Source organism: Trachypithecus francoisi, unplaced genomic scaffold (assembly GCF_009764315.1).
Source record: "Trachypithecus francoisi isolate TF-2019V2 unplaced genomic scaffold, Tfra_2.0 Lachesis_group15, whole genome shotgun sequence".
Taxonomy (NCBI): Eukaryota; Metazoa; Chordata; class Mammalia; order Primates; family Cercopithecidae; genus Trachypithecus; species Trachypithecus francoisi.
The window spans coordinates 27938115-28010203 of record NW_022681460.1 but is presented as its reverse complement, the minus strand read 5'-3'; positions in this window follow the sequence as shown (position 1 = coordinate 28010203).

Genomic DNA, 72089 nt, shown 5'->3' with positions numbered 1-72089 from the left:
TTAGTGTCCTTATAACAAAGGCCCCAGGCAGCTGCCTTGTTGTTTTCCATTATGTGAGGACACAGTGAGAAGGCACCATCTATGAACTAGGAAGCAGGACCTCCCCAGACACTGAACCTGCTGGCAGCTTGATCTTGTATTTCCTAGACTCAGAACTGAGAGAAAGAAATTCCTGTTGTTTGTAACCTACCAAACAGACTAAGACAATGAGCAACTAATTACATCTTGATAAACTGTGGAGTGTTCTTCGCAGGCTGTCTATCTCCTAATTCTGTTTCAATCTTTATGTATTAAGTAGAGTGACTTCAGTAGGACAAGGTAATGCTTATGCAGGCATATCAGTTAGAGTTTGATAAGGGAAATAGGACAACTCTGAGTGATATATAATTAGAAATTCATTATAGAGAATAGAGCTCATGCAATCATGGGAGATGGTGAAGAATTGCATGGGAAATAATTGCCTTGGCATCTGGTGTGGACCTAAGGTCCCTGAAGGCCAGCAGGGCCAGATGTTGGGACAAAAATCTAGACGTAAAGTGGAGGAGAGCAAGGAAAATCTGGAACCAGTGAAGACAAACTAGATATTTTTCAGGCAAATTGGATCTGTACCCATCTCTCACCACTGCTGTCTTAGTCTGCTTGGGCTGCTATAACAAAATACCACAGACTGAGTAGTTTATAAACAGAAATATATTCCTACCAATCAGAAGGCTGAGAAGTACAGTTCAAGGTCCCAACAATTGGGTATCTGGTGAGGGGCTCATTCCTGGTTCATAGGTGGCACCTTCTCTTTGTGTATGCACATGGTGGAAGAAAACAAGGCAGCTCTCTGGGGTCTCTTTCATAAGGGCACTAATACCATTCACAAGGGTTCCATCCTTATGATGTATTTCCTTCCTTAAGGCCCCATTCCTAATATCATCTCCTTAGGGTATTAGGGGTGAGAATTCCTTAGGGGTTAAAATTTCAACAAATGAATTTTGTGGGGACACAAACATTCAGACACTGGCAACCTTCAACCTCCATGCCTGGGAGGCTTGCAGAAGAAGTCAGTGCTTTCACCATGCAGCTGCACATGCAGTGGGTCTGTAACTTGGATAAATTGGAGGAGGATATTCAGCAGAGGGAACTGTGGGCCTGGCTGCTGCCCCAACATGACAAGGTGAGCAAGCACACGGGTGACAACAGAGGCAAGTTACAACAGCACGTGGTGCTCTCCACTAACCTTCAGGGTGTAACACCTGTTGCACTTTCATCTTCCAAATCTCCTGCAAAGGTCTCTTATGGCTCTGCCTTAATGAGGAACCATATAATATAGGAATCTGGGGACATATCGCATAGCTAAAATGACTCTGTACAAAATGTCCACCGTAGATTAGGTATGTCTTGTGAAGACCCAGTGACTCACTTACATTTTTTGGTGAAGAGGTCAAAGCTAAACACATGTACAAACATGTAAACTTGCTGTTCTCACTAAATGTCAGTCACAGTGAAAGAATAACTGGTTTTAGTAGACATGTGTTAATGGTATTTTTGTTTTGAAAAGCGTCATTTCATTTATCTGCAACACAGAGCAAGAGTTATGTTCCTTAGATTCATAATTCTATCCTAAAATAAAATTATAAGAGACTTCAAAAACTCATTTTGATCACTTCTTTGTCTCCTGTGCTGAGTCAGATCACACTCCATTCCTTTATTTAACAAACATGTGTTGATCTACAATTGTGCTGCCTTTGAAAGCTAAGTATAGTACCCATCCTTCCCCAAGAGGTAAGTCATTCATTATAATACTTCCTGAGATGTGCTTACCTGAAGTACAGCACCAGTACTCTGGGGGTGTCTGGGAGAGCTGCTTTGGAGACATGCCTCTAAGCTTAAATCAGGCATTGACTGAGAAATAAAATTTTACTTTGAGAGGACTCTGAAAGGCAAGTCAGCAAGGCTATAACGTGCATGAATCTGAAACTTTCACTAACTCCAACCTACTCTTTCTGACTTCAGAATGACACTCAGAAGGGGAGACATCCATCACTTTCACTGGAAATAACAAAGGAAATCAAGTAAATAACATCTGAGCTCTCCTTACAAGCAGTAATTAGTACTAACCAGAAGGCAGGTTAATGTATTGCCCTTTAGAAAGTCAGAGTTGATGTTCTGAGTCAGACCATTCCTAAGAGTGATAATCAGAAAAACTGCTTAATGTCTGTAACAAAAGCAAGTAAGATCAGTTGACCAGTTGACCATATTATGCCAAGACTTACAGGGTGTCATATAACTCGGCGACCAACCATCTCAGATCTAGGATCTAGTCCACAGCTCTGCAATTTAAAGGTCTTGGTTTTATCATTTCTACAATAGGGATCAAGCTCTCATGAATTGTTTGTCTCAAGACATAGAATAATTGACTCATAAACCCAATATTAAATTATAAATCTAAAGATCTTTTAATGAGCTTCAAATATGAATAAATGGAATTGGATATTCTTTAGAGATTTATATCATGATTGATCATTACACTCCTTTACTGTAGAAACATTTGCTTTTATCTAAAATATATTATGGGTCATTTGGAAATAGAATGCCCTCCTCTCAACCTCCATCCTCAATTGGGAATTATAGAAGAGAATTGTGTTGTGCGCTGACCTGTTGATTCTGTGCATGAATAATTGTAGGGTTCTATCCTGCTTGCAGAATCAAGTATATGTCAATAAATTGCATATGAGGGAATTTTTATCTGATGGTTGAGAGTGAGAAGGGAGTAGTGGAAGTCAATGATGAAGTCCAAATCAAGAATGCATGAAGCACTTTAATAAAATTAGTTGGTATTTTTGTCCCTTAACATTTACTGCTCCTCCAACAGTATGCTAATTCCATTATGTGTCTCCTCGGTGGAGAAGTAAAGCAAGACATCCTGACCTCCCCTAACCAAGAGGGAGGGAGTCATATAGTCCTAACTAGACCAATCAGATTTTCTTTCTCCCTAATTGATCAATCATTAGCCAAATTGTAAAGATGATGGAGGAGGTGATGAGGGGTGCAATGGCTGAAAGGCATTCATTTTTGACTGTTCGTAAAGAAAATTTATCTATTTCAGATAGTTGAGCACTTCGTTTTGACTAAATGCCAGTGCCATCCTGTGCTTGTTCTAGTTCCTATCCTATTTCTGAGCCTTATCCTCTGACCTTTCAAACATTTTTCTCAACTGCCCAATGTCTCTCCAATAAATTTTATTTCATATATTAGCCAAATTTGTTAATTGTTGCTTACCAATAATAACACCAGGAGAATCTGACCCAATTTAAACTCTATATGTCAACAGTGTAACTTTGGTGGGGGAAGAGCTCAGATGATTGATTTTCATTCAGAAGAATGATTTTTGATTTAATTTTCCTATGTAGCAAAAACTCAGTCTTCCTTAACTTGGCCTCTTGATAAGCACCATCTGGTATGTCTCAATGTATATATTCTTCTTGCAAAGGTGTATGCACATTCTTTGGTGTTCTAGTTCCACAGAACATATTTCTCAATTTTATTTTATACAGATAGCTATTATAAACATTTTAGGATTTGAATACAAATTTTGGCAGTAATTCTAATAAGATTCCAACCACAGGAAAATTGGACTGGGAAGATTTTTTTTCCTACAAGTACATGATGAACTTTTCACTTACCACTAGACAAAGATCAATGAAATAATTAATGTCTTTTGATTTGGATTCTTTAGACTGGATTCAAAGTGAATACTATACTTATTAGTTGAGTCTAATGGTAGGTACACAAGACTGGAATGGCAAGATGCAAGATAAGGATAGTAGAGGTATATAAAAGCCTTCTCTAATTTCTTTAGTTGCTTTCTATTAAGCTTTTTGTTTTAATGGATACCAGAAGGCCATTAGAAGTTTGAAATGAGTCATGACTGTTCCATGCATGAGCAATGTGTCTTGGCCAGAATGACAATACTATTAGGAGGACAAAAGCGACTAGAAAAGGAAGCAAACAACTTCCTAAGCTCACTCACTGATAAAATAGTATTGAATTCATTCCATCTTAATTAACTGGTCAGATACAACTCATATAGGTTAGACTGAGAGTTAGTCTACCTTATATTTTTAAATGACTGCACTTTATCCTTCCTAAGTTGCAAAAACAAAGGTTTGCCAGACAACCCATCAAGCTCTGTGCCGATCTTCCTCTAAGCAAACCACAGACCTGATTCTACTGATCTATATCATTGGCAAAGAATAAGTGGACTTCTGATCTTTTAAGTTTCTCAAAAGTTCCATTTGAATATGTGTCTATTATCAAAAAACACCCCAATCTTTTTTTGTAAACATATGGAGCATAAATAACAAAAACTAGTTTAAAAAATTTTTCAGCTCACATATTTCTAGATTTAGTTAAAAGCATCTTATGTTTTCAGTTCTTCCTTGCAATTTCCAAGTCTATACATTACCTTTCAAAGATAATAGTGTTGATTGTTTCCTGATGGCATGGAGGAAAGTAGCAAATCTCTTCAGGAAACTAACTCAGAACCTTACCAAAATTCTGAGAAATCCAGGCATGTGCCTAGTTCATCACATGTTTCTAGCATAGAAAGTGGCACCTTCTGATCTTGTCCCTAATGTGTAAAGAATGTTTCAACACTTTTGTTGAGGATGAAGGAGAAGACAAATTTTGCAAAAATACCTGTTGTAAAATTCCTGGAATAAGAGAACTGGCATTAAGTAGTAAGAAGTATGAGTCAGAAACAATCATTCATTTTCTCATTTGGTAAACAAATGTTGAATGCCTGTCTTATACCAAGAAGTCCCTCCAGTGAGGAATTCAATGATTAAGAAGTAAGTGAAAAATTACAATATAATATACTAAGTTGTGCTGGGGGAAAACAGGTGCTGTAGGAACTCAGAGAAGAAGCAGGACTCAGGTATTCATAACTAACATAGGAAAGATTTAATCAAGTAGCAATCTGTGAGTTCAACTTATCGGAAAATATAGTGAGCAGGCACTACAAAACTACAAAGATGAAACCCAAGGAACCATCATCAAAAAGAACTCCCAAGCAGGGAGGGAGAAATGGATGCATGTTGAGTGGCAAAGATGCAAGTGAAGGCAAAAAGGATAAACAGGAGTTCTCAAGCTTTATTTCATGGGAGATTCTGGGAAGCTTGTTTAAAATTCAGGTTCCTGGGTCCCATGCCTAAGACAGATACAATGGGTCTGGGGAAATGTCAGGGAAGCTGCATTTTTAAGAAGCATCCCATGTGATTCTGATTCAGGCAGTGCCTTCTGACCACACTTTGAGAAACACTTTGTATAGCCATAAGTCCCTGTCATAGTATGGTCCCTTCTGCCTGCTCACTTCATCCAGATCTTTCTGAGGATCATATTACTAGATATTTCTTAGCATTGAAGTGAACTGGTATTCTATAGATTTCAACTAAACAGATGCTTTTATTTATTCTTTTAAATCAAACATTTTGAAAATGTGATGTGTTGGGGATCAAGGCTGCTGCTCAGCACCTCCTCTCTGCCATTCCCACCTTGTCCTGTCCTTGAAGAGCAGGCTCTGGATCCAGGTTCAGTGTAGCCTACGTGTGGGCTACTCCCTCGGTAATGTGGATGCTATTGGCAGGACAGCAAGCATAACCTTTGTCTAGAGAGTCCATTTCTCAGCTCATATACCCTCTTCCCCAGATACCTTTCATGACCCCTATGGAGCATGTGAAAATCCCTCTGCAAGCAAAGTAAACTCACATCTTGGCTTTGATTGAGAATTAGACCAAGAGAAGGCATACTGTGCAGCACTAGCTTCCCACAGCAAGAGTGGATCCTAAGGTATGCTTTATAGTAACACCACTCTCTTCTGTAGTTTACAGACCTCTTTCCCTGAGCGGGGAATTAAACATGTCTTATTAACACTGGCAATTTTAGCACTTCCTTCCTCATGTCGTAATAGCTACTTCTATAAGGGTTCTTGTTAAGAAACAACCCCCAGATATTGACAGATTGCAGAATTTTGCTGCAGGCTTTCCCAGGGCTGTTCACTAATTACTCTGGTCTAGTAAACTTGGTGAAGCCCAAGATTAAAACACATTTTAAAACATATCGCTTTTTAAATATGTGTTTTTGAATGAATCAGTTTTATATTTTAAGACACTGTATTTTTAAAAAATTATGAATCGGGCCAGGTGTGGTGGCTCACGCCTGTAATCCCAGCACTTTGGGAGGCTGAGACGGGTGGATCACAAGGTCAGGAGATCGAGACCATCCTGGCTAACACGGTGAAACCCCGTCTCTACTAAAAATACAAAAAATTAGCGGGTGCGGTGGCAGGCGCCTGTAGTCCTAGCTACACAGGAGGCTGAGGCAGGAGAATGGTGTGAATCGGTGAGGCAGAACTTACAGTGAGCCGAGATTGTGCCACTGCACTCCAGCCTGGGTGACACAGTAAGACTCTCAAAAAAAAAAAAAAATTATGAATCATTATAAACACACATGTATAATGAGAATTATGTAATAAACCTTAGACTCATTACCAAAATTTAAAAATTATCAAGATTTTCCATTTTACTTCTAATTCTATGGTTTGTTTTCCTGAAGTATTTGAAAAGAAATCTTACCTCCAATATCATTTAACCTTTAAATATGCTGACCATTTCTGTAGAAAAATGGGATTTTTCCTACCTACCTAACAGTATCAATATTACCTTTATCAACAATAATTCATCCATGTCATCTTGTGCCTGATCCACAGTACTTTTCCTGAAATGTTGCAAAATATCTTTTTCCAATTGTTGTTTGGTTTATATCAGATAATAGTAAGATCCACACATTCATTTTGTGAATAATTATGGAATTGGGTTTATGAAAGTGACTAATCAAATCATAAGGTTTTATTTTTCTGAAACAAGCACACAGTATGGCACTGGTTCTTTTTGTTATCTTCCTTCTTCTTTCTTGACACAAACCTTGGGAGCAAAAAAGTCAACCTCTTTTTTCTCAGGCCATCTTGCATATTATGTTTTTGAGGCTTAAACACAAGAGTAGTAAGAAGTCAAACCAAACCAGCTTCACAGACATTTCCTGAACCTCCATTGCAGCTTTTATGATGAAAATGGAAAGAGCTTTTTGTCAGCTCTGCATCCGGTAACAAAGCTTAGCAGTGATACCCCATACCTTTCCTCCTGCACTGCATTTCTGCACAATATAGTGATGGGGCAATAGAAGCCCAGTGTTCTGTTAGGCTATATTCTCCTGAAAATCCCATGACCTGCCGTCATATTCCAACATTTCTAGTTAAGGCTACTGTTCCAGAGGGATACACTACAAAGAATTTTGGAGTCAGTTTCCCTAATTCAAACATTAACTCTGTCCCCACCAAGTGTACTAGCAAATTAGTTAACATTTTGAACTTCAGTGTCCATATCTGTAAAGTGGGTATAATAATACCCTTATTAGAGGTAAATTTGTGGGGATAAAATGGGAGAACATAAGACCCACCATGATGCATTCCACGTCACAAGCACTTAAATGATACTTTCCTCCTCTGCCTCTCCTTCTTAAAGTGCTAAATAAATAGAAAGCCTTTGACAACTTGTTACAAACTGTGTTTTGTGGTCCTTCCCACTTTGGAATACTTTCTTGGAGGCGTTCTTCTTCACTAGTTCTTTTCTTCAGTCAAGTTATCCTAACTGGGCAAAATTGACATGTAAATGGGGTGGCTGTTGCTGGTTTGAGGAGATAATAAATGTAAGTGTGTGGATGGTTTAGAGACAATTTACATGCTGGTTTAGCAGGCAAGCCTCTCGAGGCCTCTTTATATCCACACTGGCCAACTGCAGCTTAATCTGACAAGGATAATGTGCAGAATGTAAATATTACCATTTGTTCCATGTCATCTCAGATCAGACACTAATTTGCAAATGTAATTTATCATGTCTAAAGAAAACCAAAATGACAGCTCTTACCAGTATTTGGTATTTTTGTGTTAACAATAGTTCATTTATGATTGTTATTGTTTCAGGCAGAAAATATTTCCCAATGTGTTCAGCTGGCAATGTGGGCTTTTATATTGCAACCCTCTCCCAGGCCTTGCTCTCCTCTCCCTTGTTGCATGTTGTTACCTAGGCTGGTCTTTGGATTGTTTGCCCCACTTCTCCTCATTTCTCACATAGCTAAGAGAAATGTTCAGATAATAGTCCACGTTCTGGCATCTGTTTTGGGAGAAGACTGAAGGGGCAATGTGAAGATTGAGAACTACATTTGATCTAAAGTGGATTTTGTCTGTTTTTACTTAGGGTCTCCCTCACAAAGAAAATGCCCAAATGCAGCAAAAATCATTGAAAATCTAGTTAAAGCCATATTATAGATGAGCTCAGACTGGCCAATTTGTGACACTCAACTTCAAGGACTTTCTAACCCTAGGTTTCCCAAGAAGCCAAGACACCCAAATTGTCTACTCCTTATGGATTTGTCCCCAAAGTAAAACCATCTGTCTGTGCCAAAAAAGAGAGTTCGCTAGGCTTTTTAAAATATTAAAGGGGTTCCCATTAGTTCACAAGTTATTATTCTTTCTTCCCCTCCTCATGACTCTTCTAAGGCTGGCAGAAGATTCTATTTTGGCAAGTTGATCATTCCTTTCATCTTTGTAAGACCACTGCAGTTCATTGCCCAGCAAGCCGTAGAAAGATCAATATGTCTTTGCGTGACTGCCGGTGAGGTAGGCGGATGCCAGGAAAGAGGCAAGGAGCAAATCATCATAGCTCTGGCTGTCCTCGTTTCAGAAGGGAGACCTGCCAATCCCAGTAAAACATTCATGACATTTTAGAAGAGCTACAGGATCTTTCTGCCTCATTTCTCACATGGAAAAATAGGGAGAGTCAAGTATCCCCAGCTGGAGGGAATAGGTTTTTGTTTATCTTTAATTGAAAACAATGTTCCACCAGGGAACTTACACAGGGTCTTGTGCTTCTCCCAGTGGTGAATGGAGCAGAAGATAAGAATAGAAAGTGTCCGGGAGGGGCCCTGGCCTGCAGATAACTCTTTTGTCATCTTGATTGGAAAAGCTTGTACAGCTGCTTTGATTCAGTAAAGCTAAATTTCTAAGATTTCCTTGACCTTTGCTTAAACTGAGTTTGAGACAGACTATTTTTGTTATCGCCTGATGAGCTAAACGGAGCTAATAAATTATTCACAGTGTGAATAAATCATTAAAAGTGCAAGATAACTTATGAAGAGTTCTGAGCTGAGAATTATCACCTGGTTGATGGCAACAATGTAAACATTGTTCAAGGAGCCAGAAGTTGGATTTTGTATATTTTGAGTGAGCTCCTTAACTGCTGTGGTCCAAATGCATGTTCCAGACATATATTTGGAAGACTTACTAGTATTAACACAACTTGTGTGAAACTCTTGTGAGTTTTGCATGAAAAGTCTTAGTTTTGAAGTAGACTGAATTTTATTTCTGAACATCAATGTCTTTGGGGCTTTCCTTCTTTCCTTACAGTCTTGAGCAGTTTTTGAAATGCAGCAGACATTACCACCACAACCAACAATAACTGACAAAAACAAAAAAACCTCCACATAGATTCAGAAGTCAAAGATTCAGGAGCTGTGGTGAAAGGCAGATAATAGTAAAATATAAAGAGACTACCACTTTACATTTATGTCAGTCATAATTGAAAGTAAGTCTCTTTATAAGCCTTAGAAAAGTAGCCTGATGTAATGGATATGATCCCAAATCCATTTGTGCCGTTAATTATGTATTTAACCTTGTTAAAAGAAGTATGTTATACAGTCTTCCTAATTTATGATTATTTGTTAGACATGTATTACCCTGCATTATGTGAAAATACAACGAAACTTGAACCTCCAAACTACAAAATTTCTCTTAAAGAACTATATTACATTCTAATCATTTTACAAATGTTGAATTCCTTCATAGTTTCTTAATTCCCACAATAAACATTGGGTATCTGTCCCTCATTTTCCTTTTCTGTAAAATGAAGATAAAAATAATATCTACCTCATATGATTGTCTAGAAATTTGTAGAGCACTTAAAATAATGTGTCTAACGTATTAAGCACTATATATGTTAATAATTATATCATTATTTATGCTGTACCCAGTAGTATTGCTGTGGGTGGGCAGAGGATGCAGATATTTAAAAAGCACGAATTATGAGTAGTTTTCACTGTGACCTAACTGGGGAAGGATACCAACCAATATGAAATATGAAGATTAAGACCTGGAACCAGGTGAGTATTATACAAGAGCAGGGACAACACCTGGAAGTGGGAAAATTATTCTGAGTTGGTTTATTTAGGAAAGACTTTTTGAAGGAAATCATAAGACTTTTTCTAAGGAATAGGCCAGGTTGAAGAGGAGAAACCAAGGTCACTACAGATGTGGTAGCACAGGATCTGTGATTTAAAATCAAGGCTACGCTTGGCATTTGTAAGGTCAGAAAGAGAAGTCTTAGTTGAGTGAAGAGTGCATTGGGGTTGTGAGTGTGGGTCAGGCTACAAAGTAGTGGCAGAGAAGATTCTCTGGATAAACATATTGTGAGACTTTCCATGCTATCTTGAGGAATTTGGATTTTAGCCCCAAGGCATGGAAAGCTATTAGAGAATTTTGAACAGGAAAGTACCCAGATAATAGTAGTCCTCTAAGAATGCTCTTGTGTAAAATGAGAGACACTTAAGGAAAGTGAAAAGTTGGATACAGAAGTCAAGGCAAAAAGGGATTAAAGTTTGGAATATAGAAATGATATGGGACTAATTACAACTGATTTTCTAAAAATTGCATATGTATGTCTTTAAGGTCATCCTGTAAATTAGATAAATTATCATCCACATCTTACTGAAGATAAAGAGCTTCAGGTAGAGAGGACTTAGATGACAAAATCACACTTGAACTTATTCATTAAATATGCATTGCATGTCTGCCATGTCCAGGTTATGTTATAGCCACTGATGGAATACAGTGAAGAAGATTTACAAACTTCAACAAAATTTATAGTGTGAGCATAGACAACGGGCATTTGGGAAATGCTTGTAGAATTGAATAAAAGAATAAATGAAGAGATCACATTACTTATAATATTTTGAAATGATTCCAAATGAAAAATAACAAAAACATGCCTTTAGGCTTTACTTCAATGAGGTTGCACACTTTATTCTTAGTGCTAGCCAATTCAAACCACCACAGGTCAAGTGTATCTGAATAGTCACTTGGAGAATATGTTAGCTTTCTATTGCTATCATGACAAATTATGACAAACCTTGTGGATTAAAATAGTTCAAAAGTAATATCCTAGGATTCTGTAGATCAGGAGTGCAACATGGATCTCATGAGACTAAAAACTAGGTGTTGTTGGTGAGGCTGCATTCCTTTCTGGAGACTCCTTTTTCATTCAAATTATTGGCTGAATTTAGTTCCTTGTGATTGTAGGACTGAATTAGCTTCTACAACCTGGATGTCAGCTGAGGACTGTTCCTAGCTTCTAGAGCCCATCACATTCCTTGGCTCATGGCTCTCTTTTGTCAACTTCAAAGCCAACAATGGCAGGTTGTCCTTCTCACTCTTCGAGTCTCTCCTGCCTCCACCTCCACCACACCTCTCTCACTGACTGATTTTTCCACATTTAAGGATTCATGTGATTGCATTGAACCTGTCCAGATAATCCAGGATAATCTTTCTATTTTAAGGTCATCTGATTAGTAATCTTACTAGCATCTGCTCAGTCCTTTTAACCTCATGTATTCACAAGTTCTGGGGCTTAGGGTGTGGCCATTTTTGAGAGGTGCCATTATCCTGTCTTCTACAGAGAGGAATGAAGCACAATAGTTAAAGGTTTAGATTAGATGTTAGACACTTCTCTCATTCAGGATTGCTGAATGCATGTTTGTTAACTTCGTTTCCTTTTCCCATTCATACACTATATCATATTTAAAGGAGGAAAAAAACAGAAGTACATATTGCAAGAAATGCTACAAACATTGAGGCATAAGGATCAAGAATGCCTTTGCATGTGAGAAGTTTTACACATTCAGGTGATGCATTTGTTCATTGTAAATGGTATTTTCTGCTAAATTCATGGCTTTGTACTGTTCACTTTGGAAATAAACAAAGAAGAGCCTTCCTCTCAAATTTCCACTGTGCTAGATGAGATTAATTGGGCAAACAAATTACTATAATACAAGAAAACCCTTCCTACGATGTGCTACCATAATGGAAGTACAAAATATTGTGAAGAATAGAGGATGGAGGGGTTATCTTTCATCTGAGAAACCAGAGATTAATTCATGGCATTTGAGTACTGAAGCATGGGTAAGACAACAGGCAGAGAAGGGAAGAGGCACTTATTTAGAGTAAGGGATGGCTAAATAAAGTTCAGAGCTGGGAGATGATTGTATATCTTTAAGTACTTGGAATTCTTTCAGACTGAAGTAAAGCGTAGGTAAAAAGGTTTATTTGGATAAAAAATGAAGTGTTATACAGATTGAAAAAAATACCACAGAGGGTCACATTTTTCAGAAACAGAACTTTGGACTTTTTTTCTAGAGAGAATGGGGAGACATCAAATGCATCTGAGCAGAGGAAGGCAATATCAGTGTCATACATCAAGACGTGATTTGTGCCCATAACAAGTGAAATAGAGAGGAGTAACAGTTTGGAAGTGAGGAGAGCCACCAGAAAGTGCTGGCAATAGAATAGAGATAATGAATCACGTGCTAACTAAAGTAGAGATGGTATGAATGTAAGTAAAGGGGAGATGAGAGGGGCACTGAGGACATAGAACCTAAAGGAATGGGACAGGGATTAGATGTGAAATGGTGAGAAAAATGTGAGTTATAAGGTTTAGAGCCTTGGCAGGAGGCTCTAGAAGAGCATAGGTACCGTAAATAGAAAGAGCAAAACCAGGTGGAGAAGAAGGTTGGGGTGGAGGGACAGAGATAGTGAGGTTAGCTTGTATCTGTTAAGTCTGAAAGCTGGGTAGAAAATTAAAGTGGAAATGTTAACATAAGAGGAAGTCCAAGCAAGGATGACACGAGAGTCAAGAAGAAGGAAATCCACAGTTAAAGATGAGAATAAACTGATGGCCAAAGAAGATGGAAGAGATTCATAGTAGACACAATGGCATGGGAAGATTTAAGAAAAGAATCTTCACTAAGATGTTGGGAAGCCCCTGAAGAGAAGAGCAGACGTTGAGATCTAGTATCTACCTCTATTCGGTATTTATAACTCATCTTGTCATTGGCAGTAGCCACTGGGGAGGAGTAGAGTCAAGATGTAAGACTGAGTTAAGGAATAATTTTTGTTGTTGTTGGGGAAATATTCTAAGAATAGAATTTAGCTTAACAAAAGGGGGGAAAGCCGATGTAGAATACTAAAAATACCATGGTAAATTGTTTGATGCCAATATGGGCAAGGTGGGAGATTTTAACTCCTTAAATTTATTTACCTTAAAAATGACATCTTAAATTATCAAGAAGGTTAGGTACATTTTTTGTTTTAGATTAAAAATTCTAGCAGTAGGAATCATATGTGTGCAAATATCCAATATATTAATTAAATAACTTGAATTGTACATAAGGTTTTTAAATTGCAGCCAGGGTTAATGTGAGAAATGCCTAGCCTTGAATATCAACTGACAAGGCTATAGATTTGCCCAGTGTCACAGCTGAGATGACAGGAAGAATATTTTTCTAATTGCTGCCAGGAGGCCAGAGTCACCCCTTGAGCAGCAGGACTTCAAAGATTCACTGCTGCTCCACAGCAGAGGGTTCTTCTGAAATTAGTGAGAGTGAAAGGAATGTGCTGTGAGCCCCCATCCACTGTTTATCTGGGAGGGCTGGGAGGATAGTGAGCTTGACAGTGAAATTCTAACCCTGAAAACTGATGAGATGCCAGCATTTTCCTGCCTTGTGGGGACTGCCGGGGGTATCGCCTCTTACTTCATAGGGGAGTGACTGGTATTTGAGTGCTGATAACTACAATCTTGGTTGTGAGGCTGAGTCAGAGAGGACATTCCAGAAAAGCAAATGGCTGAGAAAAGAGAGCCAGGCCTGCAAATAAGAACAGAGGTTCTGGACAAACCATGGTGCTGCCAGGGTGCTGGTAGGAGGACAGAGGCTACAGGAACATTTTCTGAAGGGAGACCTAGTATGGACATGCTCATATTTTAAATAGGAGTGGCAAAGAGAAGCAAGAAATATGTTTGATCTCTGACCTAGCATATCACTAATATTTGCTGAAGAATTTTTTGTGTCAGTGATAGACAACTGGAACAGAGAGCCTAATTTATGGAAAGTAGCTGAAAACAGTTGCTTCTTGAAAATCAGACCTCTATGCTAAAATCCCAATAGGATAACCAAAAGGAAAAATCATATATTATGCTAAGCTTTCTCGGAAGACTATTTCTATGCTATGTTGACTTTCCACGTGCAGTTGTTTCTGTCTTTAGTAACTGAAAACCATAGAACAATCCACAGTAACTAATCCTTAATTAGACCCAAAAAACTGATTTATATTTTCCTTTTTGGGTTAGGTTAAACCACCAAATCTACATGGGAGGGAATACCAAGACAGAAGACAGTGTGGGTTGTTGTACTAACAAGACATCAAATATGCTATTTGGAGAATGTTTCTAAATTATAACTTCATTTGTCATCTCCAGAAGAACTTTAAAGGAGAAGTTATAAACCTATTAGGCCAGCAGCAAGAGATACAATATCACTGTCTACACAAACAAGAGTGTCTTAGTCCATTTTCTGTTGCTGTAATTGTAAATAAAAGGAATTTATTTCTTACCATTCTGGAGGCTATGAAGTTCAACAGTATGGCACAGGCATCTGGTGTGGGCCTTTATGCTGCATTCTCCCACAGCAGAAGAGCAGAAGGGTAAGTGAGTATACAGGAGAAAACACGAGGGACTGGGCTTGCTTTTATAACAACCCACTCTCTCAATAACTGACCCATTCCCGAGGTGACTTAATCCATTCATGAGGGCTCCACTCTCAGGACCCAATCATTTCTTATTAGGCCTCACCACCCAACACTGTAGCATTGGCGAATGTGTCTTCCAATATGTGAATTTTGGCAAATACATTCAAACCATAGCAAGTGGCAAGAAGGAGAAGCACAGACTGGTGGCTGAGTAAGACATGGAACATGGACCAAGAGGATTTTATACTGGTCCACTGGGACCACAATACAGGCTTTGAAAAAGGCCTCAGAAACACAGCAGATTTTAATCTTGTGGTGTCACAAATACCTTAATGATGAAAACTCAGGTTTAACAATGTTACACCCTTCAGGGTTGCATATTTATTATCTTCCTTAGTAATACTAAGTCTTATCCTCTAATGATACCATAGTGACAAAACATAAAACTGAGTTGGGACTCCCCAAATACCACACATTCCCTTCCGTCTTCTTTCAAATGTTCCCCAGTGAACCTGCTACTTTCTTTTCGTTGTTTTTGTTGTTGATTTTTGGTTTTTGGTTTTTGAAATAGAGTTTCACTTTTTTTGCCCAGGCTGTAGTGCAATGGTGCCATCTCAGCTCACTGGAACCTCCGCCTCCCTCGTTCAAGTGATTCTCCTGCCTCAGCCTCCTGAGTAGCTGGGATTACAGGTGTCTACCACTATGCCCAGCTAATTTTTTGTATTTTTAGTAGAGTCGGGGTTTCACCATGTTGGCCAGGCTGGTCTTGAACTCCTGACCTCAAGTGATCCACTCGCCTCAGCCTCCCAAAGTGTTGGGATTACAGGCATCAGCCACTGCACCCAGCCTAAATTATTCTCAAGAGGCGATAGCATGCTTTGACTGTGGATTGTGTGGACTGCTGAATTAATGTTAAAATAGCTAATTATAAAAATAGTTTCCTATTTTAGAGTAAACATTTACTCTTTGTCAAGTATGCTTAAGGACTTTGTGTCCTTATTGTCTAAGGACTTTATGTATTTTATGCCATTTCATTTTTATGAGGGTCATGAGCTGGGTAGCATCACTATTTTCATTTTGCATGTGTGGATACTAGGACTTGAGAGAAATCCTAGTGGAGTAAACGGCAGAGCTGGCCTTTGAACCAGGACATGTTCAACTCCAGAGCCTGCCTCTTACACACTAGGTTGGCTGCTTCAGGACAAAGTATCCAGGAGATATTAAGCAATATGTATGAATAATTAAATGTATGTGCTTTTTGGCCAAGATGAGTTTGGAAACTTACCAATGGGGAGAGTATCTTATTTAGAGAAATTGTCAGATTTTTTCTTCTTTTTACAATTGGAAAGTGAGCAATAAGTAAACATTTCTTTTTGGCCCACATTTAGATTCTTTGTTTATAGTTCCAAGAAGTATAATTTCTTGTTTCTCTGAGCCACAAAGAGGAATAGTGGTTGGCAGATTGACAGGTGACCAGTGGATTAATCAATGGGATGTAGTGGCTGCTACACTTTAAGGTGACCCCTGCATAACTGTGCTAACGGCAGAGAATCCTTTGGCAAGCTTCCTGCTCTATGTGGGATAGAGACAATGGCTCTGTCTCCTTCCGCAGCTGGGTCCCTGACTTTGCTTGGGAAGCACAGATAAAACTGGAGCCTGAAGAACCAGAGTTCCATATTCTCTTTTATTCTAGTTTCCATGGGAGGGTCCTACTTCGTGTGAAGTAAATGTATTCCTGAAGATTTGAACATAATCACATTTAAGCGAGTCATATTTGAAATGTAGTATGATGATGCACTGTGTCCATTTTTTTCTTAACATTTTAAATAATAAAATTGAAAGATTATTTAAATTAATTCAGGACATAGAGTCAAGGAATGCTATGATAATTGCTTTCATGTGACCCTTTCATAAGGTGAGTAACTTCTAATTTTTTAAAAGCTCATTTTTCACTTAGATTTCTTAAAACAGGATGTATATGTATTATACTTCCAGACAACATATTGACTAATACACACATCACATAATAATTGTAAAGTTTATTCTCCTTCATTTTCAGTTTTCTCATCTGTAAAGAAGTATGTCTCAAGATTGTTTAGATAATTCTATATGCTACACGGAAGTCAGTATCTGGCCTATAGTAGGGGTCTGATAAGTGATAGTTCTTGTTAACAGCAGTCAGTTTGAAATCCAGAAAGCCCTGCCTGAGAGGACAGAGCTCTCGGGTTTTGTCTCAATTTTAGCACCTGCTCTCTCTGTGACGGCTGTTAGTTCATCTCTAAAGTAGAAGTGATTATTTATTTGGCTAAAATTTAAAGCACTGGACCAAAAGGCCTTTGGAGGTTTGTTCTAGGTCTAGAATCTATTTTAAAAAGATTTAATTCAATTATATAGTTTAATTTAGAAACTGGTAGAAACTAGTTGCTTGGTTAAATCTAGTGTGTGTTTTATAATTGGTTTATGTTCTCTAGCAGTTATCACCACCATTACAGAGAAATGGGATGGGCTAATATCATGCATTCTCACTCACATGCATAACCCTGTTCTGTTTTTTCTCAGTGACATTTTTCCTAAGACCTTCATTCCTTTCAAATTCATCATATTTCTTTTTCTTTCTTACCTTTCTGTGATTTTTTTTTCACCAAGAGGACTGACTTAAAAAATGAGTTCAGCACCTCAGCAAATTTCAGAATTGTGATTAATTCTATGTCCTTTCTCATTTATTAGAAGCTCTTATTTCTCTCTCGTCATCGTCTCCCTTCTGATAGATTTGCCCTTCTAATACTCTTTAACCCTTTGGGCTTACCCTATCTCCCTTGGCTCTTTTGCTTTTCTTATCTCTATCCTGTTGGCCTTAACTGATGTAATTTGTTTTCCTTGCGGTTCCTCCTCCTCTGTAAAGACATGAACACTCACTGTGAATATTTCTCACTTTTTGCATTAGTCTTTGTCAGCTGAATCCCAATCTAACACACTTTTCATGAAAGTTTATAGCAAGTCCAGGCTTTTCTCATACTTCTAAATTTTCAGTCCTCTTGCAAAGTCGTATGATACTTGCCAAATTGATCTCCTGCAAATTAGTTTTAGACACTGTTTCTCGTTTTCTGATATGGACTCACTGTGGATGAGGCTGAACAGTTGATCTCAGCTTTGAGCAAATATTCTCCCTAGTGGATCGACTTGTACCTCATTTAGTTTGCTAGACTTGGGGTCTATGGTACGTATAGTTTCTGGTCCACTTTGAAGTCTAATTTGGGACAGGTCACTATGTCTTATGGCCCTCAGTAAAACAGAAAACTAGATATATCATTATTGTCCAGATCTATACACTTAAATTTTTTTGAAAACAATAATGATGTTCTAAAAGCAATTCTGAATTATCTCTTAAGATTGCATCCATAATCTCAAGTTTCCTTGCTTTGGGTTAAAAATGATTTCAATTCATTGTGGTATGGGGACCTTGGATCAGAAGCTCAGACTACATATACTTATGAACAACATTGAGAAATATAGCTTGTTTTATTTAATATATTTAGTTCTGTTGAATTTTTTTCCAAACCCATAGTCCATGGCTGAGATAAGGGGGAGGAGGTAAATGGAATCTTGGCTGGAGGAGCATTTGGGAACTGCTGGACTAGATGGTCCCAGAGGTCTCTGCTGGTTCTTTGGTTTCATAAGTACATGGCTCATTTGGGGCAGGCTGGAATTTATCTGCAGCGGAAGCTGTCAGCTCTCACGATCTTGACTCTGTAGTTGACTGGTGGGATGGAAGGCAGGAGGTTTTGCCCTAAGAAAGGGTCAATTGTCATCCCTTCCTTTCACAACAGGCTTGACCTCACGTGGGCTAGTACAATCCTTGGGAATGTATTTAGTACTCTGGAGTTAAATATGAAGCAAATGTTGCTTTAAGTGCATTTTGACCTTGCCTTTTTTTTTTTTTTTTTTCCAGTTTTCAAGTTACCAGAAAAACAACTCAGGGAGAACATTTTCTCTCCATAGGTTCTGTTGATTGGGGTAACAAGAATTTGATAAGTTACAAGGTAACCACAGAGTCTGACATGAGTTACAAGCCTGGAATTCAGTGTCATGTGGTTTCTTAGGAAATCTCAAAATTGTTGGGAAAAAAACCTTTGACTCATTTTTGAGAACGAGGTGTCACAGGTCTTACAGAATGGCCTATATGAATCTTCTAGTATTGAAGTCAGAAAAGACACAACAAAGATGATCTTATTTTCTGTTTTTTAAGTGTGAGGAACTGGAATAAATTATCAGATAACAATGAACTGGGCACCTACTCATAACATAGATTTGCAACATAAAGCAATATTATAAAGGATAATTATGTAGTATAAAAGGTCATATAACATGAAGAATGAAGTTCATGCAACATGAAATTAATACAATCAAGTTAGTACAGCATGAAGTCATATACCATGAAGTTAATACAACATAAAAATGAGAGAATGTTTTATTACATAATTTCCAACCATATCCCTGAAAATTAAAAGCATTGTTATAGTAAATAAGAACAAAAATTGAAGGCAAAAAGGAAGATATTCATTTAAATAGTTATTGTCATAGCTAAGAGGTTAACAGTAAAGAAGGCCCTGGGGAGACAGTGCCTGGATACAACTCTCAGCTTCGTAACTTACTAGTTGTGTGACTTTGGACAAGTTGCCTATCATCCTGTGCCTGTTTTTTCATATGGCAAAATGAGAAATATTTTAGCAATAATAGCTACTTCATAGAATTGTTTGATTAAATGACAAATACATTTAAATGACTTATAACAGTACCTGGCACAGTTAGATGTGAAATATGTGAAATATATATGAAAATATATGAAAAAATGTGACTATATCCATCTCTGAATAACCAGACAAATTAGAGATCTACTCATCTACTGATAAAATAAAAGGTTCTTACGAAATAATTGAAGAACAATGACCTGTGCTTCTGTGGACAATGCTAGCCTCCCTTACACAATCGTAGAGTGATTAAAAATGTTGAACAGCCAATATTTTGTTACTGTGACCCCTACATTTGACTTAGTATATAAACAGCTTTTAATAGTGAACCAAGTTTATTTGGAATCATTCAGTTCTTTCCTGCAACAAATGACACATGGAATACCAACATATGGCAGACATATATGAAATGCTAATAATCAAAGTAAAACTGAAATCTGACATCACTGAGCCAAAAATAAATAGGTTAAGGAAATATAGAGACATCAGTGTTTTCATGTCCAGACACGACTTCCCTGTCATGATTTTGTAGGCTGCAAATATGCTTATTTTAATTCAAGGGCTACCTTACGTTATTATAATTATCTTACTAGTTATTCATGCAAATAAAGTTACTGGTCATTATGGTTTGGTGCCTGGAATTATGATTTGCCTTGCATGTTCCTGTTGCTGTTTTGGACCTACAAAAACAGTATGCTTTAAATCATGGTAATCTTCTCCATTTAAGATTTATAGCTAATAAACAGGTAACATTCATTCCTTCATTCATTTAGTCAGTATTTGAGTACCCACTGTATGCCAGGCATATGGGAATATGGTAATATGTCTGTGATTAAGATAGACATAGACATTCCTTGCCCGTTTGGATCTTACAGTTAAAGGGGAGGTCAGACTTATCAGTATTTTATAAGCAACTGGATAATTGTAATGTAGATATGTGCTCTGATGGAAAAGTCCAGATATTATGAAGTTTATACTCACACAGGTTGGGAAAGTTTTACTGAAGAAGTGACATTCATTTGAGCCCTGAAGGAGAATGAGTAGTTTGTGGGAAGAAGGGCACAGAGCAAGTATGAGGAGGAGGAGAGAAAAGTATTTCAAGATAGAGAACAGCACTGTGAAGGTACTGAAGTGAGAAATTACAACAAGAAGGCCATGTGGCGGCATATGGTGAGTTGTGGAGAGAATGACTCAAGGTGAGGCCTTGAGGACCATATTAAGAATTTTAGATAATTCCTAGAAGCAATGGAAGCTATAATGTGTTCTAATTGGAGTTGGCCTAATGGTTCATAGAAGTTGTGTTGGTTGTTGAAGGGAGTAGAGACCATGGCAAGATACGAAGTAGGAAGAGAAGGGAAGAGGTTATTTCTACAGACAAAGAACAAGATTCAGAGATTGACAGGATGTGGACAGAGAGGAAAAAGGGGGCTCCAACGTGACCTAGCCTTCTTCACAAGAGTCTAAGGGGTGGTGTTATTATTTATTGGAATGGAGAATGTTGGTACAAAAAATTTGTAGGGATGATCAAAGGTTCTATATAAACATGCCAGTGAAACACTCAAGTGGAACTATAGAGTGGGCAGCTGAATATGGATCTAGATGTGCATATAGGTTGATGAATGGTCAGATAGGATAAGATCTAAAATGTGCACTGAGATTGTTACCTATAAAGTACTAAAGGCCCTGACCAGAGAAATTTTACTGGAATGATGGTTTGAGAAAACTGACAAAGTTCGATAATTGAAATTAATTATTACTTTATTATTTGCAAAAAGATTCAGGATGGGACATAACTTTTAAATGATAAGAAAGGAAAACTATCCTTTCAATAGCTGCCCATTTTCAAAGTCTGGTGCACATGCTCACATTTCTCATCTCTTTTTAAATTAGATTGTCATTCCAACCAATTGTTTTGCAGGTAATTCTAAATCTTAAGGGTGCAGGCCTAGAATGAGTTAAAGTGTACTTTAACATTGTATTCTCTGTTTCATAACTCTTTAATTGCTGCCTTGCTGCTTTTTATGTGAAGGTTATATCTCCCAGATTTGAGGGCCAAGTTATTGACTTCCATTTATTTGCTGGGGTTTCAAACTCAAATGCAGGGCCAGGTATGTACCTAAATGTAAGGAAGCATACCTAAGGAAGACATGGAAACTGTAATGCTAGCACTTGCTTGCTCATTTAAAGGATAAGGCACACACACACAAAAATACCTATTTTTGCTTTTGTTGCCTGTACTTTTGAGGTCTTATCCAAAAATCATTTCCCAGAGCAAAGTCAAGAAGCACTTTCCCTGTTTCTTTTTATAGTCGTTTCATACTTTAGGGTCTTGCATTTAATTCTTTAATCCACTTAGAATTAAATTTTGCATATGATGAGGGAGAAGGGTCTATTTTCATTCTTTGTGGCATGTGGATATCCAATTTTCACAATACCATTTATTGAAGATACTTTCCTTTCCTCAATTTGTGTTTTTTGGTACCTTTGTCAAAAATCAGTTGGCTGCAGATGTGTGGATTTAGTTCTAGACTCCCTATTCTATTCCATTGGTCTATGTGTCTGTTTTTATCCCAGTACCATACTGCTTTAGTTACTACAATTTTGTAGTGTATTTTGAGGTCAGATAGTTTGATGCATCCAGATTTGTTCTTTTTGCTCAAGATGGCTTTGGTTTTGAGGGGTATTTTGTGGTTTCATATGAATTTTAGGATTGTTTTTTCTATTTCTGTGAAGAATGTCATTGGCATTTTGGTGGGGATTACATTAAATGTATGATCATGTTAGGTAGTATGGTTATTTTAACAATATTCATTATTTCTATCAATGAGCACAGGATATATTTTCATTTGTGTCTTCTTCAATTTCTTTTATCAATGTTTTATAGTTGTCAGTAGATAGATCTCTCACTTCCTTGCACAGCAAAGGAAATAATCAATTTAGTGAACAGACAATCTACAGGATGCAAGAAATTATTTGCAAACCATACATCTGACATAGGGTTAATATTCAGAATGTATAAAGAACTCAAACAACTCAACAGCTTTAAAAAATCTGATTTTAAAATGGATGACAGACTTGAATAGACATTTCTGAAAAGAAGACATATAAATGATCAACAGGTTTTTAAAACCTGTTCAATATCACTAATCATCAGGGAAATCAAAATCAAAACCATAATAAGAAATAACCTCATTCCAGTTAGAATGGCTCTTATGAAAAATACAAAAGATAACAAGTGTTGGCAAGGATGTGAAGAAAGGGAAACACTCACTGCTGGTGGGAATGTAAATTAGTCATTATGAAAAACAGTATAGAGGTTCTTCAAGTATTAAAAACAGAACTACTGTATAATCCAGGAATCTGACTCCTGGTCATATATACAAAAGAAATGAAATCAGTATTTCAAAGAGATACCTACACTCGCGTGTTTATTGCAGCACTCTTCACAACAGCCAAGATATGGAATCAACCTAAGTGTTCGTCAATGGATGAATGGATAAAGAAAATGTGGCATATACACATAATGGAATACTATTCATCCTTAAAAGAGCATGAAATCCTGTCATTTGCAACAACATGGATGAACATGGAAGACATTAAGTGAAATAAGCTAAACATAGAAAAATGCTGCATGGTCTTACTTATATGTGAACTCTAAAAAAGTTTATCTTAATGGAAGTAGAGAGTAGACATGGACATAAAAATGGCAACAATAGACACTTGGGATCACTAGAGGTGGGAGGAGGAAGGGGGGTCAAGGGTTGAAAAATTACCTATTGGGTAGTATGCTCAGTACCTGGGTGATACCAGATACCAAACCTGCCTATGTATCCCCTGAATTAAAAAAAACAAAAGTTGAACAAAAAAAGAAAAGAAAATAATTGGAGAGTAGAACAGTGATTATCAGAAGCTGGAGAAGGTAGTAATGGGGGAGGGGATGGGGACAGGTTGGTCAACAGGTAAAAGTTACAGTTAGGATAGAGGATTAAGTTCTGATGTTCTATTGCACAGTAAGATAACCATAGTTAACAAAAATGCATATTTCAAAATAGCTAGAAGAGAGGATTTTGAATGTTTCAACCACAAAGAAATAATAAATATTTGAGGTGATGGACCTGCTAATTACTTTGATTTGATGGTAATGCAGTGTACACATTTATTAAAACATCACATTGTACCCCATAATGTATATAATTATTATGTGTCAACTAAAAATAAAATTAAACTTAAAAAAAAGACAAGGACAACATGCTTCCACTTATTTGTGGAATATAAAATACTTGAACACATAAACAGTGGAATGGCAGTTACCATGAGTTGGGAAAAGCATATGGATGGGGAAGAGATGTTGATGAAAGGCTTCAAAATTTCTGTTAGACAGGAAGAGTAAGCGTTAGTGACCTGTTGCACCAAATGGCGACAATAATACATAATAATGCATTGTATATTTCAAAATTATTAAAACAGTAGATTTTAAATATATTCACTGCAAAAAAAATGACAAGTATGTGAGGTGATACATTTGATAAAACTTGATTTAGTTATTCCACAATGTACACATGTATCAAATTATCACATTATACTCCATAAATATGTAATATATACAATTACTATTTGTTAATTAAATAATGAGAGTAAAAGGATCAGGGATTCTCAGTGTTGGCTGCTTGCTGATATCATGCTGAAATGTGGAGCTCCTCAACGTTGCCAGGTCTCTTAACTATTAAAGAGAAATCAAATATCTGTATTTTCAGGTGAATTATCTGATTTTTAAAATTTTGCAACTAAATATTTTTTTAAACCCTCACAAACCCCGTAGAAAAGTCTGCTGGAGTGATTTGACTCACTCTGTTTCAGAATTTTCTTACGGCATTTCATTCATTGTTCTAAATAGGTGACTCAAAAGTGTTTGCTAATTAATGATCCTAGAATCACCCCACACTCTGCCAGTGTATAACATATTCAGTGCTTGGTCTCTTGAAATGTTTGGGGTTTTGATAACCGTGTAAAACACACCTGCCACATTCCCTCATAATCAGGAACTTGCCTCTGTTGAAAACACCTTGGTGATGCTGAAACCTAAATGTCCTAAGCTCCATTTCTCTTGGGACTATCAAACTGAGTGCAGCCTGACTGCTGCAGCTCAGCGGCACTCAGCTGCAATCTTAGCAATGCCCTTCTCTGCCGGGAGTCACTGGGCGGCCTGGAAGTAGGAGAGACTTTAACAGCTCCTGGGATGCAGAGCATTGAGGTAGTTTCTTCTGAAAGTCCATAAAGCAAATCGTGTGGGCCTTTTTTCTTCTTTTTCATCATGTTTTCACATGAGAAAAAAAAAAAAAATACTGTGGCCCAGTTCTCCCTTAGGCTGATTTGGAAAAATTGCTCTTCACCCTTACCCTCTTCTATCTTCTCTTCCCCTCACGTGTTCTGGTTCTGGTTCTCTTCATGTTAGGAAGTGGCGATAAAACTGTGTATCTTACAACCCACCAGCACTTGACTGGCACTCTAGAGGGTCACAGAGTAAATAGGTGTCTGATTAAATGTGTGTCTGAAGACCTTGGCAACCTTTGAAAGTTTATGTCAGAGGAATGGGCTTGTGCTTCTAGGGAAGCTTGTTGTAACAGGCGGTGTACTTTCTCCTTTCATCAGCTTCTGTAATGGCTTGATAGCATGTTTAGAAGTTCATTTAGGGGATGATACGAATGAAGTTTTGAACAAAATCAAGGCTACTTTTCCTCCCTTTCTAAGTGCAATGTCTTTAGAACTTGCTAATTAGAGATCAGGCAACAAAGAGATGCCTGAGACATTGTCTCCAAAGATAGTAAAACTAAACTCTGAAGAAAAGTATGTTTTTGGAAATGCTCACAACTTAGTCACTCTTTTAAAATACAATTGACATAGCCACTTTTCCTTTTGGGCCTCTCCTGAAACAACAGTTAAATACATGAGTCAAGCTGAATGCTCATTTTCCTGTTTGTTGGGCATGATGGTGTAATTGCCCAGACTCTCATTAATGCTTCCCATTTTGGTGCTGATTCCAAAGGTCTCAAGGTGGATCCAGAAGTTCTTTAGACAAGCAAAATTTTGCCAGCAATGATGATTTATTTTTAGAAAGAGAAGCAATGAGTTTCCTACTGAACAGAAAACACAGCATGAATTCAAAAGACCTGGGTTGGAAATCTGGCTTTGCTCTTTATTACAATAGCTGTGTGCCTTTGGGCTCTTTAACCTTTATCAGTCTGTTTTCTTAATAATATAATTAGGATAATAATTCCTAACTGATAGGGTTGTTGTGAGAATTAAATGAGATAACTGAGAAAGTACCTAGGGCTTGGGAAAAAGCAGATGCTCAATAAATGCACATTCATTCATTCATTCTTTCATTAATATGCCAAACAATATTTCTCAACAAAAATTTGCATTATTTGATCTTAATGAGTAACATAAATTACAAAAAGGACAAAGCTGATTATTCATAGTATTTTAATTCCTTTGTGTTTTATTAGATTTTCCATTAGCATTTTAAGAGCTGTCCTTCCTTTAGGACTCATTAAGAGTTGTCTTCCCTTTCTTACTGCTTCATGCTGCTGCCTACCATTTGCTCTAGGTTATTTTGTTTACTAATCTTAAAACTACCTATAAATATTACATTCTTTTTTATATTCTTTGTAGATATATTCTCTTGAAAGATATATGTTTATTTTTAGGGAAGTCATTGAGTCAGTATGACTTTTGGAAGGTTGTCCCACTTTTCCAACCCAACCTATCTTAAGAATAAGTTGTACCATCAGTCATGGACCTGGCCATACTCGCAGAGGTTGGTGTATTCTCTTTGAAAGATTTTCAGGAATACTGGTGCCACACTTTTCTTCACGGGCAGATTCCAATGTTTCATTTTCCTGATAGGCAAATGTTTCTTTTGTATTTTAGATGGTTGTCCTAAGTCTATCCAGGTTGCTGAGTGTTCAATTTAACCCCTTTAGTGGTTTCAATCACATTTAGTTGAAGTTTAAAGAGGATTCTTAGACTCACCTTTCTACTAATACTTTCTGTCTCAGTCTAATTATTTACTACTTTGTGTTTTGTGCTCTGATGAATTCAAAGTCACCTATTTGTGCCCTTGTTTTCTTTTCGAATCCTATGCCCTCATCTAAGTAAAGCCATAGAGTACTGTGTCCTTTACTACGATCTCAGTTGGTGACAGTACAGAGAATACTTTACTGCTTCTTGTCATCACTCTTCAGGAGTCATTTTGCTGGTGCTGAGCTCAGAAATCAGATTTCAAGGTGACAATATTGTATAGGACTGTGAGCTTTAAAGTTGTTTGTAGAGTTTGGTGGATTTTTAAATTTTGTTGTGTTTTTTAGTCTTCAAAAATCTCCTCTATATCAACATCTTTTTCTTTGGTTTTGTTACTTTTTAGAGTCCTTGGAGCCATTAACCCATGGGATCCCCATTCTATGTAACCATTTGGCTATGAAAAAAGATCTGAAAAATTTTCAGATTTTTCAGGGACTATTTTTTAATTTAGGATTTTTTTTTTTTTCAAAAGTAAGGGAAAAGAAGAAATACCCCTTTTGCCTTTATTTCATGATGTATCTCCATTCAGGGATTCTTTGATATATGGACATGTTAAGATCATGTCACATGAGTCAAAACGCTATTTATGATGAACGAGAAGGAAGAGCTGGACTACAAATTTTCACCTCTGTCCTTTTGCTCCTCCAGCAAAACCCATCTTGATTTCTGCATTGGTCAGATTTTTTTTTTCATTTGTCTTTACTTTCAGAACATGGAAAAATTAATATGGTTTTTAAAAAGCCACTGTGCTCCCAGAAATTAAGCTTTTGGTAACCACAGAAATACATGAGTATTTATTGAGAGCAAATTATACACAAGGTATTATACTGTGGAGAGTACAGAGATGATGAGGTCATCTCTTTAAGCAGTTATAGTCTTTTTGGGGAGATGGAAAACATGCAATATGTAAAACTCCCCTCAAAGGTGGTGGGTAACACATACCATTTGAAATATATGTAGGTTTCTAGGTGAGGGGGAAAACTGTCTCTGGCTGAAGAGGTTATTATAGACTTCCGGAGGGAAAGAGATCTGATAATGCATAAGAGCTTGGTAGACAGAGATAACTAAACAGCCCAGGCAAAAAAACAGAATTTTCTGACCAGGCGCGGTGGCTCAAACCTGTAATCCCAGCACTTTGGGAGGCCAAGACGGGCAGATCACGAGGTCAGGAGATCGAGACCATTCTGGCTAACCCGGTGAAACCCCGTCTCTACTAAAAAATACCAAAAAACAAAAAACAAAGCAACAACAAAAGCTAGCGGGGCGAAGTGGCGGGCGCTTATAGTCCCAGCTACTAGGGAGGCTGAGGCAGGAGAATGGCGTAAACTCGGGAGGCGGAGCTTGCAGTGAGCTGAGATCCGGCCACTGCACTCCAACCTGGGCGACAGAGCGAGACTCCGCCTCAAAACAAAACAAACAAACAAACAAAAAAACAGAATTTTCTCCATAGAGATGAATGACTGAATGAATAATTTTTGTGTTTTTTATATTAAGATGAATTTAATGGAAATTCAAGGGGAGGATTTAATGTTCCTACTCTAATTAAATTTAAATTTTAAAATTTCAGTGGCATCTATGGCAACCATGATGAAAAGAGTGCACACTACAAAATGCACAAATACAAACAAATGTAACATGATGGAATCCAGATGATCAATTGAAGGCTCAACTGTTTGTGGTCTTTGGATAAGAAGAGAGTTTCAAAATGAATGCAAAAAAAAAAACTTCCTGAAATTCAGCCAAGTCTCCCTGAAAATGCTTGCTATCTCTAGGTTGTTGTAGGGTTGAAGAAGTATTTGATTGTGGATATTTTATCACAAAATAATTTAGCTCATATTCATGACCCATAGTGGTTAAAAGTTCATGAACCCTGAGGGAGATATATCTGGTGAGAGAAGAGAGAAGATCTGTGTCATTCCTGACAATTTTCTTTTGCAATGAGAGTGCTCCTCTTCCAAAGTGTTGAACACTAATCCCACGGGAACAATACTGCTGCTCTATGCACAAAGATCAATTATCCTTGCAAAGGGTATGTTCCATTAGGATTATCACTGCCATTTTTTGGAGGTTGCTCATGTGCCAGGCACTGTGCTGAGTAAATACTTTACATGAACAATCATGTTTGCTCTTTGTAGTGATGCTATGAACCTACTTCTATTCCCATTTTACAAATTAAGAAACGAAGGATGAGAAAGATTAGGGCAGCTTCCCAGAGTCTTGACAGATTTAAACTTCGATTTAAACCCATAAAGCCTGTGTTCTTTTCACTTGGGATTGTGACAGTTCTAAATAATATATTATTTGAGAGAGTTATTCACACTTGATCATGGGAAGTCTTAACTGTTAAGCAAACAAACATGTACAAAGCACAACAACTTAATTTTTCTTATTTTTTTCCTGAAATTCTTTAATCAAGGAATCTCTTTTCTTGGGTAAGGTATGGAAAGGTATTGACTCTATTAACAAAAACACACTTGAGAAATACTGTCATAAGGCAAGACCTGAAATAATGGATTAGATGAGGAGCTAGTGTACCTTCTCTGCTGGTATTTAAGGAATACCGGGAGAAAACATCCACATCTACCCCAAGAGCTTTGCCAAATTCTTCAGGAAGTTTGTCAGGTAAGCTAGGTTTTTATGTACAAATATCTTAATTTAAGGAAGTTTATTTTCTAATCTCTTTCTATTAACTGTGGAAGAATTCTAAAATGGAGAAGAAAGAGGAAGAAGAGAAGGAGGAGTAAGAATAAATGAAATCATATTTGTAGTATAATCTGATTAATTTTTAAATTATTTGGTTTTATAAGTAAATATTTCCCTTTCAATTCTTTTCCCTCTTATAATGTCTCAGTCATTAAGAAGGAAATGTGAAATAAAATATTAACTTTCCCCTGACTTTTCTCAACATCATTCTTATCTCCATAACAGTGAAGCACAGTATCTTACTTACATTATCATCAGTTATCTCATAAATTATTAAGTGATCTTGGAAAAATTTATTAAATTTAAGCATTAGATATTAAATGTAATTCATTAGAATCATGAATCTTAGTTTCTGGCTCAATACATTGACAATAGGATATAGGAGACAAAGACAATGCTGAATTCCACGGCTTTTATTTGATATTAAGACTTACAGTATCTACAATTACAGTTTTTCTCTTTTATTTTCTCTTCAGAATATGAATAGCCATCTATAGCTGTTGATATAAATGCTTGTGTTTCCTGTCATTTTAAAGTCTTTGTGCCATGAATGTAGGCAAATATCATTTCTAAAGTATTGGCTTTAGATGTAACACATTTGGGAGTAAAAGTAAACACTGCATGTGCCACTCCCCATTTCTCAAGAAGACATAGTTCAGTGTGGAAGAGTAACTGATGCCCAGTAAATGTCCTGGATTCGTTTTAGCATTTGACTTTGCCATTATGGAAGTCACCTTTCCACATGAAGGCATTGGTAACATGGCATTCAAATACTTCCAATTTTATCAAAAGTACCACCTCTTCTAAGTCTATTAAGCGAGCACTTGAACATCCAAAGGTTGGTGGCATTCCATTTTAAATATATTTTTCTTAAAAATTAAAAATTCAGAGTGACAAGATATGATTTCTTATCAATAATAAATTGTTTCACACTTACATATATGCTTAACAGTTATCTTAACTCTTTGGCCAAGACCAGGGAACTGTGGGTCATGAGCAAAGTGTGTGTTGGGTGAGCAAACTAAAACCACCAAAAGGTATTTCTATGAACTTGAAAACATTTTTGAGGGAACATTCAGAAATACACCTCATTTAAACCAGATCTTTTTGATTTTTGGTTTCCTTTTTTCCAAGTCATGGGATAAATTCTTTGATGGAACATACCAGGTTTGCACAGGCTAATGAAAAAGCCACATATACTTAAAAAAATTTGAGGCAAAACTCCTGGTTATGTTGTTCAAAGAAGACAAGAGCCTTGCAATTAGGTTCATTAATGTAGGTTAGGGTCTGGTTTCCTTTACTTCATGGCAACTAGAGGAAGATCGATCTCTGTCCTTGCCTAGTAAAAATATCAGTTCATAATGAAAACATAACCCTTTGATGTATTTCTTTGTAACATTTGCTTTCAGAAACTTTTGATGCTTTGCCCTATCTTCTTCTATTAGTGCTTTTATCTAACCCCAAAAAGTCACCCACCAAAGCAGATGCTCTGAAGTCCCACTAGGTTCCCATCAGTCCAGTAGAGAGGGCTGACATGACATATTAGTCTTAAATCTAAAACATATGCTTGGAAAATGTCTGGTTTCCTGGCAATAATTAAGAATGCTACTTGGCAGATTGGCAGCCACATAAAACAATCGTTAGTAAGCCTTATATTTATTATGTTCCCATTTTATGTAAATGAAACCCACATTACAAATATGGGTAGGAAACTAGACCCAAAATGATGCACAGGTAGAATCAATTATGATGAAGATGAAAAGAACATGGATAGTTTGTTTTAATTCATTTTTCTTATCCCGAAAGATCTCATCCCTCACCAAAAAGAGCTACATCAAAACATTTTAAAATTTCTTTTGATTAACTTTTCAAATCATCTTGAATAAAACTTTCTTATAAGTCCTCATTTGGCAGTATGGCTCACTGAAGAATTCTGGTTTACAGTTAATTAAGATAAAATCCTGTAGTAACAGGAGATTTTTCCTTTATAAATGTTACTGTTGCAAAAAAAAAAAAAAAAAACTAGATACTTAAGTATCCACTTCAAATATTTTGTGCATATATTACATATGTATATACACACATATATATTATATATATGTACAAACACACACATTTAGGAGTGATATGCACTAAAATTATGAAAGTATAGCTACATTCCTTTTCTTTCTTTCTTTCTTTTTTTTCTTTGAGACAGAGTTTCACTCTTGTCGCCAGGCTGTAGTGCAGTGGCGCGATAACGGCTCATTGCAACCTCCGCCTCCAGGGTTCAAGCGATTCTCCTGCATCAGCCTCCCAAGTAGCTGGGATTACAGGTGCCCAGCACCATGTCCAGAGAATTTTTTGTATTTTTAGTAGAGACAGGGTTTCACCACCTTGGGCAGGCTGGTCTCGAACTCTTGACCTCAGTTGATCCACCCACCTCGGCCTCCCGAAGTGCTGGGATTACAGCCATAAGCCACGGCGCCCGACCAACATTTCATATTAAAATACTGATATAATTCTGAACTAAATGGAAAATACCCACTACACCAAGTCTCTCATGTGTAATTCTATCTCTTTCCTTGGGACCCCCTTGGACCTCCCTATAGTACAGCAACTAAATGGTTAAAGGCCTGGGATCCTTCTCCATTGTCCTTTCTGTACAGTGGGTGCCTGTGTTGTAATACTTCTTATATATTTTGAAAATCACTTCTGTTCATATGTTTTGGGTTACTGTACATGACACGTTGAAGTCAGGAAGCCCTATAATCCAAACAGCAATACTTCATGGTGTTGAAGCTACATGGTCAAGAAGGCTATAAAACTAACCAACCAGCAGCAAGTAGGCAAAAACCAAACCTATGTAATTTTGGTTATTAATAAATGTGCCTGGACATTTTCCTAAAGAAATAAAGTAAAGGTACTGTAAACTGCATCAAAGAAAATCAGGTAGATTCTACTTCCAAAACTGTTGGAAAAAGTGACTTTCAGCATGAAGTGCATGTGGGACAAAAAATATAGCAGGTACACTTTGCCATGGTGCATCTTCCATCTATAAAAATGAAAAAAACAAGTTTTCATTCTACATTTGCCAAGTTCTATGTGAAATAAACCAGGCCATCTAAGCAATAACATTTACTTTGTTTTCTAGACTGCTGACTCTAGGCAAAATTTTCTCTTTGTTACAAAGTTCAAATTCCAAATAAAGTCCAGAGATGGGGAATTCAGGAGTCTCCAGAGGAAATGTTTTAAAATTAGAATCATCTTAGAAATATGTTAGACACAAAATGTGACAGTAATTGTTTTCTTTTTATCTTTAACTTTTGTGTTTTTATTTTCTGATTTGTCAATAATTTCATTGTAAATTTTAGAGCACTTTTTGCAATTTAAATCATAGTTTACACATTCTTAAACAAGAATGCTGATGATATTCGTTCACTCTTTCATTCTACGTGTATTTATTGATTCTGCTTTGGAGTTTTACTTGGCTTGTTAAAATAGTCTTCCAACTTTAGACATAAGTGTACTTAATAAGGAATCAATAATTACATTGAACTACCATATATTGTGCCCAGTCTTTTGTCACATAGTCAGTAGTCAGTAATTCAATTGAATTAAGTGGTTTGTCATTTATCAGTGATTTTTAAACAAGAGTTAGTGAGTTCTAATCATGATTTAGAGGCCCTAAAGAACTTTACGGACAATTATAATGAGTAAAGCAAATGAGGATAGTGGTATAATTTTGTGGTTAAGCACAGAAGCTCTGAAGGTAAAACAAACAAACAAACAACAATAAACAAACAAAAAAATCCTTAGATTTAATCATGACTGACAGAATGACTAACTTACTAACCTATGACCATGTACCAACTATTTTAACCTTTCTATGTCTCAGTTTCCTTAGCTATGAACTGGGGTATAGATCAAATAGACTTATGTAAGTATCAAATAGACTTATGTAATAATGTATATAAATAAACATTATTAGTAGTAATAGTACTAGTAATTATATTATAAACTATAAAGACAGATCTTCTGAGAGTTATCAAAGCACATTTTTTATTAGATCAGATAAAAACTTAGTTTAACAACCAGAATATAATCTCAACTCTAGGATATTTTTCACCAATTTGGAAGAACAATTACCTTTGACTCTTTTGTTCTAATCACTTCCTCTTATCACCATCAGTGAGGGAGGGATTCCCACTTTAGATAAATGGGAATGCCCAAACACAACACCCAACATTGGAGAGATGAGATCAACAGCAGTTTGTTAGACACATACACTCAACGCTCAGGAGAGGAAGACACCACACTTCCTGCAGAGCCACATGGGGGTTGCACTTGGAACAGGATGAACAGCTAAGGGCTGCAGCAGGCAGGCTTTGTAGTATCAAGAGGGTGAGATGCCCTCTGGTTTGTGCAGGAGGATGTGATCGACTTGTTTGAGTAATTCCTTAGACTGGCAAGGAATTGAAACCCACTACTCAGGAATAAGCAGGAACTGTGCCTAGTCCCCTTGATAAGGAGGATTGTTTGGCTAGGAGTCCTCATCTGTGGGAAGAGAGTACAACTAGGCCAGAAAAGGCCTTTCTGATTGCACCAAATGTCAAGGCAGCACATAACATTGGGCTTTAATTTTGGCTCTATTATACATCACATCCCTTCTCAATATAGTCTTTATTCTAAACAAAGATTTTTGATTTTGTTTTTGTTTAAAGAAAACCTTAAAGATACTCAGCAAGTTGACTGCGTGTTGTTAGGTTCAGGAGTTTTGAAGATCTGCTGAGATCACTCTTCTAGGCATTGCTAAGCCTGACTTATGGGATGGAAGACTTCATCCACGGTTGTGTCAACATGCTTTGGAGTGAGATGGAGACTTGGCCGTTTTCTAGGCATATTGGGGTGTGGTAAGGTAGCTGGGTCAGAAAACCCAGGTTCACAGATAGACGAATACTCTGCTGGTACTCTGACTAACTCAGATCACGTATCTTCTGGGTAATTACATGATTACCTGATCAATATTTATATCAGGACACAGAGAAGGAAACAATAGACACCAAGACCTACTAGAGAGTGAGCATGGGAGGAGGGTGAGGGTTGCAGAACTACCTATCGAGTACTATGCTGACTACCTGGGTGAAAAAACTATCTGTACACCAAACCCCTACAGCACACAATTTACCCATATAATAAACCTGAACATATATCCCCCAGACCTAAAATGAAGATCAGAAAGAATATATAAATATATAAATATTTATATATGTATATTTTTGTATATATAGTCTATATATATAGATATTCCTCTATATATTATATATAGTATAAATATTCTTATATATTATGTTATTTATATATTCTTGTATATTTTCTTTATATAAAAAAGAATATATATTAACTCCAAAAAAATATATTATATATAAAGAATATATGTATTTTTCCAATCTTTAAATATTTATCTATATATTAAATTTTGTAGTTTAGAGACTGGCTCTACTTCATTGGCTTCTCAGCCAGCTATTTCTAGATGGCAGAAGAACAAAGAACTAATTGCTTTCTCCATTTTGTTATCTCATGGCTTTAAAAATGTGCTTTCCCATAGGGAATATTCTCCTCTTCAGTGAGTCAAAGGTTGGGTGTCCTCATTATACTGTTATTTAGCGAGACATCCAAAACTAACCATACTTTTTCTTATGACCAGTACATTGTAGTTGTTTCTTTTATCAAGTATTTCCATTTTTAAAGGATGAAATGTTTTGAATGGCCAAGATATCATTGGGTGTTCATTTTTCTTGTGTAAGTATTGTTTCTCCTGGGTATATAAATATGGTGAGATTTTTAGCTTGTCCTAGAGTTCTTGAAAACACAGTGTTTATATCTTAAGTATGAACACTAATTCTCTAACCCTCAGCAACTCTCCTTAAAAATTCTTTCAGGAGATCAACACAGAACAGTTCAGTGTGCATGTGTGCAGAGGCCATGCCTCGTAATTTAAAAGTCAATGTGTTATTTTATTTCTGTTCTTTCTACTGGTTTAAGATTAGGCTTTGGGATTTTACATTTTTATTAGTATATCCATAAGAGATTTTGTAGGAGACATGAAGAAAAGAAAAAATTAAAAACCATTAATTTTACTATCTTAGCAACCCTGGTTTACAAAAAAAATATAAAAAGAGAAAATTTAAAATGAAAAATGATGGATTATTGTGGAATTCAGTTATATGTTCTAATTCTGCATCATAAATACATGATAGAGCTAGCTCTGTGGTACTCTGTCATTTATAAAGTGGCACATGGCAGATAAGAAGGGGTAAGAATATATATAGTGCTTTATTTTCAGATTGACTTAAGTTAATTGATACTAAAATTAATTAAATAATATTTCACACTAATATTAATCACTAGCACTAAAAATGTGCTGTGCTACATATACAACATTAGTTGTAGACTCTGTAGTTAAATATATATTATTTTACTTAACTTCAAAATTTTGGTGTTATTTGACTAGGTATGCAAGCTAATTTCTTTGAATCTCAATTATAATCCAAATGAGGGACTGTAGGATTCTATGAATTAACAAATAACCGAAATGGCATATTTTAAGAGCTAAAATAGTAGGAGCTAAACTAAATATTGTTTTCTGGCTTATAAATGCAATAGGATTTCAGATAAATATTCAAGAGAGGCCTCAATGAAAGATAGTAAAACATTCTGGAATGTGAATACTGTAACTTAATCTTTGTATCAATCACAGAGTAATCAGGAAAATAATGAATTTTGAGTATTTACAACACGGGGCTTTAACGTAGTGATTGATTCCATGGGTGATGAGGTATATGAGAAATTAAACGGGTGATGGCAAAGTAATCAAAGTTGGACAATAGCAAGAAAGCATTACCATGTATAGGCTAAAGACATAAAGGAAGGAAGGGGAGTTAATGTTGCTCATGACCAAGGACACCTGGTGAAAGATGTAATCATAACAAGGAGTCGGAGCTGGAGTTATAGCCACTATGGAGTCACCACCAGAGGCACAAAAGGAGAAATAGTCTGGATTCTCCCTTCCTGGCCTTCCCTCTGATTCTGCTTCCTATTGGTCAAACCCCTTTGGAAATCAGCTTATATGGGAGCTAGAAATATGCCCTGAAAGAGCCAGCACTCCACTTCCTCTACTCCATCTTCTCTCCCCTTCCCAATCCCACAATACAGAGGAGAGCAGGAGAAGAACAAAAAACGAATCTAAAGACAAAGGTCTTAGGACTGGAACTAGCACAATTACTAAATTTTCATTCTCAAAAATCTAGTGTTCTCATCAGCACAAAATACCTAATTATGAACTTTTCATCAGAAAATTATATAGCAATATTATATACATTTTTCTAGAAATAGCTGGAAAAAAATTTTTCAAGCTGTATTGTCTTGAAGAAAATATTGTGAGTTATGTCATATGCTGGGTGCTTGATGCAGGACTATACATTGTAATAGTGTCATATCATCCTAGTAGTGGGGAGAGGAGTGCATTATAATATTCTTTATTAAGTTTATTAAGTCTTTTGCTTTATAAAGCTCAATTATCTTAATACAAAGTAAGTATAATAATTTTTAAATTAAACATGCATGTTGACCATGACCCATTGCCTCTGAAATGCATGAAATTCATCAGTTCACTTCTGTAACACTAACCTCTTCACTTTACAGATATCTGTCTATCTATCTATCTATCTATCTATCTATCTATCTATCTATCTATTGAGATAAAGCTCTCCATCTTTCTATATATTGCAAGACTCGGTTATTGAGATTCTTAAAAATTCTTTTTCACTGGGCCTAAAATGCTAAAAAGGATTTCTTTAGATCCAGCATGGAGCATTTGATGTCCTTTCACTCAATTTCTTTTCTTACCTGCAGAATATTATTTCACTGAATCTTTTACTTAATAAGATGTTTCATTATAGTTCTATATATTAGATTACATCTATAGGTCCCTTTATTGGACTGCTCTGATTTGTGCTTTGTAGTCTGCTTATATCAGAAATGGCATGTTGGGGAGCTTAAGTAGAAAAAGAGCTTGAAAGAAGAAGGCCACCAGTGAAAATGCTGAGAAGCTGTGTAATATAATGGAGAAAGAAAGTACAAACTCTGGGCTGGGAGTGAGGAAGCCCACATCAGGTGACACAGTCTGGAAGCTTAAGCAAGTCACATATTTTCTCTTAGTTTCAGTTTCCTCATTTATAAAATAAAAAGAATGGAATATAGAAGACTGAGTTGACATATTTTATCAATGACCTACACATACTGAATAAAATATAACTAAAGACAATCTTATAGAACAAAACTGGAAATACTCAGGAACCAGAACTCAAAGCCTGAGTGATAAGTAGTGCTGAGTCAGTGGTCACCCATGAGGTTGTATGGCTTAGACATAGGGTGCAGGCCGGGGGCACTTTCTTAACGCTGTAAAGGAGCCTCATCTATAAAGATAGGGCCTCAAAAGATTTCTTCTCTGAAAAATAGGGACTAGAAAAACTCCACTCACTAGTTCAGGATCTACAGGAAACTTCTGATCTACTAGAGCCCTAAGTAGAAACAATTTATACATAAAACATCAGAAACTCAATTGTGAAGCTTGAGTATATTCAAGATTGGTATTAATACTACTCCTGTGATGCAGGAAGCCCATGAAGATAATTTAAATCAGAAACTTGTTTGGAACTAGTAACATTCCTAGGGCCCCATGGATGTACCTAGACTGCCACAAATAACAACAGTAAAACTAACAAACAAATGACAATACTCTAACATGAGGGAGAGTCATAAGATGTTACAACTAGAAGAATCATAACTCCAAAAATGGTAAATAATACAAAAAATATAAAAAGTAAGAATTACTTAGTGCTGTTTTTACTGTATCCCATAAGTTTTTACATTGTATTTTCATTTTCGTTTGTCTCAGTATTTTAAAAATTCCTCTTTAAGTTTTGTTTTTTGCCCGATACTTCTTCAATAATTATTTAGTTTATTTAGTTTCCACCTACTTGTGAATTTTCCCATTTTCTCACTCTTATTCATTACAAGGTTTGTTGCATTGTGATCTGAAAATATACTTGAAATTGTTTTTGTCTTAGATTTGTTAAGACTTGTTTTGTGGCCTGTCATGTGATCAATCCCAGAGAATGTCCTGTATGCACCTGAGAAGAATGTGTGTTCTGCTGTTGGATGGAATGTTATGTGTATATCTGCAGTTCCATTTGGTTTATATTTGTTTCCAAGGCAGTTGTTTATTAATTTTCTGTCTTAATGTTCTATCCATTATTGAAAGTGGGTTATTGACCGGGCATGGTGGCTTATGCCTGTAATCCCAGCACTTTGGGAGACCAAGGTGCTTCGATCATTTGAGCTCAGGACTTCGAGATCAGTCTGTGCAACATTGAGAAACCCTTGGGAGGCAGAGGTGGGCGGATCATGAGGTCAGGAGTTTGAAATCAGCCTGGCCAAGATGGTGAAACCCCATCTCTACTAAAAATACAAAAATTAGCCGGGCGTGGTGGCGGGCGTCTGTAATCCCGCTACTCGGGAGGCTGAGGCAGGAGAATCACTTGAAACCGGGAGACAGAGGTTGCAGTGAGCTGAGATCGCACCACTGCACTCTAGCCTGGGTGATAGTACAAGACTCCATCTAAAAACAAACAAACAAACAAACGAAAAAATTAGCTAGGCATGGTATCACACAACTGTAGTCTCAGCTACTTGAGAGGCTGAAATGGGAAAATCACTTCAGCCTCAGACGTTGAGGCTGCAGTGAGCCATGTTTACACCACTGCACTCCAGCCTGGGTGACAAAGCGAGATCCTATTTTTGAAAAAGGTGGGGTATTAAACTCTTCTACTATTTGGTATTACTTTTATTTTCTCCATTCAGATATGTCAATATTTGTTTTATATATTTAGATGATCTGGGGTTGGATGCATATATGTCTTTACTTGGTAACATCTTCCTGTTGAATCAATACTTTTATCACTATATAATGATCTTCTTCATCTCTAGACACAGATTAAAGTCTATTTTGTCTAGTATGACTATAGCCACTTTGTTTTCTTTTGGCTACCATTTGTGTCAAATATTTTTTTTCCATCCCTTCATTTTCAGTCTATGAGTGTGAAATCTAAAGTGAGACTTGTGGACAGCAAATTGTCAGGTCTAATTTTTAAAAGTCCATTAAACCACTCTAAGTCTTTTGCTTAAGGAGTTTAATCAATTTACATTTAAAGAATTATTGAAACGTGAGGACTTACTACTAGAATTTAAAAATAATTTTCTGTTTTGCTATTGCTTTGTTTTCCACTTACTTTTGTGCTGCCTTCCTTTGTTATTTGATATTTTTTTGTAAAGAGTTTATTTCATTTTTTGCTTTTCATATTTTTAGTATCTATTACAGGCTTTTTCTTTGTTGTTTCCATAGGCTTGCATAAAATATCTAGTAGTTATAATCATCTACTTTAAGTTGATAGCAAGTTGACTTCAATTGCATATAAAACTACACTTTTAATGCCCCTTCACATGTTGTTTCCTTGTAGTTAGAGTATAATCCATTTTACATTGTGTATTCATTAAGAAATTTTTATAAATATAGTTATTCTTAATGGGTGATGATTCAGTATAATTCAAGTGGGGGAAAAGCAATTTCTCCTTCATAATGGACTCAAAGAATGAATGGCTGGGTTTAGATAAATTCGTACCAAAATGTGGATTACATCTGGAAATGATAACACTCAAGAGTATTTGCCTGGTTGGAAGGCAGGTTATAAGATTGGCTAGGGGAGAATCTTAAATGACCAGTATTCTTTGCCTAATTACAGAACCACTCTAGGGTGATGGAGTAGGATGGAGCTATTGTTCACATAATGGCATGAGTTCCCAATTCTCCAGTCAAAAAAACTGTCTCAACTCTCACTCACTTTGTAGTCTCTATCGGATGAATCTTCCTGAAAATATTCAGTGAATAATTGGTTATTTTATTAATAATATTACCCAAATTGGCAAGGAAGGTGAACATACAGAAAGATGATTATGAGGTCATGTCTACGAGTTACTAACCTACAAAGCAAATAGTCCTTTGAATGCTATGCAGATGGGTTTATAGTCTTGGTAACATTAAATAGGAGAAGTTTTCGCTAAGCTCCAAACTCAGATGTTGGACACGTTAGTCCTAAAGTGTAGTGAATCTGTGAACTATAGCTGAACTAAGTGCAAATAGCTATGATCAGCATTGTGCGGAAGTTAAATAAAAAGTTATTTTCAACAAGTGATTTCAAGACTCTGAAAAACCTCCATTCACCCATCAAACTCTCCCATCACTGGAATATCTGATTGCTGAGATTGTACTATTAAAGATTCATTTCTGTGGTTTGAGTTTCTTGACTGCCAAAATGTAAAAAGTCTTCAGGAAGTGAATTCATTAAACGTCATCAGTTATTTAAATCTTAATAGGAATGAGAGTGCAGGACCAGCTCTATACAGGCATATCTTATTTTATTGTGCTTTACTTTATTGCACTTTGCAGATACTGCATTTTTAACAAATTGAAGGTTTGTGGCAGCGCTGGGTGGAGCAAGACTTATCGGCATAATTTTTTTAAAAGCACATGCTTACTCTGTCTCTATGGCACATTTTTGTAGTTCTTGCAATATATCAGACATTATTATTATTATATGTGTTATGGTTAACTTTGATCAATGATCTTTGATGTCACTATTGTAGTTGTTTTGGGGTGCCACAAAGCACACTCATAAGAAAACAGTGAAATTAATCAATAAATGTTGTGTGTTCTAACTACTCCACTAACTGGCCATTTTCCCATCTCTTTCCCTCTCTTCATGCCTCTCTATTCCCTGACACACAAGAGTATTGAAATTAAGCCAATTAATAATTCTACAATGACCTCTAAATTTCAAGTGCAAGGAAGAGTTGCATATATTTCATTAAATGAAAACCTAGAAATGGTTAAACTTAGGGAAGGGAGCAAGTCAAAAGTTGAGACAGGCAAAAACTAACCCTCTTGACCAAACAAGCAGACTATGAATACAAATGAAAAGTTCTTGAAGGAAATTAAAAGTGCTATTTCAGTGAACACATGAATGATAAGAAAGCAAAACAGCCTTATTGCTGATATGGAGAAAGTTTTAGTGGTCTTGAGGTAGGAAGCAGATCTTAACTCTGGAGGTGGGGCTTGGACACTGGACTAAACTGAGGACTAGCTAAAGCAGGACAAGATAGAAGAAGGTTTCCATAAGACACACACACCAGTAGGCCTTGACAGTTTACCATTGCTTTGGATACATGGCAACAACACAATGACCCCAAAGTCATCACCATTTCTCTAGAAATTTCTGCATAACCTTCCCCTTAATTTGCAGATAATTAAAAGTGGGTATAAATATGACTACAGAACAACCTTTGAGCTTCTACTCTAGGCACACTGCCAATGGGGTAGCCCTTCTCTGCAAGGAGCAGTACCTCTGCTGCTGTTGTACACTGCTGCGCCAATAAAAGTTGCTGTCTAACACCACCAGGGCTCACCCTTGCATTCTTTCCTGGGTGAAGCTAAGAACCCTCCCAGGCTAAGCGACAGTTTGGGGCTTACCCGCCCTGCATCACTATGGATAGAAGATCACATCAGCTACAATACTCTCTTAAGCCAAAGCCTAATGTACAGCAAGACCCTAACTCTTCAATCCTGTGAAAGCTGGGAGAGTTGAAGAAGCTGCAGAAGAAACACTGGACGCTAGCAAAGGTTGGTTCGTGAGGTTTAAGGGAAGATACCATTCCCCATAATATGAAAGTACAAAGTGAAGCAGCAAGTACTGATGGAGAAACTGAAGTAAGTTACATAGAAGATCTAGCTATGGTAGTTAATGAAAGTGGCTACACTAAACAAGAGATTTTTAATATAAACAAAACAACATTCTACTGGAAGAAGATATCATGTAAGACTTTTATAGCTACAGAGGAGAACCCAGTGCTTGGCCTGAAAGCTTTAAAGGACAGGCTGACTTTCTTGTTAGGGGTTAATGTAGCTGGTGACTTTATTTGAAGCCAAAGCGCATTCCATTCCAAAAACCATTCCAAAAATCCTAGGGCCCTTAAGAATTATACTAAATCTACTCTGTTTGTGCTCTATAAATAGAAAAACAAAGCCTGGATGACAGCACATCTGTTTACAGCATATTTTAATGAGTATTTTAAGTCCACTTTTGAGACCTGCTGCTCAGAAAGAAAAAGGTTTCTTTCAAAATATTACTGCTGATTGACAATGTTCTGGGTCATCCAATAGCTCTGACATAGATGTACAAGGAGATTAATGTTGTTTTCATCACTGGTAACACAATGTTCAGTTTGCAGCCCATGGATCAAAGACTAATTTTAATTTCCAAGTCTTATTATTTAAGAAATAATTTTGTAAGTCTGTAGCTTCCATACATAGTGATTACTGTGATGGATCTGGGTAAAATGCAACAAAAACCTTCTGGAAAGAATTCATCATTCTAGATGCTATTAAGAACATTCATGGTTCTTGGTAGGAGTTCAAAATATCAACTTTAACAGGGGTTTGGAAGAAGTTAATTCCAAACCTCATGGATGACTTTGAAAGGTTCAAGACTTGAGTGGAGAAAGTAACTGCAGATGGGGTGGAAATAGCAAGAGAACTAGCATTAGAAATAGAGCCTGAAGATGTAACTGAATTGCTGTAATTTCATGATAAAATTCAAATGGATGAGGAGTTGTTTATTGATGTGGAATCTACTCCTGGTGAAAATGCCATGAACATTGTTGAAATGATGACAAAGAATGTAGAATATTGCAGAAGCTTGATGGATAAAGCAGCAGCAGAATTTGAGAGGATTGCCTCCAATTTTGAAAAGCTTTATTGTGGGTGAAATGCTCTCAAACAATATTATACACTACAGATAAATCTTTCATGAAAGGAAGAGTCAATCAATGCAGAAAACTTCATTGTCTTATTTTAAGAAATTACCACAGCCACCCCAACCTTCAGCAACTACCATTCTGATTAGTCAGCAGCAATTCAACATTGAGGCAAGATTCTCCATCAGCAAAAGATTACAATTCACTGAAGGCTTAGATGATCATTAGCATTTTTTAGCAATAAAATATTTTTAAATTAAGGTATGTACATTGGTTTTGTTAGACCTAATGCTATTGCCCACTTACTAGACTACGGTATGGTGTAAACCTAAGTTTTATATTGATCGAGAAACCAAAAAATTCTTGTGACTTGCTTCATTGTGATACTAACTTTATTGCAGTGTTTTGGAACTGAACCTGTGATATCTCTGAGGTATGGCAATATTATACTTTTAGAAATGATCGATTTTAAGGTCTTTAAAACTTAAGTATCCTATGTACTCAATAATTTCATTATTTAAAAGAAATCTTGCTGGAAATTCTTTTTAGGTTTTTATTTTATATATCAATAACTCTGATAATATTTACATGCTTTAACCTGGCTTCAATATTCCTTTAGATTATTTGTGCATGAGACAAATACTGGAAATACTAAAAAAGTATACATGAATGTGGTTAGTCCTAAAGTTGCACACATGCAAGATGCCTTCTTGTGTTTACAGCAATTAAAGTTCACAGCAATTACGTGTAGTAGAGATTTTTTTTTCCTTTCATTACAAATTTGACTAGGTTGAACAAGTGAAAGTCATAGATAATCTAGTTTTCTTAAATAGTTTAAGATTGAATGCTCAAATTCTGCAAATATGACATATTTGGAAGCAAAAAAATCTTAAAATACAATATTTACTTGAACTTACTTTAGAATTAAATTTAGCTTTAAATTAAAATTTTAGTTTGGTTTAAACTTTATTCCCCATTCAAAATTAAAATATCTTATAGGAGATAGAACACCTTAAAACATATAATTGAGTTGAAAACAGAAAAAAAAAAGAAGAAAATTATGTATAATAGCCTTATTAAAAAAAAAAATCACAGTTAGCATTTTGCAGTACCAGTTTGTGTTCTTCTAATTTTTTCTCATATGCAAATATATAAACATAACTACAATCAAAGAGCAAATTGTAATTTAAATTAATTCTTCACTGAATCTCTTAAGAAGAGCAATTTTTCATGTTTACCTGGGCTTTGTATCTGTAATTTTAATTAATAACAAAATATTGCTGTGAATTTCTTAAAAATTCCTCTCTGGTTTTAATATATAGTATTTAAATGCCAACTTTCAATTTATAAATGGTGGTGTGATTAATATGTTCATGAATGTACCTTTTGTACAAATCTATGATAGATTTTTAAGAAATAAAATTGAGTCAGAAAAATGTGAGCATTTTTTAAAACTCTTGATACATATTGTCAATTTTCTTTACAAAAGTTCAGTTTTACCAGCTTAGGCACAGAAATGTATAAGAATTATCACCATATTAACAGTGTTCATTAAGTACAGTTTACTCTTTTTCTGATCACCATGATTATCAGTAATCTCTGGGAACAAAGGGTTAAAAGGTCATGAATCTCTGAAGAAATTCTGGAATTTAATGAAAGAGAAATGTTTTTTACCATTCCTTCCTTTTTCCTTCTTCCTTTTTTTTCCTTTTCTCTTCTTTTTTTGTGGCAATAAAGGATTGTAATTTCCCTTTTCCTTATTGAGGTGAATGAAATGTGATTAATCTGTTAAAGAAATGTCTTGCTACAATATTTGTCAGTCAAAGCTGAAGTAACCTCCATTTAAAAGTCCACCCTCTAGAAAATCAGTTTTTTCTTATTGTTGTTATCAATGTGCTTTTAATTGCAGTACCATTAAAAATATAATCTATGTTTACTAAGCAAGTCTAGTGGTCTGCAGGCAGTTCTCTGTAAGCATATACCCAGGATTCTGTCTGTTGACCTTAGTTTGCTGATGGAGCCAGATTCCAACTGAATTTCTCAGTATGATACTGTCACTGTGTCATAACAGAGCTACTGCTACTTGGTTGTTGCCTTTAGAAGGGCTATGATACTGTCTCTGTGTCATAACAGGGCTACTGCTACTTGGTTGTTGCCTTTAGAAGGGCTAATGCCATTAGCAGCTTCTGATCACTAATTGGGACTTTTCTCCTAATCTTTAGAGTTTATTCTTTTTCCCCCTTAGGACACTAGATTTCTTTATCTCCACTTTGTGCCCTTTCTTGAAGAAATGTTTGCTTTTCCTTTTCTTTTTTTAATTAGGAGACAGCTGGCCTCTGCTGCTCCTTTCCCTGTATTCCAACCCCAGCTCCATCATTTACTAATGGCATAACCTATGCAAGGTTAGGTTTCTCACTTAGGTTTCCCAATCTATAAAATAGAAATTATAGTATCTATTACATAGGGTTGTTTTGAGTGGAGAAGTTCTGCATCTTATTCTCTAAATTCATGTATGCAGGAATTTAACTTTATTTTCTATAAATCATATTAATTTCTCACTCTAAGCCTCACTGCCTGGCTGGTAGTGAATCTCAACCCAGTTATCATTGGATCCACTCATGCCAGAACTGCAAAGGCTTGCATATTGTCTGGAAAATGGGAAAGGCAGGATATACCACTAAAGTCTCCAAGATCTCGTGGGTATGTCTGGCATCCTCTATGTACAAGCCAACGCTGGTGCCTGGAACACAGCAGCCTTCTAGTTTCGTGCCAAGCTTATGATCCAGTAATCTTTGGCAAGCTAGGGACCCAGTACCTGCAGTCATTGTAGACGCAACCCAGAGCTATTTCTCCTTGGGGCTTCTACCCTGGACAAGGTCCCTTGGTCCTCTTGCTTGGGAACCGCTGATCCCTCTCTACTGCCTAATCTAATCCAGGGAACACATGTGTATGCTTAGAATGTTGAATTCCTATTTTGTCTGGAAGAAAATTTTTACTCCTGAATCTTTTTGAAATCATAGCTTAAAGACTATTTTTTAAAATGGGTTTAGCTTTTTAGAAACAAATCTAGAATCTTGTTGGCTTTCTTTGCTTACTACTACTCTTCCCTGAAGAAATGACACACAGAATTTGCTAAATTTATGAGTGAGGGCTATAGTTTGGCTGTTTGTTCCCTCCAATCCTCATGTTAAAAATTAATTCCCAGTGTGATGATGTTGGAGGAGGGACCTAATAGCAGTGTTTGGGTCACAGGGATGGATCCCTCATGAATAAATTAATGTCTTCCCTAGGAGATGGAGGGAGTAAGTGAGTTCTCACTCTGTTCATTATAAGAACTGGTTGTTAAAAAGAGCTGGGGACTTCCCGTCTCTCTCTTGCTTCCTCTCTTGCCATTTAGCACAGCCAGCTCCCCTTCACCTTCTCTATGAGTGGCTGCATCCTGAGGCTCTTAACAGATGCCCAATTTTGTACTTGTCCAGATATCAGAATTGTGAACCGAATAAACCTTTTTTCTTTATAAATTGCCCAGCTTGGGTATTCTTTTATAGCAACACAAAGTGGACTAAGACAGTGAGTGAGTAAAAACACGAACAAATACAAGGAGAACGCATCCAATTATTAATAGTCTCAAAATATTATCTAGCCAAATGAGGATTTAATAAGATTCCTCCTCCTTTCTACTCTTTGCATTTTCTATTTTTTGCTTTTTCTGTTGCCTGCTTGTTACTAACAAAAAAACTGATAGAAATGCAAAAAGGTTTTTTTTTATCACCCTTGCAAGCCAATCATAATGCTCATTTAATTATAAGCAAATAACTGACCCAACACAGTGTATCTGAACTTTGGCTTTTTCTTTCCTGTCACTTATCAATTACTGAAAATTCAGGATGCTATCAAAATAGGTGTTTGTTCATGTTTTCTCTCTTTTTTTTTTTTTTTTTTTTTTTTTTAGAAGCCAGAGGTCCTGGGTATCTAGTCGCTGGGAAGTTGAGGTTTTCTGTGTTAAACCGCTACATATTTTCTCAGGATGAATTGACCAAAAGGTTCAGTATAGTACACACTTTCACTCTGTGGGCACTTAGCAAATACTTATTAACTAATTGGCTACAATTCCTGGTCTACTGGTGGGAAAATGGGGAGGTAAAATAAATTAGCTAGGCCTCCATGCTTCCTTAGTCACCCAAGGGAAGAGTTATTAGTGGCTACATACAGTGACTGAAAATAGACATCTGGTCAGGAAAATCTGAAGAGAAAGAGACTATTGGGCTGCTTTTGGTAAATAGTTACACAAGATATTTTAGTAATATGTGAAGAGAGTGTTTGAGGTAAGTTTTTTTTTTTTTTGAATTATCAGAAAAAGCCCTTATTACCAACAGAGAGGTCATTGAAATCTAAATCATTAGTTTAAAATGTGATGCCAGAGAACTTTCTCTTTTCTGCCTTAACAAATGAACAGGAGGCTGCCCCATGAGGTAGCCAATCTTATTTTATAGGACTTTAAAGCAATATTCAAGGAACAATGGTCAATTCTTATTTTTTGTTTGTTTGACAATGCTAATAAAGCTACCTCTAGTAAACCTAAAAGTATAGCTAAACATAAGGTTACTTTGATTTATCTTAGAGCCTAGGCTTTTCGTTATTTTAGAATATACATTATAATACACTATAGAAATATGTATTTGTATAGTGTATTTATACTATACAATATATACATTATAAATACACACTAGAAATACACTATAAATACATGTGTATTTATAATTTCTGGATAGAAAGTCTTTTTCTAAGATGAGGCTCTTGCCCTGATGCCTTTAGCCAACAATTGGGGTTCTAGCCAAAACTCTCAGAAAAGCTGACAGCCTGATTTATCCCTGTAGGGTATTAGTCACCCTATAAAACTTCAGAACTCTGTGTATCTGCTATGCAAAACACCTCTTCTATCTTAGAGAGAAAAGTGACCCCTTTCACTTAAAAAAAATCAAAAGTCAAACTGGGACAGTAAACCTTTATGTATGAAAGATCACCTTAAAAATGATTTGAAAATGGCGGGCCTTCTGAGTTCCACATGCATGTGTAACCCATGAATCATATGCACTTTATTTCAGTTCATTTTAGCTTTTACAACAACCAGAAGAGCTGTTCTGGGGCCACTAACTGCTTTCTGCAAACTACAGCTGATCAATATTATTAAACAAATGAAGAGGGACGAGAAGCATAGAAAGGATGTCACTTGGAGGAGGGGTGAGCAGGGTGACTAAAATCTCCATATTTCTATAGTTTGAGGAAATGTTTCATGCCAAGGCATGGTTTATGTCAATCAAACATGTAAAAGTTACTGTGGCTGCATAAGGCCATAAAGATGTACTTTTAAACTCTTAAAAATAAGGTACCATAATTACATCTTATAGAACTGTGGGTCCCTTGAGTCTCTTTGCTGTTTTTAAGATACCCATGGTGAATGAGGTAAAGGAAAAGGGAGGGCGTAGTTAGAGAAATCCTTTGAATTCTGTGTGCAAAAAAATGCAAAATCTGGACAATTTGCATGTAGGATCTCTCTCTCTCTCACTGATTTATTAACTTTAATAACTGTGGGATTTCTCTCAACTTTGGGTTTGAGAACTGAAGTCATTACCATTTAAGATTTTTTTTTCCTGAAGTAATCTCTGGTGGTGTCAGTCATCTGGGAAAGTGAAAGAACTTTGTTTCTTTTTATTTCTTTCTTTTAACTCCTAACTTCCATCCTAGAAGTTTCTGCTTGAAATTGAATTTTGTGTACTCCCTGCAACAGTATCCGTTGGCAGTAAATAAACTTGGACATCAGACGTTTTTGTCATTGAAGTTTCTACTGTGATTGAATAGCTGGGAGGGTCTCATTTCAAATAAATAAGTTCATTAGAGCTAGAGCTCAGCAGAGATTAAGGTGTGGGGAGAAGGACATTCCATCAGCCTTCGTGGTTGAGAGTCAGGTGATTTGGCAGTGGTGGGACAGTGTCCTTTTTCTGATGCAGAAGGATTATATGCTTGCTTCGTTCTGTTTTGTGGCTTCCGACTCTCTACTCACCTCAAGTTTGCCCAAAGTTTCATTAGGCAAGAACAATGACCTAGTCTCAAGAGTTTATGGAGAAATTATTGGCATTGTCCATACTAGTGATGTGTACAAGATATTTTCTTCTATTAGTTTCATTTGTATTTTATGTAAAAAGCTGAATTAGACTAGATGATTACAAAACTACTTTGAACAAACCTTCAAGTTCTAGTTAAAGACAAATGTGTGGGGAGGCCCAGTGGTGTGGGCTCTGTTGACAGATCACTATACTGCTGCAGATGCAATGCTTCGTGTGATTCCAAACATGTGTCTCTCAGGGGGACAGAGTTCTCAGTCTGAGTGTGTAGTGAATATGCATAATCAGCATCTACCAATTCAAGAGAGGGCCTGTCTATGGGGCACCATTGGTTTGATGCTACTGCCCAGAAAGGCCTTGGAAGTTGTACAGTGATCTCTAAGCCAAGAGAGATATCCACAATTCAACTACATGTCACTTGTATGGTCCTATTAGCAGTAAAAGAAAATTAAATAAAAATTTTAAAAACCTGAACAATGCATTTAAATGTAAAAATCAAATAAACAACCCTCTCTGAGTTCACTAGAGATGAAGACTACATCCCTAGTGAGGCCTATAATAGCAATTTAAAGAGTTCAGTTATGAAGCAGTTCCTGCTACGAACTCATCAGTGTCACCATCAAGAATCTAGTAGCATTTCTGGTTATCATACAACTCCAACTGGATAAGAAGGAACTCCCTAAAATTTGCTTGGTAAAACATAATTGTTTTATTAGCAGGCTGGCATCTTTGTAAAGTATAAAAATTCTTAAAATAATCAAATCCACAGTATTAACATTTTCGGCTAAAGAATATGCACATATTTAGTAACTTACATATTACAATACATAAGATAATTTTACCTGTCAAACAGGTCAGATTTTAAAAATTTACATTTAGAATGAATAGTTGGGTAATTATTTTAGACTTGTGATTTTGAGTTGAAATCTTATTAAATTTATGTACAGTGTTAGAACATTTAGGAGAAATTCTCATATTTATAAGTTAAATTATTAGATGTATGAGTCCTGTCAGCATTTGGGAAAGTTTTGTGTAACTCAACTAATTGTGCTATTCTCTGAATTCAAATATATTAAGCATATATAGGCCATTTAACATATTTTTTAAAATTTTATTAACAAAACTTCTTTAAAAAGTAAACAAAGTCTCTTAAAAGTGACTGCTGAATATTTACTGGATTTCTAAATAATAAGATTGTAACCTAAATTTAGAAACTTAGGAAAGAACTAGGTTTTGGATTTGTAACTTTAATGACTCAAACAATACTTTTAAAACTAAAGAAAATATCACAAAGGTGATTTTTATTTTTTTATTTTTATTTTTTAGTGCACAAAACCTCCTAAAGAAAACTAAGAACACTTCACATTTGACATTTCATATAGCTTCAACTAACTTAAAACTGAATGCTGACAGTTTCACTCTCCCTTAAAGAAAAATAAGTATTTTGAAAATCTCCATGCAAATTTCAGTTCTACTTTAAAGCACAAACCCCTTTGTCCTTCCCAAAAGGTAGAACAGGTTGTATGGCTATACAATGTATATTAGCTAGGTAGCTGCTATTGATAAACATTATTCTTCCAAAACCTCTGTGGCTTAAACAACAACAACAACAACAAATAATTCCTATTCACTGACATAGTGAGCAATTCTCTGGAGCTGGGAGGTGGAGTGCAGGTAGAGCTTTCCTTCAAGTCATATTTAGAACCCAGGTGGTTTCGCCTGTAGCTAAGTTGTCAGGGTCATACATGTCCAAGATCATGGTGGATGAAAAAGAGATTGTGGTAGAGGTTTTGAAAGTCAAAAGTCTAGAAGGACATACACCACTCCCTGCTTTCCCTTCATTGGCCAGAGTTGACCACGTGGTCAGGAAATGAGTTACCCATGTATCCAGGAGGAACAAAGAAATGGTTGCTGTACTTGTAGCATTATGTCTGCCATTCTTTACAAGTTAATTTGTTTCCCCCAAACAAAGCCATGATATACGTGTATTATTTTCATAGAAAATACTGATCATGATTTGGGAGAAAGTAGATATTTCCACAATAATGTATGTAACTGAACAAGAATGCCAGCAGTAAATTTCATCTTCTTATCTTGGGGTTTCAAAGTTTTTAAAAGTGTTGGCCATTGTATTAGTGCATTTTCACACTGATGGTAAAGACATGCCTGAGACTAGGAAGAAAAAGAGGTTTAAACGGACTTCAGGTCCACATAGCTGGGGAGGCCTCACAATAATGACGGAAGGCAAGGAGAAGCAAGTCATATCTTACATGGATGGCAGCAGGCAAAAAGAGAATGTACCAGCAGCAGAAATGCCAGATGCTTATACAACCATAAGATCTCATAAAAACTCACTCTCTAGCACAAGTACAGTATGGGGGAACTGCCCCCATGCTTCAATTATCTCCACCTGGCCCTGCCCTTAACACATGGGGATTATTACAATTCAAGGTGAGATTTGGGTAGGGACACAGAACCAAAACACATCACTCACGTTAACACAGCAACAAATGAAGGGGAGGTTTGGCAGTTATTAGTTAATGCAGGTATTTAGAAAGGACTTATGGCCAAACTGGATAATTTGGGTTGTGGACTCCCCTGAAATATCCTCTTGAGTTGTCTCTATCACCTAAGTTAAACAGACAATTGCTGTATTATCTTTGCACTTTGTGTTCAGTAATCAGAGGATAGGGAAAGTAAAAAGAATGTCTTAAATTCCAGTACACATTTTGGAGCTATTTTTCTAATAAATCATTTAAGATTGATTCAACTATTTCACTCCAGTAGAAACTATTTCTTTGAAATGGTAGCTGTTGGGTATTTTTTGTTTTTAAAAAGGGGGAAAGAATTTAGTTACATGTACAGAATTATTCATTTATTACTTTTTCAATAATGCTATTTATATCATGAATGATGTACTTATTTGTTGGTTATTTTAAGCCATGAAAAATTTTTCTTGACCTTTCAATAGTTATAATAATAAACATGTAGTAAGCACTTACTGTAATAAGTATAATAATAAACATGTAGTAAGCACTTACTGTATGCAATTAAGCATGTTTTATTTTGTCATATATTTTCATAAATTATTTCTAAACCAAATTAATAGTCTGAATAAGTCAAGCCCAATTCTATTTTCTGTCTGACTTATATTCAAAAAACTTTTAAATATAGTTAAATGTTTATTTATTCACTCACTGAATAAGCATTTCATGTGTGATTACTGGATATTAAATCCAGTAATAGTTAATGTGAGAAAACAAGAAAAGTAGTCCTTATTCTTGAAAGACTTAGTTTCAGAAAACCTCAGAAGTAGAGGATCAAAATAAAAAATGCCCCATTTTCAGTCCCAAATTACCCATTATTCTATAGTGTTGAAAATACTTAATTTCCAGTTCAAATTTGGGATAACTTAGCACTAACTTTGGAAACATAATCTTAAGCAAGTTAATTGACCAAATTATGTCTAGAAACATTCAAAATAAGCAGTAGAACAAAACTTTAAATTTCTCACTAGGAAAAATATTGTTTCTAGTTTTCTCATAAGAATTTCCACATTGCCAAAACACATTGCAATAAACAACTCCTACAACTCTCAAGAATCCATTCACTTGGGCTATTTTTCTCATATAAAAGTTATTTGTCTTTATGTTTCAAAATATATTCTTTCCAGTATAATTTTAAAGACAAAAATTATTCTGCATTTATTGCTATATGCTGAAAACACAAAAGTGTTATAAAATAAGATGGCAACGTCCTCTGAAAGAACTGCAGTTATAAATAACTTCATGATAGGGATACATTCTGAGAAATGCATTGTTAGGCAATTTTATTACGTGAAAATCATAGTGTACTCACACAAACCTGGATGGTATAGCCTACTACACACCTAGGCTACATGACATAGCCTATTGCTCCTAGTCTACAGAGTATAGCCTATTGCTTCTAAACCACAAACCTGTACAGCATTTACTCTACTGAATACTGTAGGCAATTGTAACACAATGGTAAGTATTTGCGTACTGAAACAGAAAATGTACAGTAAAAATACAGGATTAAAAATCTTATGGGACTACTATCGTGTACATTGTCCATCACTGATCAAAACATTGTCATGTGGAACATGACTGTGTTATAAAAATTATGCCTGGCTACTACTCACCGCTATTTGCAAATTAGTAGATTATTTTCCAGGAATAATGATTTTGTTATAAACCTAATCGTTGGTAATGTCATGTTAAGAGGGCACAATAAATTCAAGTGTTGATTTTCCAAATTCATGACAATGATAAGTAAACTTTGAAAAAGAAAATTAAAAAATACATACATTAACTCAAATATAAAACCAATATCGCTGTGGATCAGAAATGGAACAACACACCAAGTATAGAGCAGATAAGTCATATGTCTATGGAAACAATAAATTTTAACCAGTGTTGACTAAGGGCGTTTAACCAATGTTGGCTAAAAGGAACCAAAATTTCTCCACGTAAGAGGAGGACAGAACTACGTCCACTGATTGAAGCCAGGGCCTGGAAGTGCAGAACAGAAGCCATGGCCCCTTCTCCAACTCTGTTTCATTAAGGGATTCAGAAAAAAAAAAAAAAAGCCAATCACTGGGGCTATCTATGGCTTAGAACAGTCCCAGGCAGTGAAAGGTCAACACATATTAGACATCATCCTATAAACAGGAATTGAACCAAATGGCCTGCTAGTTTGGTAACTCAATCTACTATATCTCTAATATTATGTATGGACCAAAAGCCTGGACATGCCGCCACAAGATCTGATTCTGGACAGGTCCCTGGAAAGGCCAATGGAGGGGGAGGAATATTAGTAGGAAAAAAGGGAAACACATAATAATGAGGAGTGCTTTACCAGGAATATGTTAAAATGATGTACCCGACATATACCATTGAGCTCTATAAAACAAAACGGAGAGAATCATAAGGAGATGTTGACAAGTTCGTAGACACAGAAATTTTAATATTTTTTGCTTTGTAGCATACATATGTCACATCAAGATATCTAGAATATTTGCTATTTCCCTATCACCAGGTTCGATCAGCATGACATCATCAGTAAAGATGACCAGCATAATGTCCTGCATGATAGATGATGTCACAGAGATGGAGAGATTATGAAAAACAGTAAAAAGCTGGTATGGCTCTTAGGTGAAACTGCAGAGGGTGCTGCTGTGCCTGGTAATTGAAAGTAAAGGGTGTCTGGTAGAATTTTTTAATAAATAAAGAAAAAAAAATTCTCTAAATCAATTTCTGCAAACCAAGTACCACAGCAATGGTTGATTCTATTCAGTAGAAGACTGCATCTGAAACAGCAGCTGTAATTGGAATCACATCTTGGTTAACCTTATGATAACCCACGTCATGCTCCAAGGTCCTCCTGTTTCCTGCATGGCCAAATGGGCTAGCTTTATGAAGATGTAATAAGAATTGCAAACTCTGTATTTTAAAAATTTTTGATAGTGCACTAGCTTCCTCAGAAATGTGATGTGACTTTATTTATTTTTTGTTATTTTGATAAAGAATGGCAGCTTTAGAGGCTTCTACTTGGGCCTTCTACCAGAATAGCCATTCCTCTGCAGATCTAGCAATTAATATGGGCATTCTACAGGTATCTGGGTATGTGTACTCCAGTTATGCATTCAGGCACGGAGGAAACAACCTTGGTGTAGATTTGGGACTTCTGAACAGACCCAGGTCAAAAATTCCTTTGTTACTTCACCTTTTGACTATTAGACCACCATGTGATTTGTGACCCCTAAGAAAAAGCAACAGTTCAGAGTCAGTTTCCAGTATTCACTGAAAGTCTGAAAATGTATATTTTTTCAAAGACAAGTTACCTTGGTAAATAGCTACAGATCACTTAGAGAAAGGCTAGGAGGAAGAGTCATGGTATAAATTTTTGGAAATTCAACTGAATTCTTCCTCAAGAAGACCCTGCCCTTTCTTCATCCAAAAGGGTCTGGTTCAGACCTGAGAATTGAGTGAGATCATGGTTTTCCACTATAGTGATACAGAACAGGATTCTATTTATCACACTTAGAGTCTTTACCACTTATTAACATCCTGTAAGACTTGTACAGGCTGCCTATCTATTTCAATCAAAGGGACACCATGACCAGTTAACCACTACTAAAGCTCTGTGTGAGTCAAACTATTTTAATTATTTCTCCAGCCCTAGTACCCATTAGAGTAACCACACACACCTTGTTTCTGGTGGTTAATTGCTGCTGACATCATTGAAGAAAATATCCAATTATTCCCAAACAATTCAAGGAGACTTTTTCAATGTCAACACCTGCTACTGTCATCCATAACCTGCAGAGAAGTGTCACTACAGGCCTTTCAAGGATGCTGGTGCTCCATTTTCTAATGTACTTTTCAAAGTTTAGGTGAAAGGAATGGCTACTGGACCCAGTAGAAAACAGAATTAAGTGGGGGAGGCCTTGTTACATCTAATATACACATATTATTTCTAGTGCTCTGCAACAGAAATGTTACAGAGTGCTGTTTTGCCTCTTTATGTTATCCATGGTTTTCTTTCTTTATAGTTTGTTAAGGAAGTTGTAGTATCTCACTCTTTATTTAATATAGGTAATCATTTCATATAGCCAATCAACCCATCTGTTAGAGACTATGTCTGAAAACAGGGTAAGGTGATATGAGTTCTTGAGGATAATCCACTTTCCTTTGCAGGAAAATTAGTCTAGTGGGTGTTGTTGATACTCTTTAGATAAGAGTAGGTTAATAGCCTCAGGGAAGCAAAGGCAGCTCCTAGTAACAAGGGACGCCAGTGGGATACGTGATTCAGCAATTCAAGTTACACAGCTTCACCAGTATCTACTCAAATGTCCCAAAACCAATCCTCAGAGTTTCACTCTATCTGAATCAATGCCATAACTTTAACATAAGAGGCATAGGAAGGTTGCAAATTCATTCAGTGTTGTGATTCAGTCACCTCTGGTAGAAGGCCTTCCTTTTCAGAAATTTCAGACATACAGCTCCAGAAAATAAGGATTCTCTCATATCATTTATAGAAGTTGTCTAGTTTTTCTGTTTGTGGTTTAAACTGTAAATTCAATCACTAAGCTTGTCTTTTTATCTTTCATGTTCTACAGTGCAGTCATAAGTAGCCAGTTCAATGCACAGTCCTAACTTTTTTATCTGTAATATTTTATTTAAATGCTACATGGTTTCTCAAATCCTAAACTTCTTTAGTGATTCAACTCTGACAACCAGTGAAGAAAGTTTTTAATGTAACAGTTTTATAATACATACACAAAAAGTACACAAATTATAAGCAATCATTTTGATGAACTTTCACAAAATGGACACATTCTTGTAATCAACACTCAGGTCAAGAAACAGGACATTATCAGTACACCAGAAGCCACTCGTGACCTGCTTTAGTCAATAAAATATTCCAAAATAAAAACTATTCTTGAATTTTAAACCTATAGGCTAGTTTTACCTATTTTTATACTCTTTTTAAATTAAGTATACAGATTTTTTTAAATTTTCATTTTTATTTTAGATTCAGGGGTACATGTGCAGGTTTGTTACAATGGCATATTACGTATGGCTGAGGATTGGCTTCTATTGGTCCCATCACCCACATAATGAACATAGTACCTACTAGGAAATTTTTCAGCCCTTGTACCCCCTGCCTCCATCCTCCCTTTTGGAGTCCCCAGTGTCTGTTGTTCCCATCATTATGTCCATGTGTACCCAAAATTAAGCTTCCACTTATAAGTGAGAACATGTGATATTTGGTTTTCTGTTTCTGTGCTAATTCACTTAGGATAATGGTCTCCAGCTGTATTCATTTTGCTGCAAAGGACATGATTTCATTTTTTATGACTGTGTAGTATTCCATCATGTATACGTACCACATTTTCTTTATGCAGTCAACTGTTGAGGAGCACCTAGGTTAATTCCATGTCTTTGCTATTGCGAATGGAAGCATGCACATTTTAAAATTACCTTTATAGTCCTAGAATAAACACTTGTTTGATTTGCTAATTTTTTATTACTTTTAAATTTATGTTCATGAGAAAGACTGGTTTCTAGTTTCCCTATATTTTATTGTCCTTCTGAAGTTTTGGCATCACATAAGAGGCACAGGAAGGACTGGCATCATGGTTATGCTGTAATTATAAAATTAATTGAGAAATACTTCTGCTTTCTTTCTATTATCTAAAATAATTTGGGTCAGACTCACATTATTTCCTCCTGAAATATCTGGAAGAGCTTATTAGTGAAGCAATCTAATCCTGGAGTTTTCTTTGTAAGATTTTTGTTAACAGTTTTAATAAATTGGAAACATATGAAGTATAATAAGTTTCTGTAGCTGCCACAACAAATTACCACAAATTTGGTGACTTTAAACAATAGAAAATTTATTCTTTCATAGTTTTAGAGACTGGAAGGTTTAAAAATCAATGTGTCTTCATGGTTACACTTCCTCCAAAGACTTCAGGGGCCAGTCTTTGTCACTGGATTTTGGGGCTTACTCAGATAATCCAGGATGATCTCATCTTGAAAGCCTTAATTTAACTATATCTATAAAGAACCTATTTCCAAATAAGGTCACACTCACAGATTCTAAGTACACATATCTTTTTGGAGAGGCCAGCATTTAATCCACTACATAAGGCTAATCAGATTCTTCTACTTATAAATAAATATATAAATACACATAATTTTTTTAAAAAATTCTATCTCGTAAAACATCAAGCAAATCATTTTACAATTTTGACTCTATTCTTCCAGTTTTTGTAAGTTTTGTTTTCTAATGGAAACTTCTGTTTTGGCTTAGAGTTCAAAACATATTGATAGAAAAACATTTGTTACTATCTTTTTAAGGTCTATACAGTCCATACTCATGTTCCCTTCCTATTCCTGTTGTTGGTAATTTGTTTTTCCTCTCTTTTTCTTTATTAGTCTTTCTAGAGGTTTATCAATTTTATTTACAGCTTCAATGAACCAACTATTGTCTTCAATGATTTTTCTCCTCTAAATTCTTGCTGTTTTATTCTCTTGTTATTTAACTTTTCTGTTCTTTTTCTAACTTCTTGAGATAAAGCATAAATTATTAATTTTGATATTTTAGAATCTTCTACTATATGCACTTAAGGCTATATATTTTCCTTAAACAACTCATTTGATACCATTCTCCCACTTTCAATATTACATATATTAATTATCTTTGATTTCGAAACATTTTAAATTTTTATTGCCATTTCTTTTTGGATCCATGTGTTATTTAGAAATATATTATTTAATACCCAAGATAGTAGGGATTTCGCAGTTTTTAAAAATTATCTATGTATAGCTTGATTCTATTATGTTCAGAGAACATACTCTGAATGATTTTAGTCCTTTGAATTTGTTGAGGTTTGCTTTATAGCCAGATATTGAATTTATTTTGACAAACGTTCCATGTGTACTGAAAATAATATGTATATTTTATTGTCGAGTGTAATGTTGTCTGTATGTCAACTAGATCAAGTTTCTTATTTATTCAAATCTTGTATATCTCTACTGACTTTTTATCTGCTTGTTTTATTAGCTATTGAGGGAAGTATGTCAAAGTCCTGGCAAGGAATGTGTGCTTTAAAATTTTTCTTTTCAGTTTTCTTTATTTTTTCATGTCTTTCTTTTACATCTATATTATTTATTCACAGAGATTTAAAATTCTCAAGTGGAATGATTTCATTATCATTATATAATATAAACATCCCTTTTGCGTTAAGTAAATGTTCTTGCCTTAAAGCATACTGTATCCAATATCAGCATAATTATACATAATTTTTATTAGTATTTTTATGATATACATGTTTTCATTCATTCATTTACTTTCAACTGTACTAGCTCATAAGCATCATATAACTTTTGATAATTCAATATAATAATCTCTATTATTATTTCAACTCAATTTATATTTCATATAATTATATATTTTTATTTATTGTAGGCTTTTCCTTTATCATTTATTCATCTACCTTATACATGCATATACATAGGTACATAAGAATTATAGATATTTATGGGATGCAGTGTGATATTTTGATACATGTATACATCGTCTAAAATTTTTAGCATATCCATTGCCTCATACATAAATTTTCATGTTCTTTTTCTTCTCAGTTCTTGCATTTTTTGAATGAATAATATATTTTATTTTTTATATATTTATAAAATATATAAATATATTTTATGTTTTTTATAAAAATTAAATTATATTAAAAATATATATTATATTTTATTATACCATTTTTATTTTCTCGACCTTATAGTTATACATTTTTTTAGTCTTGTTTTAGTGATCTCCATAGAAGTTACAACATGCATTTTGACTTATTGTGGTCTATTATAAATTATTATTTCTACCACTTCCCTGATAATGTGAGAATTTCAGAATAATTGAATTCCATTTATTCTCCTCTCTGCCTCTTGCATTGTTATTGCTATGCATTTTAGTTCGACATACACCTCAGACCACACAGTCTATTATTATTATTGGTGGAGACAATATTTACTCAATATTTATTTAAAAATTTTATTGCTCTTTACTCTTTTTGAAATTTTACGTTTTACACTCAGATAAACTTTCTGTTCTTCAAAAATTCCCTTTATTGTCTATTTTACTGCATGTTTACTAGTTTTGTTCATTTGAACATATTTATTTCACTTTCATTATTGAACGATATTTGTTGTGAATATAGAATTCTAAATTAAAGGTTATTTTCTTTCAGTATTTTAAGGATGTCATTTCAGTATCTTTTATCTCTATTCTTTTCTATGAGGTCAGTTCTCAGTTTATTATTGCTCCTTTGGAGGTAAATCAGTAGACCAGGAAAAGATCGTCATTCAATGTGACTAGGCATCATCCAATTCACTGAGGGCCCAAATAGAACAAAAGGTGAGGGGAGGGCAAATTTGCTCCCTCCGCTTGAGCTGGGACATCCTCTACTTTTGCCTCAAACATTGGCACTCCTGTTTCTCTAGCCTTTGGGCTTGGACTGAAACTATACCACTGGCTCCCCTTGACTTCCAGCTTGTAGACAGCAGATTGTGGAATTTTCCAGTCTCCATAAATATGAGCCAATCCCTCATAATAAACCTACTTATCTATCTATCTATCTATCTATCTATCTATCTATCTATCTATCTATCATCCATCTATCCATCTATCATCTATCTATCTATCTTATCAGTTCCAGTGGGGAAAAAAAAATCTCTAGCTAGTCCAGAAGATTATGCGTCTTTTTTTTTCTGGTTGCTTTAAAAATATTTTCTGTGTAACTTTTGTTTTCAGCAGTATTATTACAATTGATCTAATATAATTTTATGTACTCATGCTTGGTTTATCTTGTTTGGGGTTCACTGAGTTTCTAGAACCTGTGAGTTGAGAGACTTCATTGGTTTTAGAAAATTACTGGCCATTATCTCTTCAAATCTTACTCTCTCCCTGTCCTCCCTATCCTTTCCTTTTGGAACTCCAATTTTATATATGTTAGACCATGTTGTTTTATTGCACTATTCTTTTCTGTGGTTTATTATTTTCCCTGTGTACTTCAATTTGGATATTTTTTATTAAGCTCTTCTCCAGTTTACCAATCATCCTTCTGCTGCATATAATCTGTTGCTAATACCATCTAATTTTTTTCTTAATTTAGATATTGTATTTTCCAATTCTAGAATGTCCATTTAATTTTTGTAAAGCTGTATTTTTGTTTTTTAGTTACTTTTATCTTTCCGTTCATTTTTTGTCCATGTTTCCTTCTATTTTCTTGAACATGATAATAATAGTTAATTTGAAGTCCTTGTCAGATTAACTCCAACACTTGGATCATCTTTAGTTTGGTTATTACTGTTTGTTTTCTTTCTCTCTCTCTCTTTTTCTTTTGGTTATGAGGTTCTGTTTTTGTAACAAGTTTCTTTATTCTTTTTGAATGCCAGCAGTATATCTGCAAAATTGTAGACATCTTAGCTAATAGATTCACACATTTGATCCTGGCCCATCTACTGGTGTCTGATTCCCTCTATAAATCAGGGATTGTGTAAGTCAAGGCTGAATTGAAGATGTGGTACTAATCAGTCTACCTTAACTAATCAGAAAACTGAATGTACCTGGCTATTCAGTTTTCAACTCAGAGCTGGATGGATCCTAAACTGTAATTATTAGCTTGAAGGCTTTTGAAATCTCTGCTCTGCTTTGCAGATGCTTTTCACTTTGACAAATGTACTGAGGAGAGCAATCGTATTTGGGTTTGAAACCTCCCAAATTCCTCCTGGGTTCCTTGTCAATATGCCATATATTAAGGTAGTATTGCTACTTAGTAAGCATAGCATTCTTATGAATTCTGCTTGTAATTTTGAGGTCTCTCCACATTTCTGTTTCGTCAATTGGCAACCTGCTAATTCTTCTAATGGAGCCAACAGAGGGTGCTATAAATCTAGCGAAGCAAGTGCTATGAATGAATCAAGAGAAGAGTATGTTATACATCTAGAGGGAGTGCGCAATACTGGAGGAGGATAAGGGACTTGTTTATTCCTGTTTGCATTATGTGAACTTCCTGTTTACTTCCCATTCCTGCCAATAACATCTCAGGCTCACTTATTGACACCAACTATGGCAGTTCATTTCAGTCACAATAGTTGAATCCAGTTTGCAATTTTTCAACTCTTGGAAGAACTAGCCTGCTTGTGCCCCCTCAGAGACACCAGAACTAGCCAGCTGCCACCCTTTTCTCAGAAACTGGGGTTACAGGATCAAGGGTACCTTCCTTCAAACTCAGAGACATTAGCACCAACTGAGCAGCATTCATTTCTCAGAAGTCCAAATTTTGATGCCCTAGGGTCACTCCTCTAAGCTTTTACATTTTATAAATTCTAATCTCTTCTGTTTAGTACCCTCAAGTCTTGGGTGTAGTAGGTGCTATCTTTAAAAAAATTATTGTAAGTTGACAACTTATAATTGTATAAATATATGGGATACAAAGTGATGTTATAATTTATGAACACAATGTGGAAACATTAAATAAGCTAGTTAACACATCCATCACCTCAAATACTAAACGTTTTTGTGGTAGGATCATTTAAAATTTACATTCTTAGTAATTTTAAAATGCACAATAAATATTATGAACTATATTCACTATGCTGCACAACAGATCTAAAAATGAAATATATTTCTCCCGTCTAGTTGAGATTTTGCACCCTTTGACCAACATCTCCCCATTCCTTCCCTCCTCAAACCTTTGCAACTACCATTCTATCCTCTGTGTCTATGAGTTCACTTGTTTTACTTTCCTGTTATTGCTATCTCTATCATGCATTAGTGCTCTATTTTTTGTCTTTCAGATCTTCAATTCATAATGTATGTACACTTTTGTTAAAATAATTGATATGGGTTCTGTTTCCTGACTCTAATATGGCACATTTATGGATTTGCAGGCAAAATGATTGTGTATGTAGAAAAACCTGAGCAATCAATAGAAAAGATTCCATTTTTATTAAACGAATTTAGCACTGTCACAAGATATCAGGTCAAAATACAAACATTATTTTATTTTTATATACTAGTGATGAAAAAAATGGGAGGAAAAATGCATCTGTAGCAGTATCAAAAAACCCAAAGTCCTTAGGCATACTTTTACCAAAGTATGTGAAAGTCTGTGCACTGAAAGTTACAGAACGTTACTAAGAAAAACTAAATACCTAAATAAATGGAGAAATATATCTTGGTGGTTTTAAAATATGTCTACAAATTTGTTGATATTCCTCCCTTCCAGAGTTGAATTCTATTTCCTCTTCCTTTGGATGTGGTCTATATTTGTGAGAATCATGCCGTGACCATGAGGACACTCAAGAAGCCCTATTGAGAGGTCTACATGGTGAAGAACTAATGTCTCCTGCCAACAGCCAGTGAGGAATTAGAGAGCTCTTGTCAACAGCCACCGATGTGCATGGCAACAATTCTTCAGCCCCAGTCAAGACTTTAGGTGACTTTATCCCCAGTTGACATCTTGATTGCAACCTCATGAGAGACTCTGAGCCACAACCATCCCTCAAAGCCTCTCCCAAATTCTCAAGCCACAGAAAACATGAGGTGATAAACCTTTGTTATTTCAAACCACTAAATTTGGGGGCAGTTATCTACACAGCAATAAATAACCAATACTCATGCTCATGGATTGAAAGTCTCAATATGTTAAAGTATCAATTCTCCCCAAATTGATCTTTAGGGTCAATCACAATCACAATCTGTTAAAAAGCTAAAGACATGGTTTTGTTTTTTGTTTTTTGTAGAAACAAAGCTGATTTTAAAATTTATTTGGAGATGACAATAACCTAGAATATTGAAAAAAGCAAAGTTGGAAGATTTTTTCACTACCTGATTTAAAGACATTTGATAAAGCTATTATGATGAAGACAGTGATGGGGATATAAGAATACATATAAAACTTAATGGAACAGATGGAGTCAAGAAATAGATCCACACTTATATTTTACCAAAACAGTTTAAAAAGGAGGAATATATAATATTTTCCACAAATGAAGATGGAACACCTAGATTTCCATATGGAAATAAAATTAAAACAAGTCTCAATCTTTATCTCATACCAAGTAGAAAAATTTACTTGAAAGCAATCAGAGACCTAAACATAAAAACTAAAATTCTTAAACTTTTATTTTGGGTAGGCAAAGTTTTTTTGTTGTTGTTGTTTGTTTTAACATATCATACCACAATTATGCATCTAGATGTTTACCCGAAAGAAATAAAAATGAATATACACACAAGGAGTCTTATACAATATTAATATCAATTTTATTAATAATAGTTCAGAGTTGAAACAATCCAATTGTCCTTCAACATTTAAGGACATTTAACAACACAAAAGATGTTGGGTAAATAAATGGATAAGTAAATATGGAACAATACACTATGTTTATTAAATAGAATACTCAATAATATCAATATATTAATTTTCCTAGAGTTGATCTTCAGATTCAACAAAATCTCAACAGATAAGTAATAATGTAGACTTCTCACTTTGAAAGTTAGATACATGATTATGATATCTATTGGCATTAGAAAGGCAGTTTGCACAGATTTTGAATGACTATTGAGGAGGTGGGTTTTCTTGCTGAGTAAGAAATGATGACCTCTGAGCTTAGATTTACATCTTGCTACTCAGGTAATGACTAGTGAGCTAACTCAACAACTGTAGCATAATTTATGATCAATGGCTAATTATTATAAACAAATAAGTTGTGCAACAGCCCATGCTAGTTACTAAACTAGGCAAATTAAATTCTAGCAGGGCTAGAAGTGATGCATTTCCAAAAGTCTGAAACACAGGTGCTCCAACTAGTTTGCCTTTTACTTACTAGTGAATTACTTGTAGAATATACAATACAATTATTATACTGGGAGTTTATGACAAGGTGGAAGGATGAAAACTGGATTTTCACTGTATTGTATTTAAGGAGACCTCTTAAAAAAGATAACCTTGCTAAAGATGAAAATGATTATGGGTCATTTGAAGACTATGACAATTATTAAAATGCTAGCATAATTTTCTTTTGTTTCTTTTATCTTCTTTATTTTGGCGGGGGGGACTGGAGTCTTATTTTGTTACCCAGCCTGGAGTGCAGTGGCGTGATCTCGGCTCACTGCAAACTCTGCTTCCTGGGTTCAAGCGATTCTCCTACCTCAGCCTCCCAGGCAGCTGGGATTACAGACGTGCACCACGTCTCTCTCTCTTTTTCTTCCTTCCTTCCTTCCTTCCTTCCTTCCTTCCTTCCCTCCTTCCTTCCTTCCTTCCTTTCTTTCTTTTGTTTCTTTCTTTCTTTCTTCTTTCTCTCTTTCTTTTTCTCTCTCTTTCTCTCTCTCTTTCCCTCTCTCCCTTCCTTCCTCCCTCCCTTCATTCCTTCCTTCCTTCCTTCCTCCTTCCTTCTTTCCTTCCTTCCTTCCTTCCTTTCTTCCTTCCTTCCTTCCTTCATTTTCTTCACTAATTTTTCTTTCTTTACCCATCACCTAAATGTAAGTATTCACCAGGGTTTATCCATAATTCTTTTATTTTCTCAATCTATATCCCCTGCTAGATGATCCCATTCATCCTCTTGTCTTCAACTTTTGCCTATATCATGATAACTTTCCAAACTGTTTTTGACATAGACGTTGCCTGGAAATCAAATTGCCTACTAAAAATTTCCACTTAAGTGTCCTATTAGTTGTCAAATTCGACATGTCCTAAACAACTCATTATCTATTCCCCTCTCCCCCAGTGACTTCACTCAATTTGCTTTAGCCCAATTGACAATTCAACATTCACCCAATTTCCCAAGCCTGGAAAGCAAAGATATTTTTAGTCTATTTTCTCCCTCCAATTATTGGTCATATCTAATTAAACATTAAATCTCATCTCTCAGGTATCTCTTAAATATAACTCTTCCTGGTCATTTTGATTGCCACTGTCTTACTTCTGTGTCTTCCCATCTCTAGCATGAACTTTGGTGTTAAAATCTTCTCCCTCTCCCATCTTTTCTTTATCTATTAGGTGAATTGTCTTATTAAATTGCAAATCTGATCCCTCTCTACTTTCAGTGCTACTATGTTTCCTCATTATCCACGTCCAAGCTCAAGCTCCTTACATCATCATCTTGCCATGAGTGTCTCTCTCGCAGTATTGGTTTTTTTCTCTGTTTTTATTTTTAATTTTTAACTTTTGTGGGTACATAGTAGGTGTATGTATTTATGGGGTATATGTCACATTTTGATACAGTCATACAATGCATAATAACCACATCAGGGTAAATGAGGTATGAATCACCAAAAGCATTTATCCTTTTTTGTGTTACAAACAATACAATTATACTCTTTTGGTAATCTTAAAATTATTGTTGATTGTAATCACCCTGTTGTGCTATCAAATATGAAATCTTACTCATTCTAACTAGATTTTTGTACCCATTAAACATGCCACTCCCCCCCAGCACCGGACTATCCTTCCTTCCCAGCTTCTGGTAACCATCATCCTACTATCTATCTCCATGAGTTCAGCTGCTTTAATTTTTAGATCCCTTAAATAAGTGAGAATAAGCATAGTTTGTCTTTCTGTGCCTGGCTTATTTCACCTAACATAATGACCTCCAGTTCTGTCTGTGTTGCTGCAAATGACAGGATCTCATTTTTTATGGCTGAATAGTATTGTGTATATGTATCACATTTTCTTTACCCATTCATCTGTTGAGTTGCTTCCCAATCTTGGCTATCATGAATAGTGCTGCAATAAACATAGGAGTGCAGCTGTCTCTTCAATATACTTATTTTCTGTCTGTTGGGTATATATCTAGCAGTGGTATTGCTGGATCATATGTGATATGGTTTGGATCTGTGTCCCTACACAAATCTCATATTCACTTGTAATCCTCAGTGTTGGAGGTGGGGCCTCATGGGCAGTGATTGGATCATGGGGATGGATCCTTCATGAATTGTCTAGAATCATCTCCTCAGTGCTGTTCTTGTGATAATGAGTTATCATGAGATGCAGTTGTTTAAAAATATGTAGCATACACCTTCCTGCCACCTCTTGGTCCTGCTCCTGTCATGTAAGGTGCTTGCTCCCACTTTGCCTTCTGCCATGAGTAAAAGCTCCCTGAGGCCTCCCCAGAAGCAGATGCTGCCATGCTTCCTATACAGCCTATAGAAGCATGAGCCAATTAAACCTCTTTTCTTTATAAATTACCTAGAGTCTCAGGTATTTCTTCATAGCAGTGCAAAAATGGACTAATACGATATGGTAGCTCTATTTTTAGTTTTTTGAGGAACACAGACAGTTCCCCATAAGGGTTGTACAATTTATATTCCCACCAACAGTGCATGAGGGTTCCCTTTCCTCCACATCCTTGCTAGTTCAAATGGCTTTTGTTCAAAAGACAGGCAATAACAATAGCTGGGGTGAGATATCTCATTGTAGTTTGGATTTGCATTTCTCTGATGATCAATGATATTGAACATCTTTTCATACACCTTTTTGCCATTTATATGTCTTCTCTTGAGAAATATTTGTTCATATCTTTTGCCCATTTTAAAATTATGATATTAGATTTCTTTCCTATTGAGCTGCTTGAGCTTCTATATATTCCAGTTATTAAACCCTTGTCAGATGGATACTTTGCAATATTTTCCTCCATTTTGCTGGTTCTCTTCACTTTGCTGATTGTTTCCTTTACTGTGCAGAAGCTTATTAACTTAATGTGATCCCATTTGTACATTTTTACTTTGGTTGCCTATGCTTGTGGGGTAATACTCAAGAAATCTTTGTCCAGTCCAATGTCCTGGAGAGTTTACCCAGTGTTTTCTTTTAGTAGTTTCATAGTTTGAGGTTTTACTTTTATGTCTCCAATCAATTTTTATTTGTTTGGTGTTTTTTTGTATATGGCAAGAGATAGGTGTCTAGTTTCATTCTCATGCATATGGATATCCAATTTTTCCACCACCATTTATGAAAGAAATTTTTCCCAGTGTATATTCTTGGCACCTTTGTCAAAAAGGAGTTCAATGTAGATGTATGAGCTTGTCTCCAGGTTCTCTGTTCTGTTTCACTGGTCTATGTCTCTGTTTTTACACCCAGTATTTTGTTGTTTTGATTACTATAACTCTGTAGTATAATTTGAACTCAAGTAATGTGATTCTTCCAGTTTTATTCTTTTGCTAAGGCTAGCTTTGGCTATTCTGCATCTTTTGTGGTTCCATATAAATGTTAGGATTTTTTTCTATTTCTATAAAGAATGTCATTGGTATTTTGATAGGGATTGCCTTGAATCTATAGATTGCTTTGGGTAGCATGAACATTTTAATAATATTGATTCTTCTAATCCATAAACATGGAATGTGTTTTTACTTTTGGTGTATGCTTCCATTTCTTTCATTACTGTTTTACAGTATTCTTTTTTTAATATTTAATTTTAATTTTGTGGGTATGTAGGTATATATATTTATGGAGTACATGAGATGTTTCGATATAGACATGAAATGTGTAATAATCGTATCATGTAAAATGGGGTATCTGTTCTCTCAAGCATTTATCCTTTGTGTGACAAATAACCCAATTATACTTTACGTTATTTTAAAATGTACAATTAAATTATTATTGACTATAGTAACTGTTGTGGTATCAGATACTAAGTCTTATTCATTCTTCCTGTTTTTTCATACACTTTAACCTCTCCCACCTCTCCACCACCACCTCTCCACCACCATCCCCACCTCTCCACCACCATCCCCACCTCTCCACCACCACCCACCCACTATTCTTCCCAGTCTCTAGTAACTGCCCTTCTACTCTCTACCACCACACATTCAATTGTTTTGACTTTTAGATCCCACAAATAAGTGAGGACATGTGATATTTGTCTTTTTATGCCTGGTTTATTTCACTTAGTATCATGACCTCCAGTTCTATCCATGTTGTTGCAAATGGCAGCACCTCGTTCTTTTTTTATGACTGGATAGTACCCCATTGTCTGTAAGTACAACATCTTCTTTATCAGTTTATCCGTTGATGGATCTTATAGCTTTAATTGTAGAGATCTTTCACTTTTTTGGATAAGAAGTTAAATCTTAGGTATTTTATTTTATTTGTAGATATTGTAAATGAGATTACTTTCTTGATTTTTTTTCAGATTGTTTACTCTCCAGCAACACTGAACTACTTCTTCCATGAACTTGCTATGTTGTTTGGGCCCCTCTGCCTGTATATATGTTTCTTTTTCCCACTGTGCTTTTCCCCCACTTTCCATCCAATCAACTCCTATCTGTATATACTTTAAAATGACTTCTGGGCAGCTCCTCCTTGACAGCACCAGTAGGTAGTTTTTTGTTTGGCCACTTATCATCTCCATACTTCTGTTATTACAGTTATCATAATGACTAGTAATTACTTTTTACATTCAGCCTCAGACACTATATTGCAAATTCCTTGAGGACAGGAGCCTGGCTTATATATTATTTTCTAGGATCTATCATAGTGCCTAGTACAGAGTAGGAACTCTAAAATATTTATTAAGTTGAACTAATTCTATGTAGATCTCTAGCAAGAGCATGCTATTTCATAAATGAATAATAGATGAAATTGACTGATTAATTCAACAAAAGTTTACTGACATGTGGTGTGTGCCAACTATGCTGGCTTCTGAGGACACAGAGTAAATAGAATCCTAGTCCTTGCCTTCATGGCGCATAGTCTCCAGGTCCTATCAGTGTCATCCTTGCCACCCTGCCAAGACCTTGGCTTCCTGCTCTCCAGGTTGTCCTGATTTCTCTCTTCCTTGATTCTTGTGGTTTGTTTGTATTTTTTGCTAATCTAAATTCCTCACGAACACCTTCCATCACCTGTTCACTGATCCATGACCTGTTCTTTCGACTGAATTGCATTTTAAAGGTCCCTGGCTTGACTTTGCTGGTCCTAATGCTGACTGCCGTGAAATGACCTCCGTCCCAAGTGACTATCATTCATTTTTTTCCCTAAAAAATACAATGTACCTACAGTGTTAACGCAAATAAGCCCCATGTCATATTAACAAATATGGTAACTTCAAGACCAGTAGACCAGAAATAGCCTGCCTCTTGTTATCTTATGCAGTCATGTGCACTATATTGGAATATTTCTTTCCTCAAAGGTGGGAACTGAGTCAGAGGCCATCTGTGTGGCCCTTGCTCACCAGTCCTGAGCGGCCAATAATTAATTTAGGCTGAATGTAATTACTCCCTTGTTAACGGTAGTTTTTCTGCACTTTCCTCAGTCAGCTCTGGAGACACACCATTGATAGTGATGTATAACTCCTGGCACAGAATGAAATCTGAACCCTATGAAAAGACACAGGGAGAATCTGCTCTGTGCCTTGCAATGGGTTCAACACTCTTATCTAAAGTGCATTGGTGAGGTGTTCTTAAAGGGGATGCAGCAGTCCAGGCTGCAAAGAGGAAACAGAACAGCTTCATTTTCTTTGACTTTGAATCCTATTACTTCCTTATGCATATTAAAACAATTTACACCACTCTAAAGTGTAAATTGAAAGAGGTGTGTTTGTTCAAGAAAGGGAAGAGCCTAAAGGAGAGGCTAGTTTTAGAAAACTGGTCTTTTTTTATTAGAAGTTATAAAACGAAATAATTGAAAATATTTCAACATATTTTTTTAAATGATGAGAGATCATTCAGCTACTCTGCTACCAAATCACGTTTGTATATTTTTTGACTTTTTGTATGTTATTTGTGTATGAATTTTATAAAATGGGCTTTTTTTTTTTTTTTTTTTTGAGACGGAGTCTTGCTCTGTCACCCAGGCTGGAGTGCAGTGGCCGGATCTCAGCTCACTGCATGCTCTGCCTCCCGGGTTTACGCCATTCTCCTGCCTCAGCCTCCCGAGTAGCTGGGACTACAGGTGCCCGCCACCTCGCCCGGCTAGTTTTTTGTATTCTTTAGTAGAGACGGGGTTTCACCGTGTTAGCCAGGATGGTCTCGATCTCCTGACCTTGTGATCCACCCGTCTCGGCCTCCCAAAGTGCTGGGATTACAGGCGTGAGCCACCGCGCCCGGCCTTTTTTTTTCTTTTTGAATGAAGTCTTGCTCTATTGCCCAGGTTGGTGTGCAATAGCACGATCTCAGCTCACTACAACCTCCGCCTCCTGGGTAAAAGCCATTCTCCTGCCTCAGCTTCCCAGATAGTTGGGACTACAGGCAGGAAGAAATAGGCATTGTTTAAGACAAAAATTTACAGTGTTTCATAGCATTCATTCCCTGGACTGTAAAGGCATATTATAAAGGGAAGGGGAAGGAAGTTGGAAAAGGAGAGAGGAAGGGAGAGAGATAAAGATAAAAGATGGAGGAAGAAAGAAAAAAAGGGAGGAGAGGGAAGGAGGGAGGGAGGGGGCAAGATAATTTTTACTGTGTACCAAAGTTAGGAAAAATGAAACCCTCCTGCCCCCCCGCTACACAAACATCTACATTAGGACCATGGACATGTGGGCAACCAGGTCAATCCCTCCTCTCCTGAAGATGATTGGAGGCATTCTTTTGGACTTTTGGACTTTCAAGTAGGTTCACCCTCATCTTTGCCCACATATCTGTGGGGCACTTCCCACAGAGATCTAAACAAAGGTAAAAAGGCCTAGCTAGTATGAGGTCCTGGTTCTCTTTTTCATAAAGAGTTATAAGAAATACAAGTTTTCATGAAACTGTCACGAATTGATTAGAAGGATTCCAACATAGGATTTGGACTTTTTCCACACAATGTGACTGCTGAAAGTTATTTCTGCCAAAAGTGAAGCTGTTTTAAAACATGTTCTGGAGCTAAGGTCTTGCTTGTGTTAATGCCCTCCAGCCTAAGGCCACCAGGCACACCACTGGAGTTGCATAGGCTGTTTTTTAACTTGTTGCAGTGAGGAAGAGCATACACCAAGGAAATGGTGGGCCTCTCAGCAAGAAGGTGTTAGGCATTACCAGAGTAGTTGGGCTTGTGTTAGGTGACTTGAAGAAGAGTTC